Source organism: Cupressus sempervirens, chromosome 5 (assembly GCF_028749045.1).
Source record: "Cupressus sempervirens isolate cs-2001-9-10 chromosome 5, ASM2874904v1, whole genome shotgun sequence".
Taxonomy (NCBI): Eukaryota; Viridiplantae; Streptophyta; class Pinopsida; order Cupressales; family Cupressaceae; genus Cupressus; species Cupressus sempervirens.
In genome coordinates this window covers 900,954,806-901,026,894 of record NC_143122.1, presented here as the reverse complement: position 1 = coordinate 901,026,894, position 72,089 = coordinate 900,954,806, and positions in this window count along the sequence as shown.

Below are 72,089 nucleotides of genomic sequence, written 5' to 3'. Positions count from 1 at the left end.
TATAGAGTTCATAGTGTTTTAATTAGATATAGTATATTGTAATTAAAAGTTTCTATAGGTATGTATTTTAGCACTCGAGTAGAAGTCAATTTTGGGAAAGAAAAAAATTTAAAATCATATCAAACAATAAATAAAATTATTTGACATTCTAGAGGAGAGAGTCATCTTCTAGAATCTATAATTTTTCTTTTGGTTGGTGTTAGGATTAAACCATAGACAAAAAATAATAGATCACATAGAAAAAACACAAGGCACCAAGATTTAATGTGTTTCACCCAATCCCTAGGCTAAGTCCTCCAAACAACAAGTCTGATATTATTACGACCTAGTGATTACAACCTGATTACAATCTATAATCTCTTACAGCTCAATACTACTACAAGAACCAATTTTCACATCACCAAAATGAAATGATCCCTAACCCTAAGCCCTTTTATACAAGTATTTTTATGCCACTTTAGGGTTACAACATGTTAGCCATATGTCAGCTAAGGAATATATGAAGTATGTGTAGTACTTTCTTGATCAGTCACCATGAACTAACAATCTCCCACTTGGGGACTAATTAGGCTCCACACTAAACAATAATCTCTCACTTGGAGATTGATCCTGTAGCTATACCGCTACCATATGACGCTCCCATTGGATCAAACCACCTTGGAATCTATTGTTCTTTTATTCAAGTTCAATCTAGAAGACCTATTAAAGAAAAAGGAATTTAGCTTCTCCCTTGTTACTATGTGTGTAAACATATTTGTTGGATTTTCATCTATATTTATCTTATCCAATTTTAACTATCCATCCTCCAAAATTGACTGAATGAAATGGTACCACAACTATATGTGTTTGGTCTTTGCATGTAGAGCTGAATTCTTTGCAAGATGAATGACACTTTGACTATTTGTAAACAAATAAGTATCCCTCTAAGGGTGTCTCAATTCTTGCAAGAAGAACTAAATACATATCATCTTCTTGGTTGCCTCTATAGAAGCTACATACTTTGCCTCTATAGTGGATAAATCATTAAACTTATGTAACCTGAAAACCCAGCTCATAGTTGCCCCACCAATAGTAAAGACATAACCTATAGTACTCCACCTAGTATTAAAATCCCCTGCCAAATTTGAGTCAACATAGCCTTGTAAATTAGTAGTAAAGCCCCCAATGTGTAAACACTAATTAAATGTTCCTCTCAAATATCTGAGAATCCATTTTATAGCATTCCAATGCTCAATTCGTGGATGACTCATATACCTGATAATGACTCCCACTGCATGTACAATATCTAGCCTAGTACATACCATAGCATACATCAAAATTCCTATAGATGAAGCATAGGGTTCCTTGGAAATCTTATCCTCATCTTGTGGTGTCTTAGGAAACATCTCCTTAGTGAACTTCAAATGACTAGGTAAAGGTGTGCTAACAACTTTAGCATTCTCCATAGAGAAATGTTGCAACACCTTCCAAACATAATTAGCTTGAGATAGCATCAATTTTATATTTTTTTCTATCTCTAAAAATCTTCATACCAAGGATTTGATTTTTCTTCCACCAAATCCTTTTTATAGAAAATGCATATGCTAATTGGCATTTCAACCCCTTAATGTGATCCATGTTAGACCTAGCTACAAACAAATCATCAACATATAAACATAAAATAATGTAGTTGTAATCATCCAATTTCTTATAATAATAAAAATGGTTGAAATGACACCTATTGTATCCATGTTCATGCATAAAACTATCAAATTTTAGATATCATTGTCGAGGTGCTTGTTTCAAGCCATATAAACTTTTCTTCAATTTGCACACTAAGTTCACCTTACCTTTAACCATAAATCCCTATGGCTAACCCATATATATGTCTTCATCCAAATCACCATGAAGGAAGGTCATTTTAACATCAAGCTACTCTAAATAAAAATCTTTAATAGCCACAATACTTAAAACAATACTGATAGAATTCATCTTAACAACAGGAGAAAATATCTCATCAAAATGAATGCCCTTTTTCTGTGCAAATCCTTTCACAACTAACTTGGCTTGAAAATTTTTCTTACCTCCTTCCTCTTCTTTCAACTTGTAAACCCACTTATTATGTAAAGCTCTTTTATGTGCAGGCAACTTTCATAAATCCCATGTCTTATTCTTCAGCAAAGAGTCAATTTCATCTTTCGTTGCAAACTCCCACTAAATCTTAGTATCCACTTGCATAGCTTCATCATAAAATTTAGGTTCACCAACATCAATAAGTAAAATGGAATCCAAAGAGGGATAGAATCTTTCTGGAGGTCTAATTTTCCTTGTTCACTATCTAACATTCACCAGTGTGTGTGGTATTTCTTGTTGTAGTTGTTGCACATCATGAGGAATGGCTGGAACATCAACTTTTGGAATATCATCCGACACTACATAATCATCTTCTTTCTTCTCATGTTGTTGCAATAGACCTTTGTACAACACTTTCTTATTGAATATGACATCCCTACTTCTTAAAATTTTATGATTTTCAAAATTCCAAATCCTATTACGAAATTCATTAATGTCATATCCAAAAAATACACATTTCTTTGACTTAGCTTCTAGCTTGGTTCTATTTTCAAAATCTATATGAGCAAATACGTCATAGCCAAAGGTTTTGAGAAAAGAATAACTCACCTTCTTACTAGTCCATACTTCCTCTAGAATACCATAGCCCAAAGGAGTAGAGGGACCTATATTAAAAAAATATACAACAATATTGATAGCCTTTGCCCACATGTGTAAGGGCAACCTAGCATGCAACCTCACGCTCCTTGCGTGCTCCATTATAGTCCTCTTCATGTGTTCAGCCACTCTATTTTCCTATGGATTCCTTGGAACAATTTTTTATCTATAAATACCATTAGTGGAGAAATAATCTTCAAATTCACAACTGCAATACTCACCACAATTATCAAATCTAAGATATTTTAATTTCTTACCAATCTCATTTTCAACCAAGGGTTTCCATTTCTAAAATTTTTGAAATAAATCAAATTTCTTTCTAAGAAAACAAACCCATACTTTTCTAGTTGTGTCATCAATAAATGTTACATAATAATGAGAGCTACACCAAGAAAATACCTGAGCTAGTCCTCATACATCTATATGCACAAGCTCTAATTTCTCATTTTTGTTTTCCTTCTTAGTCTTTACAAAACTCACTCTCTTTTGTTTTCCATACACACAACTTTCACAAAAATTCATATTAACACATTTTAGAGCTGGAAAAAATTTCTTTGAATGAAATACATTCATACCTTTCTCACTCATGTGCCAAAGTTTTTTGTGCCACAACACTGTATCAAAATCTACAGTAGCTATTTGTTCTCCTTGCTCAACCACAACAATTTTTCCTAAACATTCATTTTTCTCTGAAACAATTAAAAAGAAGAAACAATATGACCTATACAAAGATATAAGGTGTGTACTTTCACACCTTTTGCTACTACAAGGGAACCTTTTGAAACCTTCCAATTTCTATCATTAAACGTAACTACACAACCCTCATCACTAAGTTGCCCTACTAAAATTAAATTGCTACTCAGCCTTGGAACATGTCTTACCTCATGTAGTACCCAATGATTCCCATTCTACAACTTAATCTTAATTTTTTCCTTTCCAACTATTTGACAAGGTTCATTATCCTGCAAATAAACAAGCCCAAAATCCCCTTGGACATAATCAATGAAATAACCTCTATGAGGTGTAGCATGAAATGAAGCACCAGAATCTAAAATCCATGACTCATCAACACTTTCTAAAGACAGAAGCAAAGCATCCTCTTGGGATTTTTTCCTTAACACATTTGCCTCCTTGTCTCCATCTGGTTTATCTCCTTCATTTTTCTTTTGATTCCAGTAATATTTCTTTTTATGACCTGGTTTTCCAAAGTAGCAGTAGTCATTTGGTCCTCTCCATTAAGACCTCCTCCCCTTTGACTTTCCTCTTGATTTCTCATGATTTCTAGAATTACATCCTCTCTTAGTCGTTCTACCCTTGCTTTGTGCATTCAAAGCACTTCTTGATGTAGATCCACCTAAGGATTTCCTACAAATTTCCTCACTCAAAATAGCACTGATCATATCGTCATATTTTAGGGTACTAGATCCATGAGCACAATTACTCACAGTCATTGCCAAGCCATTCTAGCTTTCAAGAAAAGAACACAAAATCAAGAGAGCCCTAATTTCTTCTTCGAAATTGATACCCACAAAAGATAACTAGCTAGTAATAGTATTAAACTCATTTAAATGATTTGTAATAGATCCACCTTCTATCATTTTCATATTAAATAAACGCTTCATGAAAAATACCTTATTTAAAGCAAAGGGATTTTCATACAATGTCTCTAGGGTTTTCATCAACTATTTTGTTGTCTTTGCTTTTGTAATATTAAATGCCACCAATGGTGCTAGGCATAATCGAATGCTTCCAAGTGCCCTTCTATCTAAAAGATCTCATTCATCATTTGACATAGATCCCTAATTCTTGGCTTTTCCTTCTAATGACTTTCATAAATCCTTCTGATAAAGATAGTCTTCCATTTGCACCTTTCATAACTGTAAGTTATGCCCATTAAACCTATCAACCCTTAACTTACCCTCATTTTCCATCACTCCCACTTAACCATGAGACTTTCCTACAAAGGATAACTAAAAAGAAACCTCGCTCTAATACCACCTGTTAGGATTAAACCACATACATAAAATAATAGATCACACAGAAAAAAATACAAGGCACCAATATTTAATATGGTTTACACAATCCATGGGCTACATCTACCAAACACAAGTCTGATATTATTATGATCCAATGATTATAGCTTGATTACAATCCATAATCTCTTATAGCTCAATAATACCACAAGAACCAATTTTTTCATCCACATTGAAACAATCCCTAACCCTAAGTCCTTTTATACAAGTATATTTATGCTAATTTAGGGTTATATTCCTTTCTTAATTAGTCACCACAAACTAATAGTTGGAATACATTTATTTTGAAAAATGTGGTGGGAGATGAACACTATTGATTTGAATAAGGTAAAATTTGAATCTTTATAAAAGAGAAAATATAGGTCTAAAGCCAATTTTTCTTTTTGATTGTTCTACAAACATATGTTATCTATAAAATAATATGATATCAAAGGGAAATAAGTTTATTTCCATGTCATTTTGTGCTGGGAACTAGACCCCTAATTTCTAGTATTTTTTAGCAACTAAAAAGTTATCTTTAAAAATAGGAAAATATATCATTTCTTATTCTGAATAATTATAAAAATTATAATCCTAAACTTCATCCATTTATACGGATTTCATGAGTTCTAAATAATGATACTAGTTTTATGTCATTGAAGGTGAGAAATTATACTTTTGTTAGCCTTTTCATTTGTAAAAGGGTGACACAGGTTTGTGCTTTTACCCTACAAGTATCTTGTTGCTAGTAGTCAGTTAGGAAAAATATCTCTACTTAGTTACACAATTTGTTTCTAGAAATGTAAATTTCTTCCTTGAATTTAATATCATGAGTTTTGAAGAGTCTTTCACTTTTATATTATCTTGTTGTTGATAGATAAATTGTAGGTCATCAATCATTCTTATAAATACTAAATGTTACAAGAAAATAAAGAATCCTAAATATGATGACTGCATGAAGAACATTGTGCAGGTCAAAACAAGAAATTTATGTATTACTCTACATCATAATTTTGGTTGAATAATTTGGGGTGATTATCCTTGTGGTTCTATTGTAGTTGTATGGAAGTTGATGCAATGTGTAGACAAGTTTTTCATTTTTGTAAACGTTAAAATCTAAAAAATTTAATGAACACTATCCTCTCAATTTATCTAAATGTACAAGGCAACACAAGTACTATATGCATATGTTGCATCGACTATATTTTCTTTATATCATTTTCTTCTTAAATTAATCATGATTTTGAATTTTGTTTTTGTTGTAGAAAGAGCTATGGTTTTCCTACTATATTTTAACTTTGAGGGTCTTTGTTTAATGACATGAAACTTTTGTGTTGCATGGTTTAGCTTTTAGTGTATTGATTCAATAATGTAAATCTTATGTTTTGTATGGTTTCAGATAATATATTCTTACAATGAAGGGAGGAAAGGCCAAAGGTGAGGCATTAAGTACACTAAAGAAAGTTGAGGAAAAGTGAGTGATTTACATTTTTTATAAAGCTATACATATTTTCATGGATATCTTGTTACTATAAGATGAATTCTCATGAATGTTTTGACATTTTGTCTTTCACCAAGTCTCAGTATGTTGAAATTTGGGTAGTACCAATTTCATTGAAAATGCTTTGATTCTTTTACTTTTAACAAGAAAATTGGAAAACAAAAGCCCACTACCAAAGAGGATAGATCTAGTAACCAAAAGGATAAGAAAAATATAGGCAAGGACCTGAACAAGCCAAAGAGGTCTGCTAGTATTTTATTTTGTTTTAATGTATGTAAGATTATAATTTATTTAGATTATGATATGATACACTGATTATTTTTAGGTACTAGAAAACAGTTATTTGATTTATTCAAATATCGTATCTCATTATCCAAGTCATGAGAGTGCTAGCTTTTTATCTATTTGATCTTTCAATCAATTGTAATTTTCAAGTGAATTATAATGAACAATATCAATATTTCTAACTACAGATGTCTTTGGTAAGTAGAAAACATATGTATTTAGGATTGAAAGGAAATGCATTGAATAGCCTAGTAGAGGGGAAAATATTTGTGTTTACAAAGTGTTGTTCTTTTCAATTTTCCATTAATATTTTCATGCATTTTTTTAAAAATTTTATTAAATAAACTAATCACTCAAAAAATGCTCTTGATTAAAGGGAGGATTTCAAAAAGACTTACAAGGATAATCACCCCAACATGAAGTCTATATATAATTTTGTGAGGAGGGTATTTTAATGTCATCTAGGACTCATTTTTTTGAAGAAGTTTTTGTTGGTGAAAAAGCATTTGGATTGTGGCACTATGGGAAAATATCTATTTTAGTTAAGTTCCGTTTAGTCTTGTTCCAAGTTCTGTTGATGTCATTCCATAACAGTTGTTTCTACACTTTTCTAGTAGGAAAGAGTTAAGGTTCTTTTGGGGCCATTTGCAGTGCCTTAGGAAAATAATTAGGAAGAATCCATGAATAGGAAGAAAATTCTTTATTTTAAAATCATTTTAATGAACTTCTTAAATTTTATCATGATGAATTATTAAAATTGTAATGCACATTTGTTAACAAAATGAGCTCTTATTGTAATCAAGTTAAAGACTACAACCTATGAGCACAATAGTCTCATGAAGATGTATGTCTTGTAGATATGTTAGCCTAACGAAGACATCTGAACTATGGATGTAGTGATCTAACGAGAGTTTACATTTTGGCAATTGTCACAACAATGATTCCATTTATATTGAAACTTTGTTGTCATGGAAGATCTTCTTGTGCATCCTCGTGGTGGTTGATTCTTTAAAGGGATTCACTGAAAATATCAAACTTGATGCCCCTAATGGTTCATGGATTTAGGTTCTACTCTTAACAATTCATTTTTGGTTGGTAATGGTGCTAATAGCTCTTCTCTGTCTGACCAGGCTTGTATAATAGAAGCTCCCCTACTCACTTGCACAAACATCCCAAGTGCTAGATGTAACCTCTTCCCTTAGCATCACTTTCTAGATCACTATAATGACACACTGGAACCAAAAACATTTTTGAATGACACTCCTAAATGTGTGCCAATAGAGTCAGAAAGAAAAGCATCTTTAGGAGGTCATGCATAGAAAATGAGATACTACTTCATTTTTCTCTTATAGATTTGATGTCATTGATTTAATTTGGAATCCAATACTACATTCATACATTTTTCATTCTTGGAAATGGTTCTATTTGATGGCCATGGGGAGCTTCTAATTGTTGGTTACAATTATCCAATTGTGTGTTGTCTTTGATGTCACACAAATATCATATCAATCATCAGATAGTGCCTACCGAACTTAGAAAGTCAGAGAAGCAAAGGACAGTGTCTACCGAGATCAAAAGGTTAGCAAGGCAATAGACAATGTCTACCAAGCCCAAAAAGGTTAATAAAGATAGCTTGTAGTATCTATTGAGTAAACAGCTGGTTACCAGGCCTTCAAGGTAATCAAAGAAATTTAGCTCTTACTAAGATCACTCGGTAATCGAAGAAAACATGGAAAAGTAGTTCTTATCGAGATAACTCAGTAATCAAAGGAAATATAATAGAAATCTAGTTCTTACCAAGTTCACTCTGTCATCAAAGGTAATTTGGTAAAAGCAGTTCTTACCGAGTAAACTCGGTAGCCAAAGGATTTTAAGATATTGTAATGTTAACCAAGTCAAGAAGGTTAACTCTAGAAATTTTGGAAGCAGTATTTACCGAGTAGGGTCAGCCAGTATAGAATATTTATTTGTTTAAGAATAATTTTGATAGCCGACAGATGAATGGTTTATTCATAAATGAAACATGTAAATAGGCTGACTTGACAATCTGAATGGTATAAGTAAGAAGTCAAGTTATGATTTTTTTTTTTTTAAATGGGATGATGAAGAATGAAAAATTAATGTGATGTGAAGATTGATTATTTTGAAAACTGATTCGAAGGATGATCAAAGATCATTGAGAAGCAGCAGAGCTATATTTGATCAAGGAGGATCTAATGATGCTTAATAGAGACCTGTATCTAGAAAATTCAGTTGCATCCTGTTCAAGTCAATTCATTGTTGCTTTCTAACCATTGTAGCAATGATTTCAAATCTCTTAACAGAGTTGGTTTAATAGCCATTTTGTAAATCCTCTAACAAGGTAACAATTTAGTTGAATTTTTCTAAAAACCTCTAGCAAGGCCACTCCTAACAGAGTGGTTAAATCCTCTAATAGGGTCACACCTAACAGTGTGTATCATAACCTTTAATAGGGTTGGCTCCTAACAAGGATCACTTTAGAAGAGTAAAAATTGGTGACTAGTTACTTGGTGGTTTTTCCCATATTGGGTTTCCATGTTAAATCTGGTGTCTCTTGTGTTCACTTTATTTTCAGTTACATGCATGATTATAATAGTTTAATTTACTAAGTTAAAGTAGTTGTTTACCAAGTAAAAGTAGTTACTAAATCTTTAAGACATCTAAGGGAATTGTAGATGAATTTTTGATAGTAACTAATTCACCCCCCATCTCAGTTACTCTATCTTTAATTCCAACAATTGGCATCAGAGCTTTTGGTTCTTACAAGAAAAGGATTTCAAGGATGTAAGCTAAAGATCAGGATGTCTTACAAAAGGGAAATTCCAAGACTTAATAGGGACAACTTCTCAGCATGGCAAGGACTGATGAGACTTCATCTAGCCTCCATTGGAGATATAGGATTGAAGTACCTTGATGAAAAATATGTAGAACCTTATGGTACATTATCTATCAATGATATTGCTGAAAAGAAGACTCACAACAACATGATGATAGATATAGCATCCGCTCTAAGTTATGAATAATTTGATGACATCAAGGATTGCAAAACTACCTTTGAAATGTGGAAAAAGCTTAAAGAAATCTATGGAGGATATGATAATGCAAGAAGAGCCAAAGTAGAAACTTTGAGAGGACAATTTGACCAAATGAGGATAAGAGAGGATGAAACATTGCAAAGTATGTTGAGAGAGTTAAAGCATGTGTTAGTGCAATTAAAGCATCTGGAGGAGATATCAATGAGGAGACGGTTATAAATAAAGTTCTTAGAACTCTACTTCCCATTTATGCAATCAGAGTTTCTACAATTCAAGAAAGAAGATGTGAAGAAAATCATAAAATAAATTTAGAAGCCACAGTTGGAAGATTGACTGCATTTGAACTAGACAACTATGACAACTATGTTCCAACTACCAAGAATGTTGAGTCAACATTTGAAGCCAAGATTTTGCTCAAAGAAAAAGGGAAAAAGATGAAGGAACCACAATTAGAAAGTGATGAAGAATTAGAAAAAATTTCAAACAGTGATCTTGAAGTGGTTGAACCCCTACTAGCAAGAAAATATTCAAGAGGCAAAGGAAAATACAAAGGTAAAGTTCCTCTAATATGTTTCTCTTGTGCAGAAATTGGACATATTGAGCTGCTAGGTGCCCAAATAAGCAGAACAAAAATGAAAAGAAAATTCACAAGTACAATGGTAAGAAATACTTCAAATCTTTCAAGGATAAAGGTAAGAAGACATATTTTATGGAAAAAGATTTCAATGATTATGATGAAGAAGAAGATGATGAAATTGTCTACATTGCTGTAAAAGATGAATCTAATAATGATGAGGAAATGGCATTAATTTCTCATATCAGAAAAAATGATACATGGATCATATATCGTGGTTGTTCTCATCACATGACTGGTGATAAAACTAAGTTTGAAAATTTTGAATACTATGATGGTGGTAGTGTAAGATTTGGTAACAATGAACCTTGTTGTATAAAAGGAAAAGGAAGAATCTCTCTAACCAAGGAACTTGTGTGTGATAATGCATATTGGGTAGAAGGACTAAAGCACAATTTTTTTAGTGTGGTACAGCTACTCAATAATGGATTCAAGGTAGAATTCATGTGTGAAAAAGAAAGATTGTTGGATGGAAAAGGAAAGCTGATTGGATCTGGCACTCAAACAAAAGGTAACTTATTTTATCTTCAACTAGGTGAATGTTCATGTTTCATTTCTCAAATTGAAGAAAGATGGTTATGGCATAAGAGGTTATGTCATGTAAACTTTGAAATTTTAATAAAGATCAGTAAATTCAAGAAAGTAAGAGGTATTCCTAACATTAAGAAACCTGAGGTTGGTTTATACAAGAATTGTCAAATTGGTAAAATGGGAAAGAGTAGTTTTAAAAGCAAGAACTATCAGACTAAAGAAGTTCTAGAAATTGTGCATACTAATTTGTGTGGACCTATTGGCATTGAAAGTTATACTGGTGAAAAATTCTTCATTCTGTTTGTTGATGATTATTGAAGAATGATGACTGTCATGTACCTTAGAGAGAAATCAGAAGCATTTGAAAAGTTCAAATGGTATTTGGCCAGAGTAGAAAAGGAAGCAGGCAAAAGACTAAAATGCTTAAGGTCTAATAGAGGTGGTGAATTCATTTCACATGAGTTTAATAACTTTTGTATTACAAGAGGAATCAGAAGACAGGTTTTAGCACCTAGAACTCCTGAACAAAATGGGATAGCAGAAAGAAGGAATAGATCTATCATGGATTGTGCAAGAACCTTAATGATTGAGAAAGGTATTGCTATCAAATACTGGAAGGAAGCCATCAGCACTTTAGTTCATACATTGAACCGAGTACAACTGAAGAAGGACTCATTCAAAACACCCTATGAATTATGGTATGGCTACAAACCCAATGTAAGTTATCTAAAAGTATTTGGAAGAAAATGGTACATTTTGAAAGAATCTAGGAAAGGTAAATTTGATGTAAAAAGTAATGAAGGAATATTTTTGGGATACTCTTGCAAAAGAAAAGCATATAGATGTTTGAACTTATCTACTCACAAAGTTATAGAAAGTGCACATGTGAAAGTTGATGAGTTTGCAGAAAGAATAGAAGAAGAAAGCAAAAAGGAACATGAAGACTATAGAAGATTTTTTTACATTGAACCTGACACAATACCAAGTATACCTATCAATCAGGAATCCTTAACTCCAGATTCTTCATTAACCAAGTTAGCATCTACCGAGCTGCAAGAACCTAAGCTACAAACAAAAGCTACCAAGTTAGCATCTACTAAGACCAAGCAACCTGAATTAGAATCAGAAATTGAGAGACAGAAGGACAACAATGCAAGTCACTCAAAAGGATCATGATATACTTGAAAGGAACTAAAGAATATGGATTATGGTATAAACTTGGAGGAAAATTGGATTTAAAGGTGTTCACTGATGCAGATTTGGTAGGGAATATTGATGGCAGAGAGAGCACAAGTGGAGGAGCTTTCTTTCTTGGAAAAAGGTTGGTTTTTTGGAAAAGCAAAAAGTAGAATTATACATCTCAATCCACAACAGAAGCTAAATATGTTGCAGCAGTAGTAAATTTCTCAAACATTGTATGCTTTAAACAATTATTGAAAGGTATGACACAAGAAATCATAGAACCTATTGTTATGTTTTGTGATAACACAAATGTAATTAACATCTCTAAAAAGTCAGTGATGCATTCAAAAACCAAGCACATTGCCATAAAGTATCACTTTGTAAGAGAATTGGTGCAAGAAAAGGAAATAAGATTGGAATATGTGCATGCAAAGGAACAAATTGCTGACATATTCACAAAGCCTTTACCTAAGGATGCATTCTTGTATCTAAGAGGTAAGTTAGGGGTCATTCCCCTATCTAAAGCTCACTAAAATATAGTTTTAGTAATGCATCAACATAGTTGGAAATCTATTAGTTGATGTAGTAAACTAATGAAGACTTTGCATATGAATCAGCACATTAGGTACAATGTTATTTAGTTGTTTTGAGTCATCTTTGGCAGTGTTGTCAAAGAGGGAGAATATATACTGTCATATCTTTCTGGAATTTGCAAATAATAAGAGTTTGTGTAAGAGGGAGTTTAGTCACTAAAAGACTTGTTTTTCAATTTCATTCTGCTATGACATGTTGTGTTGCCATCAATGTCAAAAAGGAAGATTGTTGGATACAATTATCCAATTGTGTGTTGTTTTTGATGTCACACAAATGTCATATCAGTCATCAGATAGTGCCTACCAAACTTAGAAAGTCAGAAAAGAAAATTATAGTTTCTACCAAGCTCAGAAGGTCAGCAAGGTAATAGATAGTGTCTACCAAGCCCAAGAGGTTAGTAAAGATAGCTTCGAGTGTCTACTAAGTAAATAGCTGGTTACAGTGCCTTCAATGTAATCAAAGAAATTTAGCTCTTACTGAGATCACTTGATAATCAAAGAAAACATGGAAAAGTAATTCTTACTGAGATAACTCGATAATCAAAGGAAATATAATAGAAATCTAGTTCTTACCGAGTTCACTTGGTCATCAAAGGTAATTTGGTAAAAGCAGTTCTTACTAGGTAAACTCGCTAGCCAAAGGATTTTAAGATATTGTAATGTTAATCGAGTCAAGAAGGTTAACTCTGAAAATTTTGGAAGTAGTATTTACCTAGCAGGGTCTACTAGTATAGAACGTTTATTTGTTTAAGAATAATTTTTGTAGCCAACTGATGAATGGTTTATTGATAAATGACACATGTAAATAGGCCGACTTGACAATCCAAATGGTACAAGTAAGAAGTCAAGTTGCAAATTTTTTTTTAAAAAAAGGGATGATGAAGAATGAAAAATTAATGTGATGTGAAGACTGATTATTTTGAAAATAGATTTGAAGGATGGTCATAGATCGATGAGAAGTAGCAGAGCTATATTTGATCAAGGAGGATTTAATGATGCTAAATAGAGACCTATATCTAGCAAATTCAATTGCATCTTGTTTAGGTCAATTCATTTTTTCTTTCTAACCATTGTAGCAGTGATTTGAAATCTCTTAATAGAGTTGGTTTAACAGCCATTTTGTAAATCTTCTAACAAGGTAATAGTTCAGTTGAATTATTCTAAAGACCTCTAGCAAGGCCACTCCTAACAGGGTCACACCTAACAATGTGTATCATAACCTTTAACAGGGTTGGCTCCTAACAGGGCTCACTTTAGAAGAGTGAAAATTGGTGACTAGTTACTTGGTGGTTTTTCTCATTTTGGGTTTCCACGTTAAATTTGGTATTTCTTGTGTTCACTTTATTTTCAGTTACATGCATGATTATAATAGTTTAATTTACTAAGTTACAATAGTTGTTTACCAAGTAAAAGTAGTTACTAAATCTTTAAGACATCTAAGGGAATTGTAGATGAATTTTTGATAGTAACTAATTCACCCCCCCCCCCCTCTTAGTTACTCTATCTTTAATTCCAACACTAATAACAAAATCTCCCTCATCATCCCTAATAAGAAGCCCAATTGCTAGACAATGGCTCAGCCTTCAAATCACTTTCTAGGAAACTACAATGACATGTTAGAACAACAACCACTACCGAACCATTCCACAATGAAGTTGAGATCCTTCATGGCCCTCCAATAGAAAGGATGCTAATTCTAGTATTCAAAATCTATAAAATGTGTCTTTCTTGAACACTGACATTGATTCTATTGGAGGGTCACTAGGGGCTTTCATTATCAAATCTCCCATTAGCCATTATAGGTTCATAACAAATTTCTAGAGTTCTAAGCAGCCACCTAGTGCTAGATGATGGCTAACCATAAGATCAACTTCAAAATTGCTAAACAAACATGCTATAGAATAATAATCATTGTCAAGCCTATTCCAAAATTGTGATGGTCGAGTGATTAAAGAAGATGATCTCAGAGAGACTCCATTGGCAAGAATTCATTGACGGATTCACCCACTCTATCCTTTTAAATATAACTTAGTTTGATCAAAACTTCAACCATCTCCTCAAGGTTTTCCACCAATCACTGGTCAAAATTTTGATAAAACCATTGGTTGTGACCATGGCATCGTCGTCATGGGATGGGCCATAATTGGTCAAAATTTTGATCAACGCTTTGGTCATGACCATTGCATCCTAGTTGTGGGTTGGGCCAAAATTGGTCTAAATTATGACCAATCTTTAAAAGTTTTCCACTAAGAATTGATCAAAATTTGGACCAATTCTTAAAAGTTTTCCATCAAGAATTGGTCAAAATTTTTACCAATTCTCGAAAGTTTTCCACAAAGAATTGGTCAAAATTTTGACCAATTCTTGAAAGTTTTCCACCAAGAATTGGTCAAAATTTTGACCAACTTTTGAAAGTTTTCCACTAAGAATTGGTCAAAATTTTGACCAATTCTTGGTAAGTTTTAGCTAATATTTGGTCAAAATTTTGACCAAAAATGCTAAATTATGGTCAGTAGAAACATAAAAAATTTGACAAATGTGTTTCTCAAAATTTTGAACAACCTACAATTTGGTCAAAATTTTGACGAGAAAAATTATGACAAACTACTTGGTCCAGATTTACTAGTACAAATTTACAAGTGTAGGAAATACTTTTTCCTCATCTTCAAAGGTCTTGACTACCATTGGGATAAATATGTTTAGTGTGGATACACTAGGAACTGCATCCAAAGTAATTATCTCCAAGTCATGGCTCAAAAAAACTTTGGATAGGAAGAGGAAGAGGATAGAAGATGGTGCTCTAAACAAAGAGGCTTTATCTTTGGCCATCCACTTTGGGTTGACATTAAGCAAACTGAAGAAGTTGAAGATTTTTTCTATCCTCGATTGAGATCTAGACATGGGACACCTCACTATGGAGATCACAAAGCCCACCAAGGAAGGTAGGATCTAGGATCTACTTACAACCAACTTCAAACTATAGTCTTTATAACTACTAAAGGTTAGGCATGACACCAAAGTGGGCTAATGGAAAGCAACTACCAAGGTCATAGAAGAAGAACTTGAAGACCTCAAGCTTTCCAATTTCAAGTTGAAGGTAGAGATCCATCGGCTCAACTACTTCATTAGGCAATTAGTTATCCCATTGGGAAGCATTTTAGGGATACCATCTACCAGTGATCTCATAGCTACAAATATCCAAGCCATCATCTCTCAGTTGCAAGAGGCTAAACATTTTGGACAAATTGGCAGAAGTTGGAGTGAAAACCTTAGTTTGAAGGACTTTTAGTTATAGAACAATTTGGCAATAACATGCTGAGGCTCTAGATAGAAAAGGATAACATCCTAACTAATTGAGAAACTCTATTAGTCAAAAAGGAAAAATGTGAACATTGCATCTCTCTCCTACATATGATCATCCAAATGAAGGCCAAAGAAGCAGTTCATGCTAAGATTTTACATAAAGGAGATGACCTTTTTTTTTAATGCAAATAGAGCTTCCAATTCAAAGCTAACATGATCTCTTTAATAAAAGAAGAATTGTAGAAGATGGAAACCAAAGTTAAATAGGAGCAAGACAAGAATTATGAGTTTCTAAAATGCCTACATGTTATATTGTAGTGACTAATTAAAGAAGTACTATACATACACCATAATTTCTTAGTCTAGGGGTTTGGGGGTGGCAGCCCCTAATACAACTGGGGCCATTAGGCCTCGGATGATTAATGATTCAGAGGCAGAGCCCTCAAAAAAAAATTTTGGCCCCTATTTTACAGAGATTTTAGGTTGACATGTAATTATTAATTATAACCCTAAAATGGTAAAAATACTTGTATAAAAGGGCTTAGGTTACGAATTCTTTCATTGTGGTGATGTAAAAATTAGTTCTTGTAGCAGTATTGAGCTGTAAGGGATTATAGATTGTAATCAAGTTGTAATCACTACATCGTAATACTATTAGACTTGTTGTTTGGTGTACATAGCCTAGGGATTGAGTGAACCACGTTAAATCTTGGTGTCTTGTTTTCTTTTCTATGAGATCTATTATTTTTTGATATTGTTTATATTTGTATGTAATTTTTATTTCTATTCATGGCTTAATCCTAACAAGTAGTATTAGAGCCTAGTTGTTTTTAGTTATCTTCAGCAAGAAAGTCTCATGGTTGAGTGGGAGTGATAGTAGATGAAGGTAAGCTAATAGTTGACAAGTTTAATGGGAAAAACTTTTAGTTATGGAAGATGAAAGTGGAAGATTATCTTTATCAAAAGGATTTATGGAAGCTGTTGGAAGGCAAAGCCAAGAATCAGGGATCTATGTCAAATGATGACTAAGATCTTTTGGATAGAAAGGCACTTGGAAGCATTCAATTAAGCCTAGTACCATTAGTGGCATTTAATATTACAAAAGCAAAGATGAAAGAAAAATTGATTCAAACCCTAGCAAAATTGTATGAAAAGCCCTCTACTTCAAACAAGGTATCTCTCTTGAAGTGTTTATTTAATACGAAAATGGTAGAAGGTGGATCTATTGCAGATTATTTAAATGAGTTTAATACTATTACTAGTTAGCTATCTTTTATGGGTATCAATTTTGATGAAGATATTAGGGATCTCTTAATTTTGTGTTCTTTTCTTGAAAGCTAGAATGGCTTGGTAATGGCTATGAGTAATTTTGTTCTTTGATCTAGTAACCTAAAATATGATGATGTGATTAGTGTTATTTTGAGTGAGAAAACTCAAAATTAGGCAGAACAATTGAGAGAGGAAATAATTTCAAAAATTGTGAGAAATCAAGAGGAATGTCAAAGGGGAGGAGGTGTCAACTAAGAGGACCGAATGACTATTGGTACTATGGGAAACTAGGGCATAAAAAGAAAGATTGTTGGACTTGAAAGAAAAATGAAGGAGATAAACTAGATGGAGACAAGGAGGAAAATGTAGTAAGTACCAAATTTGAAGAGGACACATTGCTTTTGTCTTTATAAAGTGTTGACAATTCATGGGTTTTAGATTCTGGTGCTTTATTTCATGCTACACCTCATAGAGGTTATTTCATTGATTATGTCCAAGGGGATTTTGGACTTGTTTTTTCGGGGGATAATGAACCCTATTAGATTTTTGGAAAGGGAAAAGTTAAGATTAAGTTTCAAAATGGGAATCATTGGCTACTACATGAGGTAAGACATGCTCCAAGGCTAAGTAGGAATATAATTTCAACAGGGCAACTCGGTGAGAAGGGTTGTGTAGTTAATTTTAATGATAAAAATTGGAAGGTTTCAAAAGGTCTCTTTTAGTAGTAAAAGGTGTGAAATTAGGTACCTTATACCTTTGTATAGGTCATATTGTTCCTTGTACTTTAATTATCTGAGAGAAAAATGAATGTTCAGGAATAATTGTTGTAGTTGAGTACGCAGAAAAAATAGCTACTATAAATTCTAATACAACACTGTGGCACAATAGACTTGGGAACATGAGTGAGAAAGGTATGAAAATACTTCATTCAAATAAATTTTTACACGATCTAAAATGTGTTAATATTGATTTCTCTGAAAATTGTGTTTATGAGAAACAAAAGAGAGTGAATTTTATGAAGATTGGGAAGGAAATAAAAAGGAGAAATTAGAGTTCATGCATACTAATGTATGGGGACTAGATTAGGTATCTTCCCTTCGTGGCTCATATTATTATGTTACATTTATTGATGATGCAAAAAGAAAAGTATGGGTTTATTTCCTTAGATAGAAATTTGATATATTTCAAACTTTTAAGAAATGAAAATGCTTGGTTGAAAATGAGACTGGTAAGAAATTAAAATATCTCAGATCTGATTTGAAGATTATTGTTCAACTAATGGTATTCATAGATAGAAAATTGTTCCAAGGACTCCACAAGAAAATGGAGTGGTTGAACACATGAACAAGACTATAATGGAGTACGCAAGGAGTATGAGGTTGCGTGATGGGTTGCCCTTACACATGTGGCTGGAGGCTATCAATACTATTGTATATTTGATTAATAGAGGTCCCTCTACTCCCTTAGGTTGTGATATTCTAGAGGAAGCATGGACTGGTAAGAAGGTGAGTTATTCTTTTCTCAAAACCTTTGGTTGTAAATTATTTTCTCACATAGATTCTAAAAATAGAACCAAGTTGGAAGCTAAGTCATATAAATGTGTATTTGTTGGATATGGAATTAATGAATTTTGTTGTAGGCTTTGGGATTTTAAAAATTATATAATTTTAAGTAGGGATGTCATATGCAATGAGAAAGTGTTGTATAAAGATCTATTGCAGTAACATGGGAAGAAAGAAGATGATTATGTAGTGTTGGATGATACTCCAAGAGATGATGTTCTAAGGTTTCCTCATGATGTGCGACAACTACAACAAAAAATACCACACACACTAGTGAATGTTAGATAGTCAACAAGGAAAAGTAGACCTCCAAAAAGATTTTCTCCCTCTTTGTATTCTATTTTCATTAATAGATTTTGGTGAACCTAAATGTTATGATGAAGCTATGTAGGAGGACACTACAATTCAGTGGGAGTCTATAAAGAAAGATGAAACAAACTCTTTGCTAAAAAATAAGACATGGGGTTTATGTAAGTTTCTTGTAGGTAAAAGGGCTTTATAGAATAAGTGGGTTTATAGGTTGAAAGAAGAGGATGGAGGTAATAAAAGATTTAAAGCCAAGTTAGTTGTAAAAGGATTTGCATAGAAAAAGGGCATTGATTTTGATGAGATATTTTTTCCTATTATTAAGATGACTTCAATCTATATTATTTTAAGTATTGTTATTGAAGATTTTCATTTAGAGTAGCTTGATGTTAAAATAGTCTTCATGGTTATTTGGATGAAGAGATATATGGCTTAGCCACAGGAATTTGAGGTCAAAAGTAAGGAGAACTTAGTGTGCAAATTGAAGAAAAGTTTATATGGATTGAAGCAAGCACCTTGACAATTGTATCTAAAATTTGATAGTTTTATGTATGTGCATGGATATAGCAGTTCTCATTCAAATAATTGTGTCCATCTTAAGAAGTTGGATGATGATAGCTACATTATTTTATGTTTATATTTTGATGATATACTTATAGCTGTGTCTAACATGGATGAGACTAAGGCATTGAAATGTCAGTTATCACATGCATTTTCTATGAAGGATTTGGGAGCAAAAAAAAAAATCCTTGGTATGAAGATTTGCAAAGATAAGAAGAATAGAAAATTGATGCTATCTCAGGCTGATTATGTTGAGAAGGTGTTGTAGTGTTTCTCTATGGAGAATTCTATAGTTTTCAGCACACCTTTACTTGGTCATTTGAAGTTGACTAAGGAGTGTGTCCCAAGATACAACAAGAGGAGGATAAGATGTCAAAGGTACCCTATGCTTCAGCTATAACAAGCTTGATGTATGCTATGGTATGTACAAGGCCAAATAGTGTGCATGTAGTGGAAGGCATTAGTAGCTATATGACTCATCCAGGAATTGCACATTAGAATGCAATTAAATGGATTCTCAAATATTTGAGAGGAACATCTGGTAAGTATTTATATTTTAGGGGCTCTACTTCTGACTTATAGGGCTATGTTGACTTAGATTTGGTAGGGGATATTGATACAATAGGAAAAGTAAAAGCTAAGAGGCAGAGGGGTGGCGGGGGAGGGTGAATCCATCCTTTGAATCTTTAACCACAAATTGATTCACCACACATCCATCTCACTATTTGCATGCAACTTATAATAGAGCATGAAAGGAAATAACATTCAACACATATATGACACAAAATATTTGGTTACCTAGAAACCCTACAATGAGAAGGTAAAACTAGGGTGGGGATGACACCCAAAAATCTCCACTACTACATTAATAAAGTTTATTAAATGAAGGTTACAATGTTAATCATAAACTATGATCTAACCTATGAAAGATTTTCCCTATTAAAGGCTTACAAGATTGTTAGATTTTACCCTGTTAAAGTTTTTCAACTCCATGTTAGAATGTTCTTGATTAAAGGACTTTAACTTATAATAAAGTAAGCACTCTTTTAAAAGATTTGCAATAGCCTATCAGAACTACTCTATTAAGAGATTTAACTGATTCACATGCGAGAATGTATGAACAATGATGCTTCAGTTTGCACTCTAATACTAGATAACATATCACCTCTTTTCTAATGTGTACTTGACCCTCTATGATCAGATGTATCACTTCTATCCTCTACCTCCTCTTCAATATTCTCCTCTAACTAATTTTGCAATGTATCTCAATTCACAACTCCATTGCCACTATGAATTCTTTGTTTGCACATGAAAACTTGTCTCTTCTCACATTCTAGTCTTGCATATTTTAGCATTTTTCCTCCTTAAGAAGAGCTAGGTGACTTAGGGTTAGGTATGAATCAATGATTGTGATTCACCCATTTTTCCACTTAAAACATCACTTCAATTGATTGGTTGGATGTACTGTATAGGGATCTACAATATAGATTTTTCCTTATCATCTTATAATTGTAAAACAATCCTTAAGTTGACTCAAAAATGGTTTACATAGAAGTTTTTGCCATTAGAAATAATTATGTCCAAAACTATTTACTCAACATTTGAAGTGTCTCATGCTCATCATCCACTATATCTTCAATGTTGTAACTCAACCTTTGAATGACTCAAAATCCATTGATCACTTGACATTAAAATGACTCACCATCAACTATCTATATGGTGCTTGAGTGACTTAACACTTACTAGTTATTTGACATATATTTTATCTGACAACTTATGCTCAACATACACTTCTTGTTTTACATGACTTAAGAAAATGACTTCAATGTGTTTTCATTCATATGTTAGAACCAATCTGAGATTAACAATCTCCCCCTTTGACATGAGTAGAAAAACCACTTGGTCTTATATGAATAATCTTAGCCTTTGTGCATAAGTTAGATAATCTTAATTTTAGTACTTGTCTTATATGCAAAATTTCAAATTTTCAAAATTTGCAAAACACTTATAACTCATCAATCATACCTCAAAATTTTTGTAACTCCCCCTGAGTTGATTATTCTGTTATGATTCTAAATAATCCTACTAAGTAGATATGTTGTGTTGATCCTGTCTTTGTAGTCTCTATTTTGTCTCTCCCAAAATTTATTCTCTTCTTTTATGCATTCTCACTCCCTTTCTTCATTCTTCCCCTTTTGATGCTTATGTCATGGGTTTTACATGAATTGTGTGTTTGTCTAAAATAGATCTATGAACCTTCATCATTATCTTTAGTGAAGCATCCTAGTTGTCATATGCTACCTCTAGAGATTTTATCTAGATATGTCTAATACAATAGCAAGGGTGACTAAGCCTTCATGTGTAGAAAGATGAGGATATTTCTTCAATAATGTCTCTGCATAGGCTAGTTTCTTGTGTGATGCCTCCATGTGAGGGGTTAACATGGATCATATGTTAATCAGTAGAGCCCTAATATTTTCATCTTGAGCATGTAAAGCTACCAACTAACCTTGTGCTAATTTTTGACCAAGAGATTGTTGGAGAATGTTACCTATTTTTTTCAAATATCCCTCTAGATGGTCAATATGTCTCTGCACTTCTTATGTGAATAGGGAAGCATTGCACAACTTGGTGTAAAGAGAGAAGATATGTTCTAACATCTTCTTCACACACTCAATATTGGTTGTTAACTCAACCTGGTGTAGTGCAATGGCACTAGATATTTGTTCATCCACTTTTGCTTAAAATTTCTTTTCAGACCATTCCAATAAATTGACATTGGTATCTAGGTCTTAATCACTGATCTTTTCTATAGTATTTTCCAAATGCTCAATGATTGGCTTGGCTTCATCAGGTGTAGGGAGGCTGAATGCATCAAGAAATATGTCCTTGATGTCATGAAGTTCTTTTTTATGCCTATTCTCTCTTCTGAGAAGTTCTTGGTGTTTCTTCCTTACTAGAGCATCCTATAATATGCACATTTTCTCTATTGTGATTTTTGTAAGATCATACTTTGGTAACTCAATCACCTCATGTAAGTTGATGTCACCATAGGATGTCACCTCATCAACCTTAGATGTGCTAGTACTTGGACTTGATGCTTGCAATGGTGTAGCTTTAGTACTTAGCCTATGAAGTGCTTGATTAGCAGTAGGAGTACCAATGTTTGGTAAGGTAACCAATGTATGTGTTTCTATTGCTTCCTCTATCTTCATAGTCAAGACTAAATTTTTAGTCCTATTCTTCTCCTTTTCTTTGATTTCTACTCCACCCTATGTTTGTAGTGTAGGTGTGAAATTGGCTTCCTAGCATGTTTGAACTGGTGTCCTTTCTTTTTCCATTATCATAATTGCTAGTGTTGAGGCATTCTATACCTTGGTGCTAACATGTGATGACAATGTTTCCTTCCTTTGATATACTAAAATTGACATTTTAGGTGACACCTCTATAGATTGATGAGGGTGATGGATAATGCTTTTGTTTTCTACCCTATAGATGCCAATTCTTCCTTCTCAATCTCATCTACACTGAGCAACAGAAGATGACTGCATAATTTTTCCTTGGTGGTGGAATTTTTTAATAAATTCTACATATCCTCCTCTATTAGGGGATTGATGTTCTAAACATTTCTATTAGAGACATCCTTACTCTTCACTACATCTGATTGTGGACTAGCACTCAACATGTGTACTTTTGGTACACTCTAGTCTTTTTGTTTCTCTTCCTTAGTAGTTACCTTTGTAGTGCCTTCCCCATGTAATTTTTCTTCACCTACTTCCATAGGTTCTTTCTTAATAGCCTTTTGTGTTCTTAGCCCATAGATTTCCTTTCATATTTGTGCAATTTTCTAAACAACTACTTCAATCTTATTTTGTAAAATGCTAAAGGCTTGGTATTTTGGAACAAATTTTCCCTTATACTTATTAATAGCTTTGGTCATCTTAGATTTGTCCAAATCTATCATCACTCTTGCAAATGTAGTCTCTCTAATATTTCTCTCTGTTGTGAGACTATATTTCAACCTTTTCTCAACTCTATCATATAGGCTCTTGGGTAGCAAGTTGGCAATCTCAATTGGAGTCTTCTTAAAATTTTCCATCATGGCATATATAGACTCTTTTACATTATCCATATCTAACTTCCCAATTTTATCAAACTCAACATGTGTAAATTCACTTAAATCAACATTATTATTAATATTTTCACACAAGTTTTCTAAATCAAAAGGCCTATGAATCACCACTTTAAATTGGTTGTTATCATCTAACTTAGTCCTCTCCTCATCTAATTCAACTAGGTCAATATACTTCCTTCTTTGCTTTTGCTTAGGTCCATTTATTTTTGCAGTTGTACTACCTCTCTTGCCTTTAGGCTTCTAAACTTCCTATGTCTTCTTGGTAGTAGGTCTTGTACTAGCCCTAGTAACAAGAATTGTATGCTTTGGTTTTAGTTTAGGTTTTCTTGCTTCCTACTTCTTTTCTTTTCTCTTATTTTCTTCTATGGAAAGGGTGCTTCATTGGCTTCTTCTCCCTTGAAACCTTCACCAATTTTTGCTTCTTCTTTTCCTTGGTCCTCACCTTGACCCTATCGAAGATTAAGTGGTTCTTGGGTAGGTGCATCTTCATCATCTTAAGTATCTTCTTCCTCTTTATCTCCTTCTTTCCATTCACCAAATTATTCCTTGAGTTTCTTCACAAGCTTATTATTTTTCCTCATCACAGAAGTTGTCTTCAAATCCATTATGAACTTAGACTTTTCTACACCATAGTTTCCAAAAGGAGTAACCTCCTTATCTACTTTCTCTACTAGTAAATTAGTGATAGCTATAGATGCTTCATCGACATTGATATTATAAGAAAATGGTCTGAGATATCTCATCGTTGGAACATCAACTAGAAAAAAAAACATCATTAAAATTACTCTCTACAACTAAGATTGGAATCCTCTGTCTTTGTTTTATTGACTTCTTAAAGTCTTCAAAGTAACTAGTCATTAAAATCTCAAAATTATCTCCAAGTTTCTTTATAAATTCACCAATCTGCACTACAATTGACCTATTGATCTTCCAAGGTATTTTTACAAAAGTGGAAAAGTGTTCTACACATAGAAAAATATGCAAACAAGTATTGAACCAGATTTGTATTGTGCACATTTTGTTTTCCTTATGGCTCCCAAGTTTTTATATAATTGCTAGAGTTATAACTCAGCAAGCTCATAAGAATGGTCTTTCTTCACTATCTTGTAATCCAAATCCACAACCATGCATGGTACACTACTTAACCTTCTAGATTGAAAGAACTTATGTGCAATAATTCTCATTGAAAATTACTTAGGGGATCATTAATTGTATCTATTTTTATCCCACTTTTGTTCCATAGAGCCCCTTTATTCTTATCAATTGCATCTTTTGCATCACTCCACATTACTTTAGGTTTGTCTAGGGTTGGATACCCTATCACTCTGTGAATAATCATCTTTGCAATTTTGATAGGGTCATCCTCCAACCATACATAATTGTCATGAATTCTACTAAGAACAATCTTAATCCATTTTTTCTTGAACATGTTGGAAAATCTAGGGCACAAGTTAACCCTTTCCTCTCTACAACCATGAATTATTCTTTCAATACTTTTTTCCTACACAATTTTCCATACAACTCTCTTATTTTCATGTCTCCAGTGCTTCCAACTTTACAAGGTTAGCAACAACTTACATCATGTATCATCAAAATTTGTGGTGGTATTAAAGATAATGCACCAAATGGGTCTCCTTTATATGCAATATCAAGAATTTCCCAAAAATGTGGTAGTTTGATCTTATTTCTTATTAATTGAACATTCAAAACTTCCTTCCCTTCCTTAACCATAGCAATAGAAGAACTAGATGCCATAACAACTAACTAGGGTTTGCAAAAATTCAAACATTGTAGCTCAGCACATGATAAATATCTTAAAAAATCTAATGACTAGTATCGAGTAGCAGTTGAAATCAGTTTACAAATGCTTGAATCATATTTTCCAATTTTCATTTAGCTCTTTGTGCTTTCTTCAATTTTAGAAATTGAGTGAAAAATAGACCACATAGCCCTTAAAACTTTGCAAAATTAATGCTAAGTGCTTACATAGCTATAAGCTTAGTTCCAATAGTAGTTTTGACTGACTTAGTTTCCATGTAATTCCTACTACACTCAACAACCATAATGAGCTCAGCCAACACTATCACCTTTGATAACTCGATAAGAACTATCTTTTACTTGACAACCACACTAAAACTTTTCATGCTTGGTAGCAACATGAAAAGTTCTAGATTTCTTCTAATTTCTAACCAATACTTTGCATCTTACTTCATGCATACATGATCTTTTAGAACTCAATGCTAAGAACAAATGTATAATTGAACTTTGAAATATCAGCTCCACACATACCTCATAATTGCCTAGTTGGGGATGGTGTGATCACTTGATCCATTGGATGAAGTGATGTCATATGAACTTGATGTGCTGCAATCTTCCTTCTTCTACCATATCTTGTTCATCTATACTCTAACTTCTTCAACATCAATCTTTCCTTTTCCTTTATTGAATTCATTGCTAGGTGCTCTTGACCTTGTTGGACAATTTTTTCTTATGTGAGTACTCTTCAAATAGCTAAAACATGTGGTTTGACTCAACCATCCTTTGTAGTCACTTATGAAATGTGTTTTAATGCAATTTTCAACAACATGTCCATATTCTTAACAATAGTGACAACTATATCTTGTATTGTAATCCCAATTGTAGGATCTTCCGGTAAGGTTTACCTTGACTTATTTGTTTGATGACCAATCATATTCTATATGTCCCTACTTCTTATAATTGTAGTACTAACCTTCAAATCTTTGTGTGCTTGATGTCTTGCTCTTACATTCATTTGCTTGAGGTCCTTGATTGTTGCACTTTTAACAATTACCCATGAATTTCTTCTTAGGGTTTTTATTTGCATTGTTTCTCCTAAAAACATTTGTTGTATGACCTATCTTATCACAATTATGACAAGTAGGTTTGTAGTTCTTACAATTATTGCTCCTTTTTTCACCACTTTTGGATGTTTCTCCTTCTTCATTACTGGTGTAACCCAATCCAATAACTAGTATCATTGTTAGATCTAGGAGATCTCATCAATTTCTCAAAATACTTGATGGCTTCATTATGTCTATTGAAAAATTTAGCAAATTATTTTTCTCTTTTCAAATCATTTCTCAGTTGTTCATTCTGCAAATTAATTGTTGTGATTTTAGTATCTTTTCCATTCAATTCATAATTGGAAATCATCATTTGATTCAATGTTTCTAGTTGTATATGAGAAATCCTATTCACCGCTGATGTCTTCTCTTCCAATCTATTGTTCAATATCCTTTTGTCATCTTCAATCATGACTTTTTCTTCTTCAACATTCTTTTTCTACTTAGTCACCTCACATAGCAATATTGATTAACTTCTTGTTTTATTTTAATATTTCTGACATCTTTAGTTAGGGCTTCATTCTTTTCCATTGGATCTGCAACTATTGCATCAAATTCACTTGTTTTTCCATCCACAAATAATTCAATAGTGTCTTCCTCTTGGAATTATGTGTCATTCTCTTCAATAGCTATCTCTTTCCTTCTCGTCAATGATCACTTTAACTCATCTCTTTCTTTATTTAGCTGATGTATGGAAAGATGTATTTCAATCTTTTGACTATCAGTAATCTTTCCTAACTTGTAGAATTCCATCTTCAAGATCTTTCTCCGAATCTGCAAAGCTTTCGTTCCCAAAGAACCAATGCTCTAGTACCAATTTCTTGAAACACAATGGGGAAAGTAAACTTTGAGAGGGAGTGGTGAATCAGTCCTTCAAAACTTCAACCACAAATTCATTCACCACACATATCTCACAATTTGCATGTAAACTAAAATAGCTAGCTAAACATTTTCATCCACAGCATGAAAGAAAATAACTTTAAACACATATCTGACACAAGATATTTGGTTAACTAGAAACCCTCCAATGAGATGGTAAAATTGGGGTGGGGATGACACTCATAAATCTCCACTACTCCACTCATAAAGTGTATTAAATGAAGGCTATAATTTTTTATCATAAAATGTGATCTACCTTATAAAAAGCATACCCTGTTAAAGGCTTACAAGATTGTTAGATCTTACCCTATTAAAGGTTTTTAATGATCTATTAGAAGTGTGCCTAATTAAAATACTTTAACATACAATGAAGTAAGAACCATGTTAAGGGATTTACAATAGCCTATTAGGACTACTTTGTTAGGAGATTTAACTGATTCACATGTTGGAATGCATCAACAATGATCATTCAGTTAGCACTATACTACTAGATAACAAATCACCTCTTTTCTAATGTGTACTTGATCCCCCCCAATCAGATGTATCACTTCTATCCTCTAACTCCTTTCCATTATTCTCCTCTAATCAATGTATCTCAATTCACAACTCCTTATCCACCATGAATGCTCTGTTTGTGCATGAAAACTTATCTCTTCTTACATTTCACTCTTGCATCTTTAATATTTTTTCCTCCTTAACAAGACCTAGGTGACCTAGGGCTAGGTATGAACTGAAATGATTGTGATTCACCTATTTTTCCACTTAAAGTATCCCTTCAATTGATTGGTTGAATGTACTACATAGGGATCTACAATGTAGATTTGTCCTTATCATCTTACAATCTTAAAAAAATCCTTAAGTCAGCTAAAAAATGGTTTAGATAGAAGTTTTTGCCATTACAAATAACTATGTGCAAAACTATTTATGTGGCACTTGAAGTGTCTAATGCTTGACATCCACTATATCTACAATGTTGTAACTTGACCTTTGAATGACTCAGAATCCATTGATCACTTGACATCTAAATGACTCAACATCTACTATTAGCTTAGCACTTAAGTGAATTGACACTTACTAGTTACTTGACATATATTGTATATCTAACAACTTATTCTTGGAATACACTACTTGTTCGGCATGTACTAAGAAAATGGCTTAAGTATGTTGTCACTCATATGTCAAAACCAATTTGAGATTAACAATAAGATGTGTGGTTTCATAGATTTGGTTAGTATTAAGACCTAGATTCGAGCCTCAGTTAGTTCTTGTCTAGGCCTAACTTGGTTTTCTTCTTTCGTTCTATTGTCAAGAACAAACCCCATCTTAGAATTATAAACAAACAAATTCATTGCAAATCATAAACTCAAGGGATCTATACCTATAAATTCAAAGGGAAATTAGTCACCTAGTTACAATTTTCCAACTATTATAATTAGCCATTGTTCATAGATATTGGGTATTTAAAGAGTCAATTGAAAAGAACAATCTATTTACAGACATATTTTTGATGACTCTAGTGGGGAACAAATAGTCACTAGACTAGAAGTGCTACAACATGAGGGAAAATGGTGCTGCCTAATGAGAACATATTTCTCACACTCCAACCTAAACTTGGATTCCAAGATTACTATGAAATTATTATTTCATCCTTGAATACATTTTTTTGGAGATATAGGAGGAACACAAATCACTATAGAAACACCAGTCAAGTTCTTAAGGAAGAAGAAGCCACAGCCAAAGCATGAGAAATGGCTATACAGAGGAGAGAGCTTCAAAGAGTACAAAGGTGAGTAGACTGTAAAACACAAGGACAATATTAATTTGGAACCATTGACCAAAGAAAGTTCTTTAGGAGTACCAAAGATCAAGGTGGAGAAGCCCTATTTTTGAAAAGCTTGTAGAACTTGGCTTTCCCATCCTAGAAGCACCTTGAAAAAAGGGTGACAAGAAGAGTAGGAGTGAGCCATCTTCATGCCCCATAAATAAAATCCCATTGTACACTATTTTTTAGGTATTGCTCCTCTAGTTATCATCTTTTTGCAATACCTTTCAAGGATAATTATGGCTACTCCCTAGGCCACAGTGACTGGTGCATTGTAACTCATAGCATACCATCTATTTTTTTCTAGTTCAAGAAATAACTTCCCCAATTTTTTAGGTGATGGGAAGTTTACTACTAATGAACACATTAAATCCTTTTTCACAGCAACCCATATCTTGGGAGTCACACAAGAATATGTAGTCATTAGACTATTTGTGGAAACTCTAATAAAAAGTGCAACAGATTAGTTTTATCATTTAGATGATGCCTCAATTATAGATTGGGCTATGATGAGAATGAAATTTGAGACAAGATTAAAAATGAAAAAGATGAACATATTTTTTTCTTAGAGTTGACGTCTATAAAGAAATAAGCCTTTGTAAGTATGAGAGATTGTGTTGCTAACCTAAACAATATCACTAGTAGAATCCTTACTACTCATAGACCTACTATAGATCATGTAAAAACATTCTTCATAAGTGTGATGCCATCAAATATTAACTATGATCTAAGGAGATCTCATCCCATTGATTTGGGAGATGCCCATAAGAAATTTTTTGAACTAGAAGTTGACATGATCTCTACTAGGAAGTGGAAACAAGAATTTCAAACTAAGACAAGTATTAGTAGCACCACTTCATCTGATGAAATATTGCAAAAATTATCAAATGAACTTGTTTTTATGAAGAGGAAACTCCCTGAGTTCAATAATTCCTACCAATGGAATTTCTAAAATCAACCTAGGAGAAATACTAATGGAAAAACTCTACAACTTACTGGCCCACAATAATGACTTGTTATAGAAGTTGTACCCAAGAAGCGGAATATGTGTGTCTTCCATTTAACAATGGATCATGAAAATGAAACTTGACTCAAAACAACCCATATGATGCAATTGTTGTCCACTAATGAGCTGAATACTACAACTTCTAGTCCTAAGTGGTGACTCTAGAAATTTATTTTTAGAGTATGAATTAGACTTGGAAGGGCAAGGAGAATGATACATTACTATTGATGGGACCTCATATACAATGTTGACTTGAAGCAAAAAGAATAGAAAACATGATTCTAATCATTCTCGAGGTGGTAATGATGCTTCCCCTTCAAGTGTTAGTAAAGTTGATCAAGGAGTTAAGATCCCTCATTCGAGGGAGGAAAAGAACTCCTTTGATTTCATTCAATTTTGTAAAGACTCTAGTATTCAGTTCCTCCTACAAACTACTTAATGTCCCATCCCTCTAAACTAAAAAGATTGGTAAATCATTGCAAGGGAGATAATATAGACTTGAATCATAATATAGAGCCTTTAACACCTAATATTTTTTTATCAAGAAGAATCTACCATTTTGGTGACTTTCTCGAGCCAAAAACCTGACCCATTTTATGTGTCCACATATATAAATTGTTGTAAATTGAGAAAATGTATAATTGGTTTGAGCACTTCAAACAATGTAATGCCCTACCACATGGCTAAGGCTCTAGGTTTTACTCTTACTAAGGTCTATGGTAGATTTTATTCCATGGATGCCAAAAAGGTCCCATTGCTTGGGAAAATCAAAGACACTCAAGTAGCATAGGCCACTCATCTAAATAAGATGTTACTACTAACTATCCTAGTCATGGACATTCTAGCTAGCTATGGTTTACTTCTTAGTAGAAGATTTTTTAGAGGCTTAGGAGGATAAATAAAACTGGATTGGTCTTAGGTAGTGATCCCCATAGGAAGCAAGAAAGTGAAATTGGAACCTAAGGAAAAAGCCAAGTTTAGAGTTCTAAAGTAAGATGATCCTAAAGCTCAAATCCTTTACCAAGAACAAGAATTTGGTAATTATATGTTATTCATTGAAAATGTCATGGATGATAAAAATGGTGACGAGTGGAGAAACCAAACTCCTATTAAAGAAGAATAAACATGGTTGATCTAGATGTTGGAATTTGAGGTGAGTTTTTCTTCATCTGGATCTGGTGTAGGGGTGGTTGATATCACTTGAGGGAGAACTCAAACCCATGGTGTTCAAGTTAGAATTTTTGAATTCGAACAACATAGTTGAGTATGAGGCCTTGCTACTTAGGATAATAGCCACAAAAGAAAGAGTCATAAAGATACTGAAGGCTCATGATGAAGCAGAACTAATTGTGCATCAAATTAAAGGTAAATATTCCATGTAAAATCATAAGTTAAAAAATTATAGGAATAGAGTATGGGATGAAATTGAAGGGATAGATGCTTTCTCAAAAAAATATGTATTGAGGGAAATAAACTCCAAAACAAATTCATTGGTAGTGTTTGCCTCCTTAGTGTTTCCTCACCCACAATTCGAAGGTAAAAAGTATCAAGTGGAAATTGTGTATAGACCTTCCATGCCTGATAATGTAGAAGCCTGACAAGTATTTGAAGATGACAAAAGTTTGTAGCTATTTTTGGAAAATGCTAAAATTGTTCATGAAGATCGTTCAAATGAACCCTCTTAAGAAAATCATCACAAGGAATAAAATATGGATGTAACCCATGCCATCCAATTACAAAGTAATTTTATTCTTCCTTACTTTGTATCTTTGGAAAAATTATTTAATAGACATGATACATTCACCAAAAGAAGAGGAGGGAAAAAGGGCCTACTATTGGCAAGTTTGAATGTATGAATGTTGGGGATATTCAAAATCATAAAATGATCAAAATTAGGAGATGTTGCATGCTAGAAGAAGCCCAGAAGCTCTTTTTAGAATATCAAGATGTATCCACATGGAGTTCCAAAGATTTAAAAAGTTTCATAGCTGGGAAAGTTAAGCATCAAATTCCCTTGAAGCTTGATGTCACTCCATTTTGGCAAAAACGTAGAAATTATAATCTAAAGGTAGCTAATACCATATTTTGAGATTTCAATAAGATGCTTAAGGTGAGGATCATCTAACCTATTCATTCCTCTACTTGGATAGCAAATATAGTGCCCATTAGAACGAAGAATGGAGAGATAAGGATTTGCATGGATTTTAGAAAACTAAACTAGGCATATTTAAAGGATAACTATGCCCTCCCAAATGTGGACCATATTTGATGGTGGTGGGGGCTGAAATGATGTCCATGCTTGATGGCTTCTTAGGGTACAACTAGATCAAAGTGGAAAAAAGAGACCAACATGAAAAGAATTTTTACCACTCCCTAAGGAACATTCATGTATCACAAAATGTCATTGGGTCTTATAAATGCTAGTGCCACTTTTCAAAGTTGTATGAATAAATCTATCTCTAACATGAAAGATAAAATCATTCTCCTATATCTTGATGATCTTACTATTTTCTTGAAAAAAAGGAAGAATCACATAGAGGATTTGAGGAAAGTATTGCATAGAAGTTAAGAACACATAATTTCTCTAAATCGTAAGAAATTTTCCTTCTCTGTAATAGAAGGAAAGCTTCTTGGCCATATAGTATTGTAGGAAGGCATCAAAATTGACCAAAAATGAGTTGAAGCTATCTAAAGACTAAGTCTACCTATAAATAATATAGGGGTTAAATCATTTTTTTGGCTAGTTGAATTTCCTCAAAAGGTTTGCACTTGATTTTGTTGAAACCACTAAATTCATTGTAGACATGATGAAGGGAATTTGAGCTTCAAGTGGAATGATGTTGGAAAATAATCCTTTAAGAATATTAAGACTTCCTCTACCAATTCCCTAGTCTTATGTCATCTAGACTATTGACAAGACTTTATGATCTATTGTTATTCTTCCAAACACACTTTATCAGCTATTTTCATGCAGGACAACAAAGAAGGCGTAAAGTCTAGATCCCTGAAAACTAGGTGGTCTTTATCAGATTTTTTCAAAATGCCTTCACTATTTTCAAATAGGATTAGATTCCTACTATTGTCTTGTAATATATAAGGTTCTATTATAGTACCCAATCTGATAAAGATCATTTTTCACTGATTACAAATGAATCATACTCACTAGTTCATTCCCATGCTCTTGAAAGTTTTATAAAATTACATGTCTTTACAACACTAGCAATGTCAAAATCTATCGCTATGATTCCAGAAAGAATTGGTGGATGGATAAAGAAACTTCATGTCATATTGATGAAAGATAAAATAAGACATTAGTAGAAAACCTCAGGTTTTCTTCTCCTCTTTGGGTTTTAACCCATGAAGGTGACTTTCCACAGGAGCTTAATTGAAGATGCATATGGCTTAAAGATATTCAAAATTCATGGATTCCTAAATAAATTGATGTTTTAATGCGAGATCAAACTCCAAAGTATAATCTAGATTCAATGGCACTCAAGTATGAAGTTTTGGTAGAAAACTTCAGTTTGTCTTCTCCTTGGTGGGTTTTCAACCCATGAAGACAATTTTTCACAAAACAAATATAAGTGAAATGCAAGATGCTAAGTGACATCCAAGTGGATCAATATACCTTAATTAAACATCCTAAACATTCAGAAATGCATGTATCAAAAATAAGATGTGATCAGGATCTCACATGGTGGATTTTCATCAATGGAGTACTCTAGATGTAATTTTTTCAAAGTACAAGGAAAATAGAAAACTAAATAATGAGTTAATATAAAGTTACTATTACAAAAAATAGAATGGTGAGAAGACTTTTAAATATCTATTGAACCTTTGCATTTAATTTTACATATATTTCCTTAAATTATCACTTGTGTGGCATGAGTTATGAAGTTGAATGGATGATTCAGGGTCCTTATATAAACATGGATAGATAGTTGAATAAGTTACTTTTTTATCTCAATTCCTCATTTTTACCACTATGCATAGCTTTTGAAAGTCAGTGATTGTAGAAGTCTTTTGTCTTATTCATCTTTTAATTCAAAATCTCTTTGTAAGCTATGGCCACTAAGTTGGTAGGTTTTGATGGTTTAACTAGGGTCAATTCTCAACTAGAATACTTCACATACACATCCCTTGATTTCTATGATATGGAAAATTTCCAAAAGAGTTTGAGATTCAAACACATTCACCCTATCATTGAGAAACTATGGGGAAATGATTTAGCTAAAGCTATTGGTTTCCCAGTCGCGGTTCAAGCCCAAGAGCTCATTTATGAATGTGTACACCATTAAAATCTAGAAAAAAAGTAGATAGTTCTACCTAATGAGACCATGTTGATTTCAATTGATAGACAAATGGTGATGAATCACTTTTGTGTGCTATAATGGGAGGAATTCCTAATCTGACTGTCAATGGGACCATTTAGGAATTCTCAATGAAGAAGATGATCTGGAGAAGAATATCATGTGGACATGGTTCTAGAAGCCATTGAGTGACAAGAGAAAAGTTCCCAAAATCTTGTTCTGATCCAACCTCAAACCGAAGATAATTAACATTTTTGTTCTTCTATACAAATTGAGAGGTGAAACCAAAGCCTTGAATTTTGTTAAACAATACTTATTTTTGGTTCAAGTTATATGTTTAAATATAAAGTATATTGATTGGGTTAAAGAAATAAGAAAAAAAATTTCCCATGCTCTCCAAGTAGCTAAATTCTATAATTCATTCTATATGTCCTCATTCTTGATATATATGTTGGATTCCTTGCATTTATGGCTTGGTCTCCCATGTGTAGATGATTTCCTAGATGATGTCAAGTCCCACAAATTTTATCCTTGCCTTCAAATGCAGAATAGTTATGGACAATATGTAAGAGTAAATGATGAATTTACCATAAGAATTTGTATGGAATTTTAGGGATCTTAGAATGAAGATTCTCTACTAAATCCATGGCTACCATTAGAAAATTTGGCTATTATTTTATCCAGTTTTTATCTTTTTCTTACCTACATCTTGTAGTCTTCAATAATTTTCCCCTCAAGTTAACAAGATATCTAAGTGACATGATAGTGTTTGTTGAGATCATCTTACAAGCTCTATTGGTGAATGTCTTGAGCAAGAGTCTACCAAAGAAATGGTATGAATTTCCCATGAAGGTTGGAGCATTTAGCTATGATTCCAAATATGATGCTAAGAACACATGACAAAAATATTTTAGAAGCAATACAAGATAGATATGTATGAGGTATTAAGACCTATGTTTGACCCTAATGAGTATGCCAAAGATGTCTTGCAAATTGGGAGTGCGATTAAGCATGCCAACACAATTAAAGACTATTGACTGCAAAGATGAATTTGAAACTTATGATTATTCTTTTGCAAGTTTGATAATAGATCTAATTAAGCTATACAAAGTGAAAATAGATGTCAAGGAGGTTGAAGATGATGGTTGAAATATTTATAGCACAACTTACTTGACCAAATTAAGAAATATCCCTATAATCTTTGAATTGGCCAAAGAGGTCAAAGAGGACCTAGACATAATGATGGGAAGAATCTACAAGAGGAGTAGAAAGTGGGTTGAGTGGACCATGGAATAGTGAATAAGAAGAAAAGGTCCATCCACATAGCCTTCTCTAGATGTAGTAGTAACATCATCTTCCCCTAGCAATGCTGCAAGCACAATTCCATCTCTTGCTCAAAAGACTAGCTTAACCAGCTAATGCAAGAGATCAACCTCCTGACTAGAACATCCCATTATATAAAGAATCTCAAGATGGTTTAGTACCTATGATTGCATCATAAGTAGAAGCTAAAAAGAAGAAGGTAGAATAACCAAAGGACACTATAGTTCTAGTGGCTCTGCAATTTCCAAGCAATCCAATCTCATCTACAAGGGAAATACTACTCTTACCAAGTAGTCCTTAGATATAGGTAGTTGACCTTGGAGATGGTAGGAGAAGGCAAAGAGAATCCATAGAGTTGGATTAAGTGTTAAAGAAAACATCTGAAGTAGAGAAGATTATTGAGTAACCAAAATTCATTTCCCCTATTCTAGGAAATCCTTTCTCCTCATCTTCAAAGGTCTCTAATCCCATTAGGAGTAAGATGTTTCGTGTGGATACACTAAGAACTTCATCCAAAGTAATAAAAACTAAATCATGGATCAAAAATAATTTGGATAGGAAGAGGAAGATGATAGAAGATGGGGCTCCAAAAAAATAGACTCTATCTTTTTCCATCTGCTCTAGGTCAGCATTAAGCAAAGTGAAGAAGCCTTAGACTTTTTCTATCCTTGGCCAAGATCTAGACATGGGACATCTCACTATGGAGATCACCAAGCCCACCAAAGAAGGTAGCATCAAGGATCTGACTACAATCAACTTCAACTTATATTCTTTGGATCTAGGAGACATTAGGCATGAAAAAAAAAGTGGGCCTATGGAAAGCAACTACTGAGGTGATAGAAGAAGAAATTGAAGACCTCAAGCTTTCCAAGGTTAGGTTGAACATAGAGATCCATGATCTCAATTGCTTCATTAGGAAATTAGTTACACCATTAGCAAGCATTTCAAGGATACCATCTACCAGTGATCCCATAGCTATAGATATTTTAGCCATCATCTCTTAGTTGCAAGAGGACAAATATTTCAAGAAAATTGGCAAAATTTGGAGCAAAAAACTCAAGTCTAAAGGACTTGTAGCTATAGAACAAGTTGGAAATAACATGTTGAGGCTCAAGATAGAAAAGGATAACATCCTAGCTAATCAAGAAATTACGTTAGTAGAAAAGGAAAAATGTGAAGATTGCATCTCTTTCCTATATATGATCATCTAAGTGAAGGCCAAAGAAGTGGTTGAAGCCAAGATTTTATAGAAAGTATACATGCCTTTTTTTGAATGGAAATAGAGCTTGCAATTCAAACCTAACATGATCTCTTCAGCAAAAGAAGGATTCTAAAAGAAGGAAAGTAAAGTTAAAGAGGAGCAAGACAAGAATTACAAGTTCCTAAAAAGCCTATACACTAAATCCCAAACAAGTGGACAAGGAAAGGGAGTAGTAGGAGTCATTTTTATGCAAAAGGCTTCCTTTGGCTACATAGATAAATTAGCAAAAACATATTCTAGCCATTAGGATAGAGTGTTAGATCTCCAACGAATTAGTGGATGCATACACATAGCAATGAAAGAAATGCGACAACAGTTGAGCACAATCAAAGGCTTGGCTAGACAACACTCCAAGTGGCTTAATAGATACACCAACATCCACATCAATAGACATGAGAAGCTCATTTCAATCATCATCGGTGCCAAGGCCTATAAAGAGAAATTGGAAAAGGGAAAGAAAGGGAAGTGATTTCACTCCCGCTCATTTGTATTTTGATATGACTTTTAACTGATAATTAGCTTCTTGTCATTTTTCATTTTTGAGAAGATGAACCAATTTAGCTATTTTTATAAGGATTAATCTCGGAATCCTATATATAATTGAATGAAAAATTAATGCAAGGTTGGCTGAATTTTGGTGTGAAATGCTTCAAATTATAGAGACAACTTGTATTTGTTTTGCAAAAATTATTTATTGTTCCATTACATGTCTTATTTAGAAACATCTCTTTGAGTAGAATTAAACTAATGAACATATAGAGCTTTGTTCCCATATTTTAATACAACAAACTAAAGATAATCATAGTATTGTTAGAAGTTAAAAGAGACATTTCCCAGTATTATTTCTTAAGTTAGTTTCCTACATTTTAGAGTTAAAATCATTCTATTAAGAATATTATTCATATAAATAGAATTCACTATTGCATCAACATATTTTGTGAGTTCATAAGATGTATGGAATGACAGATTTGGTTAGTATTAAGACCCAGATTCTAGCCTAAGTTAGTTCATTTCTATCCCAAAATTGGTTTTCCTCTCCTATTCTTTGATTAAGAATGAACCCCATCTTAGAATTAGAAACAAAAAGATCATTGAAAATCCTAAAATCAAGGGAGCCATCCTTATAACTTTAGAGGTAAATTAGTCACCTAGTTATAGTTTCCCACCTATTGTAATCAATCATCGTTCGTAGATATTAGGTATTTAAAGAGTTAATTGAAAAGAAAAATATTTTTACCAACATGATGATGAAGACGAAAACACTCCTATAATACAACTAAAGAAGTGCCCAATAACCTTTGAGCAGCAATTGAAGATATTAAAGGAAGGGAGTGGTATGGTAGGATTCTAGTACATCAAATAAGAATTAAGAAGAAAAGAGGAAGAACAAAAAGTATAAGATGCTATGGTAGAGAAGATGGCTAAGTGGAAATGTTACTATAATGAGCTAAAAATTCAAGCTTCTAATGTCTTACTAAAGGTAGTTACCAAATGATAGACCAATGTTATGAAGATGGAAAGGGGCATCAGAGAGAAAACCTTGAAGAGAATCATGCCTAACTTCTCAAATGAAGAAATCGAGGAAAATCATAAGAAAAGAAGACACCAAGACTCAAGACATTTCAAATTTTATCAAATAATATTGAAGAAGTTCTTCAATCCACAACAAATTTGTAGAAATTTGTTTTTGAGCAAGAGGTTAAAATAGATAAAGATAAAGAGAAAGAGGTATAGACTATAGAAGAGTGTGATAGAGAAATGATGGAAGCTTCTTAGATTTCCTCTCTACCTTCTAATCCAAGACAAGCCATTGCTACATCAAATTTAGAGAAATATGTTAAGAAGAAACAAAGTCCTACATCCATCTAAATAGTAACTGAGCAACAAACTCAATCTACCTCTACAACATGTTTAACCAAAAAAAAATTAGAAAAGGATGAGGAAAAGGTGAGAAAGAAAATAAAGAATAATCTAAGAGTCAATCGAGTGGAGAAGAGAGGAATGATGAAGATAAAAGCAAAGAAATAATAGTATCTCCTAGTGTTAAAGGAAAGAAAAAGGAAAAGATCACTGATGAGATTGAACCTAATACTGAGAATGGGATTCCAAATTGGGATTACTCCAATCTCACAGCTAATCAAATGAACATTTGAAGTGATGTATAGAGAAAAATAGCACAACAGATAAAGTTGAGAGCAAAAAGAGAAAGAAGAAAAGTTCTTGAAGACATTAAGGACATATTTTTGGATATAATATGAATAGAGGTAAATAATAAGCCCACTATTATTGAGAAATTAGTTGATAGTGTACATAAATTTAATAAAGATATAGATGGCTAGGATAAACTTCTAGAAAGGCTAGAGAGAAAATTCAAAAATAAAGTTTTGGAGAATGTAGCAAAGAAAGTTGCTATTGATCAAGTGGAAATATACACTCTTATTGGTATATTAGATGGAGCTGTAAATAATGTTGTTTCCTTTTTCAAAAAAATGTGTGATACTTCAATTTTCACTAAGGAAATAAAGAATGAACTAACAAAGATTGATCAAGACTTGAACAACAATGCTAGTTAGCTAGCACTTGACTCGAGTTCCAACTCCAATCATTTTGTAAAGCTCATTTTTTGATAAATTTGTAGGAAGAATTGTTGATGGAGGAAGTTTGATACATCCTCACATGGATATGATGTAGAAACATCATGTACACACAAAGATATTAGCTCATGACACAAACTTCTCATTTGCAGATCTCATGATGGAGTTATCAACTAAAATTCATATTGAACTATGCATCTTGAAGGTATTGCAAGAAAATTGGGATAAAACTATGTCTTTAATTCTAAAAGTGCATAATAATTCCCTAACATATTTTGGTATCAATTACCTTGTAAGTATATGCTATGGCATTTATAACATAAACAAGGGGGAAAATACAATATGTAAACAAGGGTGAAATATGTATAAAGTAGAAATATATAGAGGAAAATATATATGTATATATAAAGTAGATGATCAAATGCACATAATTTTAAAAAAAAAAAATTTGACAAATCCAAATACATATCAGTAATGACCAAGCCACATATTCTTCAAGTCAAATTAAGTTGTAGTGCCAAGCACGTAGGAGGGGGATTTTGATAGAAACTTTTGATTAAGATGTTTTTGATTGCTAAAGCAACTAATAAAGGTAAGTGTTTCTTTCACTCATGTCAGAGGGGGAGATTGTTGACCATATGGCAAGATATATTTTGAATTAGTGACAAGCCACTTAAGTTATCTAGGAAGGCCAATTAATAATACAACTGAGCTTTCCATCATCCAACAAGTTTCAATGTAGCTTGGGTAGATCAAGGATATCCAGTATAAACTGAGCTCCATAGTATACCCAAGTTATTTAATATTATCAGTTGAAACCAAGTTCTCAGTCTGAAATAAGTTCATAGTTCTAGTTGTGTCCTTAGTATGAATTCAGCTATCAAGTTTAAGATTGAATGCTCTAGTATCACTTAAGTAATAAAATATTACTTGAGCTTCCACTTCTACCTGAGCATCCAGTGTTACTCGAGTGCCATGTAGAGTATTAGCCAAGCTCACTATGTTGCCTAAGCATTAGCAAAATATCAAATTGCATAGTGTTGCTTGAGCATCAACATTTGGTGGACCTAAAGATATAAATTTGTTATTATGAAGATATTTCTTATTGGTATGAGGTTATTGATTGATGGGTATATAAGGAAGAAAAATGCTTTTGTTTAAGGTGTGTAAGAAGCATAAGACATGAATATTTGAAGACACAAAGAAAATATGGAGTAGATTGAATAAGCAGGTTACAAAGTAGTATAAAGGGAAACAAAAAGATTTATCTATCACAAAAAGGTGATCATATTATTCAAAGGATCTATTCTAGAAAATTGATTTGCAAAGAAAAGATTAACCTATTGACTCATTCTAACTGGTGCATCAGTCAAATCCTTTAACCAGGTGGACCTATGGTATAGGATCACCTAGTTAGAGCTCCTTGTTTTTATTTTTTGTTTTTGTTTTCGCATGTACTGACTCTAGCCAATTTAGGAGTTTGATTTTGGATCTTTCAATGTCATGATTGAGTTTGTTCCTAGATGGAGTTGACTAGGTTCAATCCAGTCTAGGTGATTTGGTTTTCTTGCTTTCTATTTATTTTATTTCTGGTTCTAGGGGTTATGGGTATTGAGGAAGGTATGGTTTTGACCTACCTTGTCCTCTTTTATGTTTTTACATACTCTGCATAAGCTAGGATACCCTACATACCATTTGGAGCAAAAAAATGAGAAGGATGTCAAAAAGATGTCAAATATTGACAAAGTTGTCAAATAGGGAAAAGTGGTCAAGAAACATGGGATTGATGCTCTAAAGGCCTAGTTATGTCTAGAAATCATAAATGGACCATGTTAGACCTACTATGAATATTCCAAGTTATAGAACTCTTAAAATTGCAAAAAATAAAATGTTGCGAACAACTTTGAAAAGTAGCATGACAACATTTGAACAAGAATTGAACATGTCATGGATTTGATGTTGATAGTTCCTATAACTATCTGAAACCTCTTGCTATACTTAGAAAAATCATGAAATGGCCCATTCCAAGGGTTGGAGATTGTAAGAAAAAAGTTCTTTTTTAATTGAAAGCCACAAATTTTGCCCCAATTCTGTAGAGTTTTCCATGTCTTGGATTGCATGTTCACAATGATGGATTTAAGCTTGATTTTTTGCATTTTATTATTAGATTTCATGCTTGTACAGTTCTTTTTGTTTCAGGTTTCTACATTTTAGAAGTTCATTTGAATAGTTTTTGAAAATCTAATGTAATTAGACTGTGTGTTGTTCTAGTGTTGACAATTTTTGCAAAAAAGGGCACTGCCATGAGTTCCTATTCTAGATTAATCACAAGCTTAAGGAGGATGGAAGTGGAGCCAGTGTAAATTATGTATATATCTTCTTTGGCCTTAGAGAGTTGGTTGATCATTTTTAATGTGATACCCTATACAAGTCACATTCACTTGGTTACGCAATCACAACACTGTCAAGAAGCCTTTTGAGGTTTGAATATTAAAGATACTTCAAACCATGAGATGTAGAATGGAGAGGGATCAATAATGTTTCCATATGCAAGAGGAAGAAGTCAAAACAAGATTTGCTAAGATTTTGATTAGACCCTAGTCAGCATTGTCATTCTTAATGTGAAACCTTTGAATATAGGCACAAAAATTGCTTTCAAGTGTATGGAGAGCTTGGATTTTACCAAAAGAGTACTCAAATCCATGATTTTTTTGCCACCTTGTTTAAACAAATTTCATGTTATAGACCATAAACCAAAGTAGGATGACTAATTCAATTAGACCTATTCTTTACCCTTTTGGAGTATATGCAAAGAGCTTGATCAAAAATTGTGTAATTTGTGTCCATAAGTCTAGATGAGTTCTAACACCTCGTGTATGACTCCCTCACTTCATCTAGTTGAGTAAATGAACAAGATGGATCAAGAATTGAAGTTGGCAAGTTAGCTTGAAAAGGCATTTGGTGAATGAAGAAGCAAAAATCCTTGGTGTAACTAGGTAGTGAGAAATTGGAGGGTAGAATAGTGATCCTCTTGAGTTTAGGGTACAAGGTGAACCATAATAGGCTAAGAGAAAGTTTGATCAAGTCCTAGAGAAGATATGAACTAAGAAAGAAAACTACCCAGACTTACATCAACCAAATAGTCCTTAGTTGAATCTCTAAACATATTATATACTTCATTGTAATGTAAAATCCTTTTGCAAGGTAGACCTAATAGTCCTTCATACTCCTTACAAGACAAATTTATTATTGTAGTAGTGAAGCATTTTGGGTGTGATTTACACTCCAATATTACCTTCTCCTTGGATGGTTTCGGGGTTACCATATCTTGTGTCAAACTATAATGGTGTTAATTTCGTTATTGTTTTATGTTCATGAATTAAAATAGATTAAACAATCTAATACAGTAAAAGGAAAAGTATTCTAAGTGTGGAAAGTTGAAGTGGTTCCTGATTCACCCCCCTTCCCCACAAACTCTCATTCACTTTCTTGTCATTACATTTCCAACACTAGAAATGGTATCTTTGATGGCACAAGTTTTTTTCTAGTTAAGAAGTTGTGTTATAATGTAGTTGTTTTTCAAAAAGGTGAATCCTTTTGTCACACTCCTCCCTATGATTATCTCATGACTGAAAGTGGTTGACAAGCCTTGGTGCCTTCAGTAGCCACTAGGGTCATTGATGCAAAGGATTCTTCTAGTTCTAGCAATCACTTTTCCTCATTCCTCATTGGGCCTACATAGGGTTGTTCGGAGATGTTCAACTCTAGCTTTCAAGATATGTTCTATTAGAAATACAAAATATTGAGGGGGGGTGGGGTTGGGGTGAATCTATATTCCATAAAATTTTTAACAACTATGGATATCATTCACAATCTTATAACTTGAATAAATAGATAAACTGATTAAGTTGAGCAATAAACACAACCATAAAAAATGCAACACATAACACCATATTTTGTTAACTAGGGAAACCCTGACCAAGGGAAAACTCTAATGGTGATGGTACCCACTAATCAAAAGTATCTTGTGAAAGATATTAACCATGTTAGGAGTATACTATGTTTGTATAGTATCTTGGTCCTTGTTAGAATCCTCAACCTTTTTAGGAGTTGTTATTACAATTACGGAATGTATGCAATATACAATATGCTCTTTCTTACTATTGATATCTTCAATATCTAATATGATCTTTGTAGCTTATTGTGCCAAATTCATATACTCTTTCTTTATACTATTGTAATCATCAAGTTTAAATCACAAAAAAATATCATCATTATTAAACTAACCACACTTAACTATGTATTTCAAATCTTTCCTTTATACCATAATATTTTGTTCTATCTGCCTTCATGTTTTCATGCATATCCCAAAATGAAAAACTATACTTCATGCTCTTAGGAAAAACATCTAGGATGTTGTCGCTAATTTTTCAAGTAATGTTTTTAGCAAAAAAGACAATTCTTTAACATAAAATATTTGATTCCTTATCTTTGTCTTGTTTTGTCAATGCATAACTGCAATTGGTAAAATCGTAGTAACTCATTCTATACTAATTGTAGTGATGATACTAACTCAAATAATTAGGTAAGGTAACCTAACATAATGTTATATCTCCAATTAAATGTGTATGTGCTGGAATAATGTCTTTGTGAAGCTTGTCAATCAAAACTATACCCATGTTGATAAATAAACTTCATGATACTTAGACAAATTTCTAAGTCTTTATACAAACACTTCCTCTTTATGATCTTCTCCCTCAATAGTGAATATATGTTTCCATAAATGACAACCTCATATCATCTTACCCTAGCCAAATTACCAATAATGTCTTCCTTTGTTTCAGTACTCCCAACCATGATCAGATCTAAATCATTTTAGTCTTTTTCCACTCTCAATCTCAACGAAACTTTTTCACTTTTTAAAATTTTTAAATATATGATACTTTTACATTAGGAAATAAATCCACACTTTCCTAGTTGAATTATCATAAAATTTAACATAGAAAAAAGCTACCAAGTGAAGATACTTGAGTTGGTCCTCATATGTCTATATGCACGAGCTCTATGTTTTGAATTTTTTCCTCACTCTTCACAAAACTCACTCTATTTTTTTAATTCCATACACAACTTTAAAAAAAACATATTCACACATTTTAGACCTAGTAAGACTTTCACTAGATGAAGTAATCACTTACGTCTTTCACTCATGCACCAAAGTTTGTTGTTCCATAGTGTTGCTTCAGAATCTACAACAACTATTTGATGTTCCTCTTGCTCAATTGTAGCAATTATTCTTGAACATTAATGTTTCTATGGAATAATTAAAGTAGAAGGGAGAATATGACTTGTGAAAAGATATAAGGTACTACTTTCACATGCTTGGCTTCTACATTACCTACTTGCCCTGCTGAAATTATATTTCTACTTAGCCTTAGAACATGTATAATTTCTTGTAGTAGCCAATGTTTCCAATTGTTTAGCTTAATGTCAATTATTCTCTTTTTAACAATCTGATTGGGTTCATTATCTCCAAAATAAACCAGCCCAAAATATTGTTATACATAAACAAGAAAATAACTTCTATTGGGCATGAAATGAAACCCTTGATTCTAAAACACATGAGTCATCAACATTTTCTAATGAAAGAAACAAAGCTTCATTCTATAAATTTATTACTTAACATGTTTGTCTCCTTTTTTCCATCTTATTAGGACTACGTGTTAGGCACTACCCTTTGACTGCTATTACTAGTGCATTTCTGCCAAGCCTATATAGAAGAAATCTAGAGGAAGTTGCATTCAATAAAGTGGAAAAAATTGATGTTTAAGTTTGATTAAGCTCCACATAGCAATAAACATCAATTATGGTAACAAAATCTTATGCATATATGCGGTATAATTATATGAGTGTAGACCTTTACTATACTTTTATGCCTATTGGATTGTGAGTTATTGAACAATAAGCCTTATTGGGATGATGATCCTTTGACATTGAGTTTTATAGTTTTCATCTTTGTAAAATTCTATAATTGGTTACAAGAGATTGAGAATGAACCCCCAATATTAGTTTTCCCTATGGGTTTCCATAAAAAATAATTCTCTTATGTGTTGGTATGATGATTCTCTCTTTCTATTGCATTTAGTTATGTTGTCTAGAGTGGTTATATTTCAAGGTTTTTATGTTTCTATGGATTTCTCTGAACATTTGAGATGTTGAACACTCTTTTTGTTTAATGTTCATGACTCTTGCTATGATTTTTGTGGAAATCTTAATGTTTAACAAATTTTTGTTTTTCTTAGTTTTAGTTACTGGGCGGTAAAGCACATCATTTTGAGTTTACCACATTCTCTCTTTTCGATTCCATCTTTCATATTCATTCAATAAATTTAGTGGCTAAAAGTAGTTTTTCAAAAAATGAAGAATGCTTATTTTAAAAAGCATCTGAATTTATGAACTTGGTAGATTATTTTTTGAATGACAGACTGGTTGTAGGTAACTATGATACTTTATTTGAAACAAAACAATTATTCATTCATTTGTTAATGGGTTTATTTTTTATTTTTTCCAAATAAATATTTACTCATTTTAATAAATATTGAATAAGTTTTATATTTATATATAGATTTATTATTTACAAAATATAGGCCAAATATGTAACAAGGCTGATTAATTCAAACACACATTATTATACAATTATTGAACCCTTTATATTATTGACACTTGTCACCAATTATAATAATATTTTTATCATCAAATAGACATTAATATTAAAATACATTTCTTAAATATCAAATAAAGTATAAATATGAATCAAACATAAATTGTTCACCCATTGAACACTACATTTATACTTTGTTCCAGTTTGCTCATGTAGACTCTCGTGGGGTGATCTTGTATCCCCCACCCTTTTTCTGTGAATATCTAACTTTAATATTTCTTTTGATGAATAGTCATTTTCTATTAATAAATAATGTACTAAGATTACAATTCACAAAAAAGGGGTTGAGGATAGAAGATCACCCCATGAGAGTTCACAAGGTTGAAGCCAGAATGAACAACTATTAATTTTTTTTTTTAAACATATAAGAAGCAACCCTTAGGTAGCTAAAGTAGTGCCAGCTAATGGGATTGGTTCATCCTAATCATGAAATACCCAATCATCCTTGGTATTGGAAGGTGGGGTGGGAATAGTCCACCTATCAACAATAGCATCAAGGGTCTAGTCAGCATCCTTCATATCAGGGTGCAAATTCTAGGAGAAAGGCCACTTCCCAGAAACCATAATCTAGTGCCACCACAAGGCAAGGAAACTGAGTAGTGCCTCAATCCACCATAACCACCATTGGGAGAGTAGTGGCAGGAAGCCTACAAATGTGGCATGTACAAGCGGTGGCCTAAAGAACTACCCCTTTGGTAGCAACCTCTAGGTGTCAAGGTATCAACTAAGGCATCTAGAGGTACCCTGGAAATAGTACAAGGGGAATTTCCCCAGTGATTAAGAATCTCTTGAAGGTGGGCCACCTCCAGGGCCACCTTGTTTTCTTGCACTTGAATTTACATCATTTCATTATTACAAATGGACACCTTAATGTACATAGCAATATTTATATCAAGAAAACTATGAGCGAAAAGAACAACATTTCTATCTTTCCACAGAGTGAACAAAATCTCCATCCTAACTATATGCCAAATTTGGGTAAACTTTCTAGGGATCCTAGGGGAATCACCCAAAATAACCATGTGCCAAGAAAAGTGTTCAATTCAAAAAAACTTTTAAAAAAAACATGAATCTAGTGCCAATAATTTTGAGCATGTCTACAAAACCAAAAAATATGCAGGAAAGACTTTGATAGGTCATAAAATGGACACCAAGGATCTAAAACCCCATTATGCTTGAGATGAGGCCCAAGTTGAAGACCTTGAAAAGCCAGGCACCAAGTAAAATGGTCCATTTTGGGTTTTGTAATGGCACTCCAAATGGTGTCAAAGTATTTTCTCGATTGAGAAAGGGAAGATTACAAGTTCCATCTCTGATTGAGCATATCCACCATCAACAGATGGGGAGAAAGTCATCTATAACCCAATCTTGGTTTGTAACTAGTGAAAGGAGTAGTAGGATACAACTTCCAATCAGTCCACCAAGGTCTAACAGACTGTATACCCACTTTATGAATTAAAAATGACCTAGAATTGTAGAAAGCAATAAGTCAAAAGTCTACCAATTTGAATAGGGAAGATAGTACTAGACTTGCATATCTTCCCAAGATTTGACACTCGTGGATACCCTAGAGAAAAGATCTTTAGGAATCTTGATGCCTCATTTGAAAAAATGTAGAACACTAGCATCTTGAGTCTTTGATAGGGGAATACCATGTATGGAAAATACGGGAGGCCACCAAATGTTCTATTGGTTCAAAGAGAGCCCATCACAGAACTCATCACCAGACTAGCAAAGCCAAGGCTTAACAGCTTCCCAAACTTTCCATATGCTTTTGATAACAAAAGAGCCCTGTATGATCATGATTTCTGGCATGATGAGAATGGTTTAAAATCCAATCCTCTTCCATGCATGCCTATTAATAGGAAACCCAAAAGAAATGCAATATCGAACTGAAATCTTCCAAGCTTCATTTGTAGTGATGGCATGAATAATCCATTTGGAACAAAGAGCAAGGCCTTGCTTCTATTTGAAGAGAAGAAAAAGGCCTCTAAACTCTTTAGGGAGAAAACAAAAGTCCCAAAAAAACTTTGTGAAAGCAATGATGATTAGAACCAGAAGCCCAAAGAAAATTATGGAGCAATTGCTCTAATTTTTGATAGGAAGCTTTTGAAGGAGCCCAACAAGAATAATAATAAACATGAATTATTGCAAGAACTTTAAAGAAAATTGGAGTTTTTCCACAAGAGAAAGTGGTTTCATAAGCCAATAATCCAACATCTTAGTAATCTTGGCAAGCATAGCATTCCATGGATCCATTGGCAATGCTTGAAAAGAAAAAGGAATACCTAGAAAGCGGAAAATCTCCCTATGAGTGATCCAGTTCCATTCAAATTGGTTAAGCCAAGGTGTCGTTGGAAAAAAGGATCGGTGATGATAGAGAATTTTATATCATTAACTAGGAGAGCTAGAGGCATGACAAAAAGTGTCAAGAAAATTCAAGTATTTCTTATGTTTTCTTCATTCTCCAGAAGAGTGAGAAAGGAGCCATTAGCAAAATGACCATTGACCAATTGGGAAGAGGATTCTAGTAAAGAAATGCCACAAACCAAACCTGAAGGCATAGAGTGGGCTAGCAAATAAACAAACCCTTTAGTAGCAAGAAGATAAATTGTTAGAGCCAGAAGTAAACCTTTCCTGATGGAACGAAAAAGCCCAAAGGCATTAGATTGGGAATTATTGATGGTAATGTAAGCATTAGCATCACAAAGATCATCTCCATGGACTACAAAACATTGGGACCAAAACCAAGAACTTGGAGCATAGTCAAAATGAAAATCCATTCAATCTAGTCATAGGTTTTAGAAAATTCTATTTTCAAAAAATAGCTAGCTACTTGGACTTGCGAGCCCACTCAATACCTTCCCAAACAACAACATTGTTGTCAAAAATATATCTAGACTTGATAAAGCTATTTTGCTTAGGTGGTACAATTAAAGGTAGGAGATGGAAAATTTTAAGAGAAATTGCCTTAGCAATAATCTTATATGACACATTAAGGAGGGTAATGGGCTGCCAATTGCAAATATCCTCAAGATTGCCAGCTTTAGGTATGAATTTAATGTTTCCTTTGTTAATAATAGCTCCTAGGCTTTTAGAATGACAAGGTTCAAGATAAAATTTGTGTAGATTGTGATCGATATACTCCTAGAGGTGTTTATAGAACTCAAAAGGAAATCTATTGCACCCAAGGGACTTATCATCTTCCATGGAGAAAAATTGCCTCTTTAAGGTCTCGAGGGGTAAGAAGTTTCTCATAGAAAGCATGTTGCTCAATTGCTAGGTGGTTTGGAAAAACAAAAATACACTTTCCAAGAGCTTCCTCCTGAGTAACCAATGTTGGAATATTCAAATAGGAAGAATGCTTCTGAAAGGGGGAGGTGAATCAGAAGTACTATATTTTAACCATTAAAACTTTTTAACTGAAAGTAGATTGCAAGCATATGAACATATCAGACAATTATGAAAACCACATAAGAATCACCACATAACACTTGAGATTTTGGTAACCTAGAAGCCCTCCAGAAATAAGAAGGTAAAACTGGGGTGGGGATGATACCCACAAAATCACTGCAGTAATAATATTTAACCACTTCTGATGGTCTGCCCTCTTAAAGGCTTTACACTGTATCAATAGTGACCTGGTTAAAAGATTTACAAACACTTTACACGAAGTGTCACCCTGTTAAAGGATTTAATCACCTATTTAAAGGATCTACAAAATAGCTATTAAGCTAACCTATCACCATAAGCTTTTTCATTCTAATACTATTGCTAGAGAGTATTAGGTACAATAAACCTAATAGCTTGTAATCCTTCATTTGCTAAATATAGGCACTTGATCTGCTTTCTCTAATCTTGATCCTCTAAGATCTGATACTCTTTTCTCTAAAATAGTGTTCCTTCCACACCCTTGTACATCCACTTCTCTTTCTAATGAGATTTTTTCTTCCTTATAAAGACATTTGAAGACTTAGGGTTAGGTATGGATCTACAATCCATATTGAATCTTTGCTTCCCACTAATTCCTTCCACTTTTCTTATCGGTTGCATGCCTTCTCCATTTTTCTAATTGGTTGCATGTAAATTGCATAGGAAATAAAAAATATTTGATCTTATCATTTAATCCTTCAAGATTCATCATATGTCGGCCATGAAAATGGTTTACATATGAATCAATGAAGTTACAAACTCATCTGTACATTCTGTGTTACTTGGCACTTGCTAATTTTAGATGGTCGGCATTAATAACAAACTAGCTTACTTAGCTCCTATTGCATTGCTCGGCATCATCTGTGACTCAGCACTTAAATAATACTCAACAATTGTATCATGCTTGGCACCTAAAGTCATTCGACACATGAACTTTGCTCGGCACCTAATCTTCACTCGACACCTAGAGGCTACTCAACACCTAAAGATCACTCAGCACCTGAAGTCTTTCCTGACTTGGCACATGTTGTGGCTCGACATACATGGTGTACTCAGCTTCAATATAGAAAGTGGTTAAGTGTATTGGCACTCAAGTGTCAAAAACCATTATGAGGTTAATAATCTCCCCCTTTGACATGAGTGAAAAAAACACTTAATCGATCTTATGAGTACATTAACTAATCTGCTTGGTATATACAGAGGTTTTAAAAACCTTTAATCAAAATTTGTATAACTTACAATATATATATACCTCAAAATTATTATAACTCCCCCTGAGTTGGTTCTTTGTGCCATTATCTGTATATCATGCTCCCCTTGGTTTCCTTGGTTTTATTTCATCTTATAATATCTCCCCTTTTGTAGTATCTCCCCCTTTGTTAATAAGATATATATCTCCCCCTTTTTGACACTTATGTCAAAAGATTTTAAGGGTTAAGACCATATGTTTTCAAAAATGTGCTATTTACCTCCATAATCATCCTGAGAGCTACATCCCAATTGTTCAAAGAAATTTCCAGTGACTTGTGTTGGATGGCAGTCTCTACAGCAAGATGAATAAGTCCATCTGAAGTAGAAAGATTAGAATCTTTCTTGAGAACAGTTTCTGCATACACTTGTTCCTTATGGAGCATTTCCAAATGTGGGGTAATGGAGGATTGGACCTGTATCAGTTTTTCCTTGATATTGGCCTCATCTGCTGATAATACAACTATTTCTTTCTGAGTGTGAAGCAATTGAGCAAAATGCTTCTCACTTTGAGCTAGATCATTTGGTAGTTGCATGCCTGAAATATATAAATTTTGTTCCAAGCTTAGTATCTTTTGGCTTGTCTCTTCTGTGAAGTATGAAAAGTCACACAACTTTTTGTACAATGAGAATATATTCTCAAGTACCTTTTTCACTTTGTCTATAAGCTTTGCTAATTCAACCTGGAAAAGTGCAATTTTACTTGATACCTACTTGTTTACTTTTCGTTAGAATTTTCTTTCAGACCATTCTATAAGTTTTGCATTTGTCTCTTGGTCTTCATTTGTCACCTGGTCAACAATATCTGATAATTTCTCTATGATATGCTTTGACTCATCTGATGACTACAAACTGAAGGCATCCATAAAGATGTCCTTAATCTCATGTAGTGTTTTCTTTTGTTTATACTCCCTCCTGAGTATCTCTTGTCTCTTTCTCCTATTCAGTGCTTCTTGCACCTCATTGATTTGATCAATGGTTATTGTTTTTGAGTCATATCCTGGTATGACTATCTCCTCATCTAATTCAGGATCTCCATAGTGAAGTACCCTTGCAACTCTTGTAGTACTAGATCCTGGTGCAGATATTTACAATGGCTATTGTGAAGGAGTTCTCGAGGCAGGAAAATTTATCAATGTTTGTATTGCCTCTTACTCTTTAGAAGTTTCCTCTATTTTCTCCTCCTTCTGTATACTTCCTTGATCAATTATGGTAATCTTAGGAAGTGCACCTTGTGTTTGTGCTCTAGGATCAGATGTAATAGTCTATCTCATTTTTTCTATTTCTTTTTCTACAGCTACACTTGGATTCTATATTGAGGTGTCAACTATGCCTAATGAAATAACTGTGGGCATTTGAAGTTGACCACTAGTAGTTGTAGAGATGATGGAAGGTTGTTCTTGTGGATTCACCTTTTCTTTAACTGTGCTTTCTACTAGTTTTTGTAATTCATCCATACTGACCAATACTAGATCTGTACACAATCTTGCTTGATGCGTAGATTGGTCAAGGATTCATTTGAGGTCTTCTGCAGTTAATGGGTTGATGTTCTGACTAGAAGTGTCAAGAATATCTTTTATAATTATAGTTTTTGTAGGTGTGATGGGTACTTGAGGAGGGCTAGAGGGTGGCAATTGTGTGTCTTGCACACTCTGGTCTGCTTGCTCTTGCTCAGCTGTTGCTGTTACATCTTGTTCTTGTGTCTCTTCCTCCTCTCCATCTTTCTTTTCTTCTTCCTTCTTCTCTTCTTCATCTTTCTCTTCTTCTTCTTCTTCCTTTTCTTCTTCTTCTTTATTTTCTTCTTCTTCTTTCTTTTCTTCTTCTTTCTTTTCTTCTTCTCCCTTCTCTACTACTATCTTCTCTTCTCTCCTTTTTCTTCTCTCTTCTTGTGGAGCAGCTACTTCTTCCTTGTATTCTTCTTCAAGAAAATCTTCAATCTTTTTGTACAAGTTTTTCCATGATTTCATTGTTCTTTGAACAATTTCTTCCATCTTGTTTTGGAGAATAAAGAATGCCCTGTACTTAGGTGTAAACCTAGTATTATGTCTTTTGACTACTTTCTTTATTTTTTCCTTAGTCAAATCAGGCAACACGCTTGCTAGGGTTGATTCCCTCATCTCCTTCTCCATTTTCAAATAAAAATGCCATATGTCTTCTACAATTTTAGACAGTTCTTTTGGCAATTGTCCATCTAGTTCAAGAGGAGTGCACTTGAACTGTGCCATCATTCCATAAACGGTTTCCTCTATCCTATTTTGTTCTTCTTTAGTAAACTTATTGAAATCAACTTTATTTAAGTTTCTTAAATCACCATTTCCAATCTTTTTACATAAAGTATCAATTGAAAAATGGCTTACCTTTTCAGATTGATCTTCTTCATTAGTATCAGGTTGAGCCACATATCTTCTTCTTTTTCTCGGCTCTTCATGTGTTTCCTTGATTGGTTTCTTCTTTTTAGCTTCCTTTGTAGCCCTTTTTATGGAGGCCCTTCTTGCAGCTTGGGTTGTTGGCTTTCGAGGTGATGGCATAGCAGATTTCTTTGATTTTTGCTGAGTTGGAGGCTATTCTGTTGCCTTCCTTTTCTTTGACTCAACATCAGTTGGTGCTTCCTTGGCTTCTTCTTCCTCTACACCTTCCTCCTTGTCTTCACCTAGGCCTTGGGATAATTCCATTGGGCCTTGTTCTTGTTCATCTTCATCATCATCATTGTCGTCTTCATCTTCTTCTACTTCAACCTCAATTCCTTCACCAAATTTCTTTTTAATTTTCTTCAACAATTTGTCTTTCTTCTTTAATGTGGAGGCAGTCTTTAGCTCCATATTTATCTTTGATCTCACTACATTATAAGTGCCAAAGTGTGGAGCACTTTTATCTATCTCTTCTGCCAATAATGCAGTTATTGCTGCAGAAGCTTCATCTATATTGATTTCATATCCAAATGGCCTTAGCCATCTTACTCTTGGAATTACTACTTGAATATAGGTAAAATCAATGTCAACTAAGAAGCATAGATCATTAGTATATTTTTCCACTAAGGAAACTGGTATTCTTGATCTTTGCTTCATGGATTTCTTGAAATCCTCAAAATAACTTGTCATCAGTGTATCAAAATTTTCTCCCATCTGTTCTATATATTCATTGATTTGGGAAATGATAGTCTTATCATTCCTCCATGTAACTTTTCCAAAACAGGGAAACTCATTCTAAACATAAAAGAATATACAAACTAGAATTGCTCCAAATTTGCATTGAGCACCCTTTGTCCTTCTTATGGCAGCTAGGTTTTCAATAATCTATTGTAGTTGCAGTTCTGCAAGATCATAAGTATGATCCTTTTTCACCATTTTGTAACCTACATCTACTGCAATACACGGCACACTATTGAGTCTACTAGATTGATAGAACTTATGTGCTATGACTCTAACAAAAAACTGAACTAGAGGATCCTGGATGGTGTGAATTATTATTCCTCTTTTATTCCACTGAGCACCATTATTCTTTTCAATAACCTCCTTCAATTCACTTCTCAAGCTTTTGAGCTGATCTAGGGTAGGATACCTAGTTACCCTATGTATGATTCCTTTGGTTAATTTGATGGGAATATCTTCCAACCAAACACTTCCACCATGAATTTTTCTTAACACAAGTTTAACTCATTTTGTCTTGAATATGGTGGGAAAGCTTAAAACTCGGGTCAAACCTTTCCTTTCAACAATTTTGAATTCATCTTTTAAGACTCCATCTACGCACAATTTTTCATAGGCTTGCCTTATCTCCATATCTCCTAGGGATCCTATCTTACAATTGTAGCATCTTCTCACGTCTTGAACCATTATAACTTTTGGGGGTATTTGGGAGAGAGCTTCGGCTGGGTCATCTTTGTATGCAATTTCAACAATGGGATGAAACTCAAGTTGCTTGACCTCATTTGACACTAACTGAACTTTAAATGACTCTTTCTCCTCGATTTTCTTAGAACTTGACGCCATTTATGCAAACTAGGGTTTCCCTTTTTATGAAATATGAAACTGCATAGCTCGGCACAAATGAAAATACCTCAAGATCGATGAAAATGGGTTGAGAGATGTTGCAATCTACTTGAAATGCTGAATTTTTTGCTATGAAGTCGCTCTGCTCTCTTTCTCTTCTTTGCTTCTTGATTGTGATGAGGAAAACTAATTGGAATTGTGATAATATACCCTATTTTCATCGCATTAAATGCTCAACTGCCAACTTGGCTTCTAATGGATTTTAACATTACTTGGCTTGTACTACAATTCCACTTTACTCGGCTTGCATTGGAGTTAACCAACTCGGCATCAATTATCAACTCGGTCGCTATTAGAAACTCGACATGTGTTGGAGTTTAGCTCGGCATCCAAAGACAGCTCGGCAACATCATTTAGATTTTGTCTTGACATCTTGTCTCATGCAGATTTATACTTTTCATTGCTTCTTTGTCTTGGGATTGATGTGTGATATAACTTTTTATATCAGTCCTATATACTTCTCATTCTTAGTTTGATGAAGTGTGATCACTTGACCGATTGGGTGAAGCGATCCCTCCACTTGATGTGTTGCACTCATCTTTATTTTTCCAAGTCTTAGTCAGTTGCCCCCTTATCTTTTCGACATCAATCTTTTCTTTTCCCTTATTTTCTTCAGTCTTGGGTGCCATTGACCTTGTAGGACAGTTTCTGTCAGTATGCCTAGTTTTCAAACAACTGAAACATGTAATTTGGCTCAACCATCTTTTATAGTTTCCCTTGAAATGTGTTCTTATGCAATTCTAGGGTGTATGTCCATATTCCTGACAATAATGACAACTATACCTGGTGTTGTAATCCCAATAATAGTGACTTTCATTTCCTTTTGATTTTGCTGGTTGATTTGATGTCCACATAGGCTTTGATTTGCATTCAAATGCTCTATGTCCATACTTCTTGCAATTATGAAAATGTCCTTCAAATCTTTGAGTCCTTGTGGCATTGGATTTGCAATCTTGTGTTATATGTCCTTGCATGTTGCACTTGTGACAGTAACTCTTGCTCTTGGGTGTATTTGTCTGATTGAATCTCCTACTCCTACAAATATTAGTAGTATGTCCCTTTTTATTACAATAATGACAAGTGGGTTTAGAATCCTTACCTTTGTCACTTCTTTGCTCAACACTCTTTGATGATTCTCCAACTTCATTGCAGTTGTATACGGATTTTGGGAATTTCAACAACTATTCAAAATACTTGATGGCTTCACTTGACTTGTTGAGATTCTCTGCTAACTCTTTTTCTCTGTTTAATTCATTCTTCAATTGTTCATTCTGCATCTTCAAAGTAGAAATCTTAATATCTTTCATATTGAGTTCATGATGAAGGTTCATCATTTGGGCAATTGTATCCATCTACATGTTTGAGATCCTTGATAATTCAGTACATTTTTCTTCAAGTCCTTTTGCAAGATTTCTTTTGTCATTTTCCATCATGACTTTGTTCTCAACTGCTCTTTTCTTTTGTTCAGTGATTTCACATAAAATTATAGCCTATGATTCATGTTCCATCTTGAGAGATCTTATCTCTTCTTCTTGAACTTTGTTTTTCTCCATCAGTTCTACTATTGTTGCATCAAACTCTTTGGTGTCTCCATTGGCACACAGTTTTGTGGTATCAATCTCCTTGTAGTTTACATCATTTTCAGCTATGGCTATATCATTTCTTTTCTTCAAGGATTTTCTCAATTCCTCCCTTGCTTCCTCTACTTTGTGTAGAGCCAGTTGCACATCAATCACTTGATTGTCAATAATCTTCCCAAGTTTGAAGACTTCCATCTTTAGATCTTTTTCTCCAAGTTGTTAGACTTCTTCTTGTGAGAACCTTCTTCTGATGCCAATTGTTGGAATATTCAAATAGGAAGAATGCTTATGAGAGGGGGGGGGTGAATCAAAAGTACTATATTTTAACCATTAAAACTTTTTTACTGAAAGTAGATTGCATGCATATGAACATATCAGATAGTTATGAAAAACACATAAGCATCACCACATAACACTTGAGATTTTGGTAACCCACAAACCCTCCAGAAATAAGAAGCTAAAACTGGGGTCGAGATGATACCCACAAAATCACTGCAGTAATAATATTTAACCACTTCTTATGGTCTACCTTGTTAAAGGCTTTACACTGTATCAATAGTGACCTGATTAAAAGATTTACAAACACTTTACATGAAGTGTCACCCTGTTAAAGGATTTAATCACCTATTTAAAGGATCTATAAAATAGCTGTTAACCTAACCTATCACCATAGAGTTTTTAATTCTAATACTATTGCTAGAGAGTATTAGGTACAATAAACCTGATCGCTTGCAATCCTTTGTTTGCTGAATACAAGCACTTGATCTGCTTTCTCTAATCTTGATCCTCTGAGATCTGATACTCTTTTCTCTGAAATAGTGTTCCTTCCACACCCTTGTACATCCACTTCTCTTTCGAATGAGATTTCATCTTCCTTATAAAGAAATTGGAAGACTTATGGTTAGGTATGTATCTACGATCCATATTGAATCTTTGCTTCCCACTCATTCCTTCCACTTTTCTTATTGGTTGCATGCCTTCTCCATTTTTCTAATTGGCTACATGTAAATTGCATAGGAAATACAAAATATTTGATCTTATCATTTAATCCATCAAGATTCATCATATGTCAGCCATGAAAATAGTTTACATATGAATCAATGAAGTTACAAACTCATATGTACATTTTTTTTTACTCGGCACTTGCTGATTTCAGATGGTCAGCATTACTAACAAACTTGCTTACTTGGCTCCTGTTGCATTGGTCGGCATCATCTGTGACTCGGCACTTAAATATCACTTGGCACTTGTATCATGCTCGGCACCTAAAGTCATTCGGCACTTGAACTTTGCCCGGCACCTAATCTTCACTTGGCAACTGGAGGCTACTCAGCACCTAAAGTCTTTCCTGACTCAGCACATGTTGTGGCTTGGCATACATGGTGTACTCGACTTCAATATAGAAAGTGGTTAAGTGTATTGGCACTCAAGTGTCAAAAACCATTATGAGGCTAACAACCAAATTTCCCTATGAAGCAAAAAAAAATCATAATAATTAACAGATGCTTGCAAAATGTTCGGAAGACTAGAGAGAATAGAAGTGCCTTGTTTTATTTTTTTAATCCCAAAATTGGTATGATGGGCTCGAAGAACTTGAAAGAATTTCTTTGAAGCTTTATCACCAACCTCCAACTAATGTAGGCAAGCTTAATTATTCACAACCTATTTATCATGGAAAAGTTTGGCAAGTTGAATTTGTAGATCAACATCAAAAGGATTAAGGGTGAGAGCCTCATAAGCTTTTTTCAGTGCAATGGTAGTGAATTCATAAGATTGCCTTCTAAAAATTGCCAATTGTCATCTATAGATGCACAAAAAGTGAGCAGTTCTGGTAATGGCATCATTCCACCACTAAATCCACCCTATATGAGAATGTGGACATGGCTCCAAATTTCAGACATGTAGGATATGAGCAATAGTGGAAGCATGCATTAGCATAAACATGTTGAGGAAAAATTTCAACCTAACAACTTTATGGATAGTTGTATGCATGAAATGGAAAAATAAATGGGATAGTGGTCAGATAACATTACATTTGGCAAGCGAAAGACAGGTAAATTTTGACCCTCAAAAAAGGAGAAAAAAGATTGTGCAGTAATCATGGTATGATCAAGACATCTTAAAATGTGGTCAAAGCCAGCTCAAAAATAGGACCAAGTGTGGTAAACTCCACTATGTTGGTGGCGGTTAGTATTGGGATAAAAAAGGCCCAATTTATTGCACATGTAGCACTAGGCTTTCCTTTCCCCAGCCATCCAATGAAAAGGAAGAATGTCATGTATGTTAGAGGCCAACTCAACCATATTGAAGTCACCACACATAACCCAAGTAGCTGGAGGCAAGTTGACACCTAGCCAGTCCCACAATTGAGATCTTTTTCACAACATCATTGGGAGGATAAACATTAATGACTCCAAAAGAATGATTTTTAATGGAAAGAAAAAGTCAAATAGTTTTGTGCATGGGATCAGAGCCATGCAAAATAATAGCAGAATGAAGATGAGGTGATAGGATAGTAATACACCACCTCTATCAGCATCATGTTGACAAGAAAACATAATGGCCAAATGACATGACATGTAGATCAAAGCATGAAACCAAAGATCTTAGCTTCTTGCATATAGAGAAAATCTAAATTTCTAAGTCTATGATGGGTATTCCCGACATAGTACTTTCTGGAGAGGTCTATAAGACCTTGAACATTCCATGATAAAAAATTCATGAAATTTTTTCCACATCTTCCTCATCCTCTAGAGAGGAGTAGCTAATCTCCAAGAAAGTTAAAACTAGGTTAAATCCATAAGGAAAATCTTCTAGACTGATGGCCTGACATTTATCCTCATGTTTCTCAACATGTTTGGGAGGACTACGAGAATGGCACACATTCTGCGTCACTATGGATGAAACAAAAAGAGGGGTGCAAATCACAACTTAAGTGTTAGCCCTAGTGGCTGCCTTAATCCCCTATCAGCTAGGGTTTGAAACTTGTAAAACACAAGGGTTTGGTTATGAAAAAATTGCTTGCATCCCTAAATTGGTTGGGGTTTACACTCATGTTGAGATAGGAGGAACTGAAATGATAGCCACATATGATTGTTTAGGAGCCAAGGGAGGCTTGCCCTTATGCCCAATAGTAGTCCACTCTTATATTTCCCTTCTACTAGTTTACCAAGAACCTCTTTAGGTGGAGGTTTAACCCTAGGCATAGCCAAAGGGAAATCCCTAATCTTGTGTTCCGCTAATTGGCACCTATAGCAGGCATTAGGAAAGTTCAAATAAAACACCTTTTGAGAGAAGGTTTGAGAACCAGTCTGTATTTCCATAGAATCCTTAAGATCCTTGGAAAGGTCAACCTCAATGCAAACACATTTCTGAGGGTGAGCATTGAAAAATTGCTCATGTTCCTTTGTGATAACTTTGCCAAGAGTATTGGCAATGTACTCGATAAAAGGCCAACATTGTAAGGGTAAACCCAAGAACTCTACCCACACAAGCACCCTAAGCTTTTTGTCATCAAAGATAGTTAAATCTCTCGACCATCTTTGAAAAACAAGTAGGAAAGAATGCACAGACCAAGAACCATTGCTAAAAACCGTGTCTTCTTGCAACAGGGTTGCAAAGCAAAATGAAAAAAACCTTTGGTAAGATTTTCCACAGTGTCCAGGTGGACTCCATGAGGAGTCTAGCTCTTGTTAACCCATTCTCAAAGCATAGCTCTAGGAGGAGTCCTACCCACAAAATACCCTATTAAGGTATGTTGTTCTAACCAATTACAAGTAGCATCAAATTCTTGCAAAGGAAGGATAATATTAGGATTATCTCACGAAAAAGTTTCAAGATGAACTTGCGAGGAATTTGTTTAATGGAGGCATCATGGCTTTTTGAAGCAACAATATGAACACCAATATTAACGACTAGGTCACCACAGGCTAAGGCCATTATAAACTAGCCTAAAAACTCCCACAGTAAATGTGATTTGACAAGTGGAAAACACAGAAGGAGAGCTCAGACAAAGAGCCATACACAAGGAAACTCAAAGATCACATGATTCAACTTTAATACTTTATCAAATAAATAAGGGACTATTCATAAAAAAAACAACTTGCTTTAACTTTCTAAAATAAAGGATTAACCAATTGACACAATATGGGTCCTTATCATGAAAGTGAATAGTACTAATCATGCACCTCGTCTTATGGTAATATTGATGTCTCTAGAAAGACTTAGGGTGCGCTCCCATGGAGGGGGCCTTCCTACAACATTTCAGTAGGTATTCTAGAAATTTTTTTAGGATTGTTTTAAAGTGGGAGGTCCAATGAATTTTTTAATGGAGTTATTCTTACAAAGTTTAAGCCCCATAATTTATGGAAGTAGACGGTCTCATGATTTTTCAAATTTTAACATATTCAATTCAATTACTAAATAAATAAATATGTTAAAAAAATTTATTGATTAAAAATAGAGATTGGTATATGATTGACAAGTGGTACAAGAAAAGTCTATGCTGGTGGGGCAATTTCTAGCCCACTATCTTTCCCACCCACTTAAATATGCACCCAAAAATGTAGAGGCTGATACTTTTGAGGAGAAGATTCCAATTAATCTTGTAGCAAACTTTTTTAGATTTCATAGGACCCCCCACTCCACAAAATAAGATCCTACAACCCCCCACGAGACCACACCCTTACTAAAAAGATTAGCTTATACACACCGCATCATCTGTGTGTGGGTCACATTTCAAATGTATACGAGAAACCACAAAGTAATAAACCTTAAATTGTCCATATAAGAGTATGAGGTGGTGTAAGAAATGGGCAGGCTATCCTCCCTCCAAGCTGTACAATTGACCGATTTTCAAAAAGGCGAAAAAATCATGAATTTTTCTAAAAATTTCAGCATTTGATTTTCATGATCTACATAGTTTGTAGTCGAAAACAACAAAACATTTGGAAAAGATTATTACATTTTTGTGAATGTGGAAAAAACAAATTTGACATTATTTTGTCTTTAGTACATTTTGTAGATTAGCCTGTCCTATAAAGAATTGCTCTGTTCGAAGTACGAAGAAAATTAAAATTACTTTTTAATTCGGTTGAAATAAATTAATTACTATACCAACTCAATGGTCTGAACAGACCAAACGAATTCTAGAAGGACAGTAAATAAAACATCTGTAGTCCACAGACGCTTACAGACCACTCCACTTACTAATACCCAACTTTGTCAATTAAATGATCAATCTCACAGCTTTTCTACATTTAGTATCATATTTACGCCGAAGTCCGTTCACTATATGAAGGTGATGAGCTTTTTTTCAAAATCCAATGGCTGACAATTTTAAAAAGGCGATGACTACCATTGCAGCAATCTGATGCGTCTATTTTTTACCACTTTACATGTCATTGATTGTTTCTCGTTGGTTGCTGATTTTTCACTGTCAACCGTTCATTACGCCTAAGGAGTTTCCATGTTTAAATATTTGCATCCAGAAGTGGAAAGTCGCGTAGATAAAATGTTTTCCATTGAGGCCATCTGAAGCGTTCATCCAGTTTCATCTTTTTTAACCATTGGGCGTACTTTCACCACTCTACAGCCAAATACTTATTTCATGAACGGAAGGATATTGTGCTTGTACCGTATCGAGAGTATAGGTGAAACATAAGGAAATTATTCATGTTGGAGGTGTTGAATGCCAAAAAAATCGAGTCATTCAAATGCGTGAGCGAGGAAGAGCTGTAAGCGATTGTCCGATCGATTCGGGAGAAGACTGAGTGTGGATGTTAGCGAGAGCATTGTCTTCTATATCTGTGACATTACTTTTATTTGATTTTATATTTTTTTAGGTCTGACTAGTGTCTCTTTGTCGATATGGGATATCTTTCTTCATACACTAGAGTCGTTTGTGATTGCATTCCAATGGGCAATGGGATATGGTGAGAAATTCATATCAGTAAGATATGATGAGAAAGTAACCAATTTTCATATGGTAAAAATGAAATATTTGCATCTGCATTGTGTAGTTACAAAGATTTTAGATTACATTCAATAGGCACATAGTTCATACTTTATGGATCTATAGAAACTATTGTTGTGGAAGGACTTCATTATGACTATCTCATATCATAAAATATGAAGCTGATTGTTAATGTTTGGGCGATACAAAGATATTCAAGAGTGTCGGAAGATCCATTAGAATTTGGACCTAAGAGATTTATGGGTAAAGATTTAAATATGATTATAGATGTAGATTAGAATGTGATTTCTTTTGAAGCACAAAGGAGAAGTTGCCCTTGGGCTTCCATGGCAATCGCCAATATCAAAGCTGGATTAGTACAACTTGTTCATTTCTTTGATTAGAGTGGTGAAGGAGAGATAGACATGAAAGAATTTTTGGATCTACCATTCCTAGGAAAACACACCTTTTGTCTATTCCATCTTAGAGATTAGAGTTTAGTGCACCTTCTTGCTTCAAAATTCAATTGCTATCAAATTGTTCACCACTTCTCACTTGAATCATGTAATATACACATTAATTATAAATAAATATTACTAAGATGAGCACACAATTAATATCTAGTGCATCATATTTGAATTTCATTATTTCTATTGTATTACTTTGTCTTGCCAAATATTCAACCTAATATATTCTATAAAACATATTTCTATACAATAAAAAATAATCACTCTTTGATGCTCTTTTTTAATTCAAAGAGTTACATTTAGATTAAAAAATATTATGTAATAATCAAATTTTTAATTTCTTGCATACATTGGTCCTTGCACCGATCTCACACCCTTTCCCTTAAGGAGAAATATTAAACACATTTGATGAAGAGGGCATTCTATCTAAGACTCTATAGTTGATCATCAAGGATTGTGTCATCTAACTTGAAGTTATTCTTCTACTTGTATGTTCTTAGCCTGATGGAGGTTTTATACATGTCTATTGAAACAGTTGAGCATTTGAGAAACTATATCTTTAGGGTAATTTTCTCTATCCTTTATTAAATTCTAATTTCTATTAAGTTTTGTTCATAAGACAAACTTAGCAAATCTTTAATGCTCCTCTTCTCTTTCCTTCTTTCATACTCTCTCCATCCAATAACTTTCTTTGTTTTCTATTTTCTCTTTTCCATCAAAATTATTTTTCCTATGAAACTTTATCTTTTTTAAAAAATCATCAAATAATTTGTATTAGATAATTTTTACAATATATAATTAAAATAATTGAATGATGTAAATAATATAAGGTGATTGGTCATCTTTGTATTCGTAGACAGTTATTGGTCTTTATCATGACAGCAAACAAATTAATTTTCAAAATGCAAAAGTGTTTGTGTTGCATCTTGCACTCGAGATAGACAAGGTAAGGAATTAAATCTCACGTGGACACCACTTGTCACATTGAAGTTAACTCAAGTCAAAATTTATTATCATTATATAGAGAATTATTGTTACTCTTAAGTTGATTGTGTTTATGGTATTTAAAATTTTTAAAATGTGGAGCTAAAATTTGCATCAAAACACATCAAGTAAAATCATGTAGATAAAATGACTACCATTGAGATCATCTCAAATGTTCACTAATTCTTATCTTTTTAACCATTTTCAAGTGCATACTTTCACCACTTTACACATAAAATTTACACATTTTCCATTGTTCTTCAAGCATGAGCAACTGAGTACATGTATTGTAAAGCTTGAAATAGAAAGTTTGATCTATGGTTATCAAACTAGTGGATCTCGTGGGTTTGATTCTTTGCTAACATCAATTGTATTAATATGTGTATGCCAAAATATTGGTGTAATGTTCACATTACTTTCAACAACATGATAGAGTCAAATGTATTTTCCTGGATTGTGACCTAATTTTAGCTTTATAAAATAATGCATTCCTTAATAGATAATAATTTAAATACTTCATCAAGTCTAATGAATAATAATCCAATCAAACCATTTTACGTTTTCCACTATTATCCCTAAATGCACTAGCATGACTTCTCTAGAACATGTTTTGTAGATTCATGGAAGAATTATGATGTGTGGATTTCTTCCCAATGCAATTTTGATGAATACCCTAATAGCTTTATATGTAAAATGTCAAAGCATAGGATATAAAAAAACTCATGGAATGGAATAGTTGTAGGATATAAACAAAATGGGCTTGAAAAAATTCCCTAGATATTTTCAAGTACTTGCAATTCACATGTGTAATCCAAACTAGACAACCCTTTCTCACATACTACCAGATTGCTCCAAATTGGAAACTTTGGAAGCATGCATGTAAATTCATCAGAAGATAATTAAAAGTGGTTACTCTTTACATGTTTTAGTTGTCAAAATATTGATATACATGAATCAAAAAGTGTGGAGGAACACAAAAATTGTAAAATTCATATGATAATATATCTCAATGGGATGTGGTTTCTTGGACTGTGCTAGTTGCTAGATATGTAAAAAATGGTCCTAGGAGATTTTGAAGAAAAAACAAACAATAGGTATAAATACCATGACACTAACCTTTACAAGCATACTTTTTGTAAGTGCCAAGCTGGGATATTTGGAATGAGTTGTGGTGATTCATCATAAAATATTCAGTACTTAATAGTATGGGTTTGTGATATTCATCCACCTACTCACACTTTTAAAAGAGGAAGAATCAAATTCTATGTCTTAAATAGTTAATATATCAAAAAATGACCATGACTCAAAGAACAACAAATATGTTGTGGGTCATTAATGTAAGGTGAAGTATGCATAAAGTAATCATGGTTGGTCTGACTGTGGTCAATAACCATATTGCACTATGACATGTCATTTTGGATCTTATTTAAGCATAGATAATAGGGAATTTGTGGAACATACAAGAGAGTCCTTCTATTCCCTAACTTTTTAATCTCTTTTATATCTTAATTTATGCTATAATGAGTAATCATTTAAGTAAATCTTCTTATAATTATAAGTTCTTAATGTGTGCCCTATTTTTAAAATTGGTCTTGTGGATTGTAGACCAATTATAACTTAATGTCTTGTGTGTACTAAATTGAATGTAGTTGTGTAAATATAAGTCCTTAGAGATTGTTATACAATTTAATATGAGAACATACCATTTCTCTTATTTTATTTTCTTAAGAATTTCTTTAAAAACATTGGATAGTTTGAGAGAAAGAATGGAGTAGCCAATGCTCTCTATCTACCCTTCACTTCTAATTATGTTTTATTAATTTTTTTCAATATATGGTATACCTATTGCACACCAAGATGTGATTGCTAGTTATTATTTATATGATTATAAATAGAATATGTGAACCTGGTGTTTCAGCAATGAAATTGGAGTAAACAGCTTTGTTTTATTGTATGATATTTCTTTGTTTCTATAGATTCCACTCACTTAGAAATAAATAACAGCTAACTTTAATGGAGGTCAGGCCACCCCAAATTAAGAAGAAACGACGAGCACATTCTGCACGACAATCCCGTATTAATAAATTTCATAAACGTGAAAGATTAATGAAGACCAACCAAACGGATATTAATCAATTTTAGGAAAAACGCGTGGATACTAGCAACAACCGTTCCAGCAAGAAGCTGCAACAAGCTAAACATCAAACTTTGTTTAATTGCTTGAATACCAACCACACCCAATATTAGTAAATTCGAGGAAAATGTTTGACTATCAGTGACATACAGTATTAACAATGTCATGAACGTGAAAAAATGCCACAAGCTAAATGCCAAACGTTTCGTCGTCAAAATGATGTTTAATGATTATAAATAGAAGAATATGACCGTAAGAAGCAAATGTAGTGACCAAAAAATTGATCAAGCTTGTTCAGGTCAAAGCAGGCGTAAGAATGGAGGCCATCAAATCTCAGTCGAAACTGGCAGTGGAGGATGTACTGGGCATGAATGGTGCAGGGATCTTTTTATTGGCGATTAGTCGCCAATTGGCGAATATGTCCCGATCGGGCTATAGAAATTGGCGAAAAAAAAATACCATATACTAGTTGACCGGTTCGCCTAGATTTTATAAAATACTCATATAGTGGTCGAAACGTTCGCCACTATCATTACATAATTTCAGTTTGGTAGGCAGGTTCTTCACCCATATTTCTCTTTAATGTTTACTCTTATTCGCCATGGAATTAATTTAGTGTCTCTTTCGACGATCATCATTCGCCAAATTCCCATTTTCCTATGTGAAATTTTTATTTGTCCTAGGACCCATTTTGCCATGCATCACACACAATGGGGTCCCAAATTCCCGCCCTATTCACCCACTCGATTACTTGAAATTACGCGGGCTTCGCCAAATATTAGTTCTTATCATATGTAACGGTCGGCCCATTCGCCAAAATGAAAACGGTTTATTTATAGTTGTCTATTTAAGACATGAGTTTCATTATTGAAACATGTCGAAAGGAGCCTTCTTCATAGTATTGCGATCAGTAGAGAACTGGAACGACTACGACTACGAGTTCATAGTATTTTATTGCAGCCTTAATTTGATGGAGATGTCATAGTCAAATTTAAATAGGAAGAGGATTAGGAATAATGAAGGTGGAGATGTCCAAGAGAGGCCAACGAAATGCAAAAATATATCTTCATACTTTGGCGGGGGTAGATGCAACAGTGTTGGTCAAAGTAAGGAAGGTACATCATCAAAGGAGCCTGTACAATGTCAACCTACACAGGAGTCCATTCAACAAATTGGAGAGCCTAATAAATGTGGTGACAGAGTTGCAGAACCTGATATCTCTAATGAAGATGACCTTAAAGAAGAATATCCAGTAAATAACTAGTACCAGGACAAATCAATCGACTTTGGTGATGATGATGGTGCAATTAATAGTAATAGTGACACTAAAGGGAGAGGAAAATCAAAAGAAAAAATTGATTGTCAGTGGGAGATGGCTAGGAGATTTAAATTTGATTGGGCAGCAAAGTATCCATTCATTGAGCCCGTGGACAATCCAATTGTAGGTGAGCTACTAGTAGAATGCAGATGTGCCATTTGTAGTTGGAAGTATAAAAAGAAAAAGCAATTACAGCTTAAACTAGACACCATAGAGAAACATGTTGGTAAGATTTATGAAACCTCAACTATAGATGGTAAGGAAATAAAAGTGGTAAGATATAAAACAAAGGAGCAATGTCAACATAAAAGGAATGCTGAAGAATATTATATGTTTCAAAAATTTTAGATGAAGCCTAGTGAAGTTCAAGGTTCTATTAATGGTATTTTTGCAAAAGCAAGTGAAGTAGAAGAACGTGGAAAAGTTGTTCAATTAAGTAATGTTTTCTATATTTTGAGCAGAGGGCGTCCAATGATAGACTATCCAGAAATGAGTGGTTTTATACACTTTCTAAAAGTTTCTAACTGTCCTGTCAGTCATTGGTCAATAAACAGTGGATGGGATTGAGCAAGTTGTATTGCACAGGTTGAAACAGAGGATGTACAAAGAAAAATAAAAGAGTCAAGATTTATTGCATTGTCCTTAGACGAAGTTACGGCAATAGATAATACGTCATGGGTATGCATGCATGTTTATACTATACAGAATAATGTCTGCCAACCACATCTACTATCTGTTGCTAAATTGAGAGACAATGCAATAGCAGAAACTTTATTTCAGTTAGTAAAGAGCAATTTAACTGAATATGGAGCTATGTATGAATTGACAATAGCGAAGAAGTTGGTTTGTGTTGGAGCGGATGGAGCTTTAGTAATGCAAGGTCAAAGGAATGGTCTTTGCACAAAGATGCAAGCTTCTTGTTCACCATATGTTATTGCCATTCACTGTATGGCCCATAGGATGAATCTTGCTTTTAGAGTTGTGAAGAAGTTTCCTTCAGTAAACAAGGTTGAAGATTTAGTAAGAGAGTTGTATGCATATTTTTGTCGAAGTCCCAAGCGTTTTAGGGAATTTCAACACTTTGCTGATGGAATTACAGATGGAAACAAGCTTCTAAAAGATGTTGATACCAGATGGATCTCTTTGGATGGACCAGTGCATCGAGTATTTTTTGAATATCAATCTTTGATTGGATTGATGTACGAAAATTGGGACAATGCAAAAAATCAGAGATGTGGCGACCTGCTTCGGAGGTTAAGCAATATAGAGACACTTTTGAATTTGGCATCTCTTCTTCCCATGCTAGAAGAAATGAGGTTAATTATGAAAAAAGCCCAGCAAAGAGCCATGTATATTGCAAAATATGCTCAGTTGTGTAAAATGTCATGCCAAGCCCTCGATAGTCTCTATCGCACTAACCTAAATTTACTCGATGATAGATTTAATCACTGGCAGAAACTAACAGATTTGGACAATCCTAATAATTATTTAAAGATCATTGAAAATGGAGATTTATGTGTTTGTGTAAGGGGATTTCAGATACCAATGTACTACAGTGCCCCAAAGAAGCAAGCTACAAGAGTTACAAGGGAAGAGTTTACTAAGATTGTCGAGTCTATAGCATCTAGTGCAAGAGACATAGCCTATAGAGTTTCCTCTGAAATAATATCACAATTCCCATATGATCAACTGCTTGAGGCCATGGCAATTGTGTTTCCTCAATATTGGTCCTTCAACAATAAGGAAGATTATCGTAGAAGGCTATTGATTTTGATAAAGGAATTTTGCAAATTTATAGAATTCAATGGAGTGACTATCAATGGAATATTAGATGAGGGTCTTTTTGACAACAATCAGGCACCTTTGCAAGGACAATGAATCATCAATATCAATTAATGCGTAACCCACATGAAGAGGGCTCAGCACTAAAGCTTTGGACATAACTAAAATAGAGCACATTGTTGCGTGAAAAAATTTCAAAGTACTTCAAGCTTGCTGATCTATGTCAAACCATGATATTGGGTTCAGTGGAGGATGAGAGAGTTTTCAGTGCTTTGGACTTCCTAAAATGAAAGCTAAGAAACAAACTAGACAATAATTTGGAATCATGCTTGAGGGTATACACATCTAGGTATAATGTCAATACTTTTCCTTTTCAAAAAGCAATGGAAATCTGGAAGAAAAGATGCAAAAGAAGAAGGGTGGGACTGGGCAACACCATTAACCAATATCCTATAGCGACTCCAAGTAGGACAAGTACAGTTGGCAGTGGCACTGGCCATGGGATTGGGAGTCTGAGTCATAGAAGCGGAGGTCAGAGTGAACTTGAAGTTGAAGAAGACACAAACGAAAATGAAGAGAACAATGAAGCAACTGGACTACCAGAACTAGATGATGATGATGACATAGAGATGAATTGGAAAATTTAGGAAATCTGCTAAATTAGCAGTGGCAACCAATAGGTATTTTTTGAACTTATTAACTACTATATGATATCCTACCATTCACTGTTCATTTTAGAAAAGCAAGAAATTAGAATGTATTATGTTTCATCATTAAAATTTGAGAACAAAGAATATTATTACTGTAGAGTGTAGTTTATATCATGTCATCAATGATCATTCATATTTGAATTTGAAATTCTTGAATGAAATTTTGTTTTCTATTTTATTCATTTATTCAACATACATTGAATTGGAAAACATGAAAATTAGATAGAATCATAGATTCAATTCCACAATTAATAATTATTAATGGTTTTTATTTGCAATATTCAGCTAATATGGTACAATTCTTGTAAGCCAATGACCTTCAATTCCCTTTTATAGAAAAAAGGGAGCAACAACAGCTTCAGGTCGATTTGCCTAATGTGAAGTCTCAAAATTTAAATCAGTAAGACATCTACAAGTCTAAAATATCTCTACAACTTTAGTTGTACATTTCTGCATTTGACAGGCTAGTTTAGTAAATTAGCAATTTTAGCATAGGCAATAGCATCTGCAAGACTGCAACATTGATCTTGTTCGAAAAAAAAATTCAAACTTGTTACTTTAAACTCAATTCTAGAGTCTAGACTATAGTATGTAGGATAATATGAAAGATATTCATATATTGTAAAGATATAGAGATGATTGAAACTGAAAGTACTTTCACATAAAGACTATAAGTTTATGTAGTATGTTCCATTCTTCTTTGGTTGGAAGGTAAAATTTTTTGATGTTATGGTAAATGACCTACATTCTTGTTAGCATTCCATACTTGGAAGAGCGAGTTTCAAGCAATGTTCGTTCCACTAGTGCATGCAAATTTTTGAATGTTTTGATGCACTTTGCAATGCCTTCATGAGTTCTGTCCTGGGAAGGTTTCCTAAATCAAAGGTTATTTGGTCCTCCAACTTTTGTTTGTAAACTTCTTTTCCAACGAAACCCGTTGTTGAGAAATCAGGTCCAGGACTCGGTAAACCAAGAGATACCAATTTTGTTGTTTTATTGTTCATCTTGGCTAGCTTTGGCCCAAATAAAGCAAGAATTTCTTTTGCTTCTGTTAGTTTTTGACATTTATGAAATATAGAGGTTGCCTTTATTATTGAACCAATGCGGTCCTGAAATCCCTTGCTTGCCAAATGCCTGTCAGCAGTGCTGTTGATTTCTTCCATAATCTGCTTTGCAATTTTTTGTCTCTGACCAAAATTTCTGTTCTCCTCAAGTTGCTCTTTCAGCTTCCCAAAAACATCTGTAAGAGCTTCGTAGAGTTCGAACCAATCACACAACCCATCAACAGAAGTCTTTATGTGCCCCCAGAAGTAATTTTTTATTTTCTTTACTATATTATTTACATGGTCATTCAAGCTGTTTTCATATTTTTTAATAGTGTCATTTTCCTTCTTTAGGTCTTCTTTCATTTCTGAGTACTGGTATTCACTATGTTTTCTTATTTGCTCTGCTTTATTTTCCCACCCTTTTGCTTTCTCTTCCCACTCTTTTGTTTTTACCCTCTCATTTTCCAATTCTTTGTTTAACTTATTGTTTACATTTGCATCATTCTCCAAGTTTTTGTATAACTTTGTTGAAGATTATTTTTCATCCTAGAGTTTTTTTCCCATTTTTTTCAAATTTTCCCTCAGAGTTTTTAGTTCTGCATCCATTTGTTATTGTTGTTAAATTGCTTCTTTAAAGCCAAGGGATAAATTTTTTATCCTTTTCTCTAATTCTTTGCATCTGTTTACTACTACTTTCTCACTTTCCTTTACATTTGCCAGGTCTTCCTTTAACTTATCTATTGTGCCTTGAAGCTTTCCTTTCTCTCTCTCCAACTTCATCACTGAACTGTAGACCACTTGGTTGGTCATTTTGGACACATTTATCTTGTCCACATTTTTAATTTTGGATAAAACCATTTGGAGGGTGCTAACTTGAAATTCAAATGGATCTAACTGACTCTCTGGTGGATTGTTATCTCTAGCTGGGGGCATAACAACCATGAATTCCATCACATCTTTATCTGGGTCA